The 69,269-nt window shown below is 55.6% G+C and overlaps 3 protein-coding genes across 4 annotated transcripts in view; all 3 read right to left on the reverse strand.

The window, feature by feature from the left end:
- The window catches only part of DGCR6 (DiGeorge syndrome critical region gene 6), a 10,846-nt gene extending 3,814 nt beyond the window's left edge, over positions 1 to 7,032 (reverse strand). Inside the window, exons 1-4 of the mRNA XM_059863782.1 lie at positions 6,797 to 7,032; positions 6,569 to 6,729; positions 5,861 to 5,961; positions 1,179 to 1,319 (exon numbers count right to left, since the gene is read on the reverse strand). Coding sequence (XP_059719765.1) covers positions 1,179 to 1,319; positions 5,861 to 5,961; positions 6,569 to 6,729; positions 6,797 to 7,017 — 624 coding nt within the window. The 5' untranslated portion in view covers positions 7,018 to 7,032. The remainder of the gene's footprint in view (positions 1 to 1,178; positions 1,320 to 5,860; positions 5,962 to 6,568; positions 6,730 to 6,796) is intronic.
- Positions 7,033 to 17,770: 10,738 nt separating this feature from the next.
- On the reverse strand, positions 17,771 to 37,776 carry SCARF2 (scavenger receptor class F member 2). Its single transcript, XM_059863848.1, is given in 13 exon segments — positions 17,771 to 19,761; positions 20,072 to 20,224; positions 24,377 to 24,498; positions 25,836 to 25,953; positions 26,054 to 26,157; positions 28,458 to 28,586; positions 28,968 to 29,186; positions 29,284 to 29,803; positions 30,115 to 30,216; positions 31,747 to 31,805; positions 37,030 to 37,190; positions 37,193 to 37,509; positions 37,557 to 37,776. Coding segments are annotated over 13 exon segments (3,429 nt in total). The 3' UTR covers positions 17,771 to 18,556.
- A 3,673-nt stretch (positions 37,777 to 41,449) lies between these two features.
- Positions 41,450 to 53,345, reverse strand: PRODH (proline dehydrogenase 1). 2 transcript variants are annotated; one of them, XM_059863364.1, is made up of 14 exons: positions 53,211 to 53,345; positions 52,469 to 52,656; positions 47,048 to 47,082; positions 46,593 to 46,742; positions 46,395 to 46,459; positions 45,937 to 46,053; positions 45,715 to 45,794; positions 45,367 to 45,448; positions 44,975 to 45,067; positions 44,736 to 44,882; positions 44,410 to 44,585; positions 44,231 to 44,329; positions 43,757 to 43,845; positions 41,450 to 42,371 (listed from the first exon to the last, which is right to left on the reverse strand). In XM_059863364.1, the coding sequence occupies exons 2-14, from the start codon at positions 52,633 to 52,635 to the stop codon at positions 42,190 to 42,192; spliced, it is 1,482 nt and encodes a 493-aa protein (XP_059719347.1). In that variant the 5' UTR covers positions 52,636 to 52,656; positions 53,211 to 53,345; the 3' UTR covers positions 41,450 to 42,189. The 2 variants fall into 2 exon arrangements, with proteins under 2 accessions (XP_059719347.1, XP_059719348.1); XM_059863365.1 differs by lacking the exon at positions 41,450 to 42,371 and adding an exon at positions 42,632 to 43,225.
- Positions 53,346 to 69,269: the final 15,924 nt, after the last annotated feature.

Consider the following 69,269-nt stretch of genomic DNA (forward strand, 5'->3'; position numbering starts at 1 on the left):
AAAGAGGAACCCTAATAAGGCTTATTGCTTACAAAAACAACATGAAGGGCAGGGAAGGAGGGAGAGAATGGGCTCTGCATTATACAACCGGGGAATAGCAACACTGAAAAAATGAGAGGCTTGTTCAAGGCTCCGCAACTGGGAATCATGTGAGTGGGTGTTAGAAAATGCCTGTTTAGCTTCATTTAAGCTGTCTTTTCTCAGCCATAGGTTTTTATCAAAGTGACATTTAATCAGCTGAAAAAACAGAGTTAAGAACAGCCTGCCTCTGTGTTCCCTGCAAACTTGTATGGCTTTACAACAAGACTTGGGAATTTTGAGGTTTTTTGTTCCCGTGGTGGCAGGAACAAAGGACATAAAGGAATAAATAAATAAATAAGGACAATGTGGACAAATTCAGGTGACTCATCAGATAGTTTGAGAGCAAATGCCCTGGGGAAACTGGGAACAATTCTTTAATCACAGCCTGAGATCATCAGCTCCAGCAAGTCACATGCCAGAATGAACAAAGTGCCTAATATACAGTTTTGAAGTCAGTTTTCATAGCTAAGCTGAATATAAATGCAGTAAATGAATTCTTTTAGTGCTTTTCAGACCCATTTGAGAGTCACAGGACTGCAGGCTGTTGCCACAGTGTTTTGTTCCTCCACAATGGAAAAAATTACTGCAGGAAGTTGGGAATGCTGCCAAATGGTACCTGGGTTTTTGATCTTTAGTTATGAAATGAGTACAAGTTCTGTCCAGTGCACATCACCCACCAGCAGGGAGGCAAAGGATGGATTGTTCTGGTTGACACACCATCCCCAATTTATCTACAGCGAGATTTTTTTAAAAAATTGAAGATACCAACCCAAGAGCCCTGTCAAACAATCATGAAACGGTTTGGGTTGTAAGGGATTTTTAAAGGCCATCCATTCCCACCCCCTACCATGGGCAGGCACACCTTCCACTATCCCAGGTTGCTCCAAACCCCATCCAGCCTGGCTTTGGACACTTCCAGGGATACAGGAGCAGCCACAGCTGCTCTGGGTAACCTGTGCCTTACCAGCCTTCCAGAGAGTAATTTCTCCCCAATATCCCACCTAAGCCTGCCCTCTGGCAGCGGGAAGCCACTCCCCCTTGTTCTGTCACTCCAAGCTCTTGTCAAAACAGCTTGCCTGCTGTGCTCAAACACCAACCTGGGGGTTGGTGGTGATGTAGAAGCCAGACACCCCAGCCTTCTCCAGGGTGCTCTGCTGGTCGATTACTTTTTGGTCCAATTCCAAGACTATCTTCTCATCCATCATTCGCTGTTCCTCTCGGATCTGTTGCTCCATAGCCTGAAAAACATTAAAGTCAATGGGAAAGTGGAGTATCTGCATTCCTCCCATCTTTTTCTCATCTCTAAAATTTTTACTTGGAACCCAAGAGCAACCAGGCCCTGAATCTTTCCTGATGAGTCCAAGGACAGCAGTGGGCAACCAGCACAGCCCCAGGTCTTAACACCTCGACCTGCAAAGCTACCACTCAAGAAAATGCAGGGAAGTCATGGGAACAGCCTGCTCTCTGAGTGTTTAGAGGTCAGGAAAGACCATGAGGAGAGACCACAGTGTCTGAATCACTTTCTCTGATGAGTCACCACCTGAGCTATGCCTGAGGTCAGCCCAAGAACTATGCACCCCTCAGGTGAGGCTGAAGGTTATTCCTTCGAGGAATAATCTAGGCCACTGAAGCTCATCAAGATGGCTCCCTGGACACTAATATGGAACTGGAGCTGTAAAACCCATACAGATCCTATTTATTTGTGAAAGGATCTGAATGCTGGGCTCTATTTTTGACCGACTGAGAACATTATGAAAAAAGGACTTTGCCAGAATAGCTCCAACCAGAAGGACACAGCCACTCCTGCCTCACCAACATTTGCCCAAACTTCAGCAGAGAGTTTCTGTGCTGCCTTCAGAGACGAATGGAGCCCAGCAAACAAAGGCATGCTGGAAATCAGGAGTGGAAGCAGAGAGCAGGACTGCAGGGGACAAGCAGAGAACAGATCAAGTAAAGAGCCCCATGTATGGAGAGGTGATACAACCTCACCAGGCTGCACTGAACAGAGGACTTCCTTTGCAAGCCACAGGGAACACCAGGAATCATCAAACCCCATCAAAAAACAATGACAGGCTCATTTTTGTAGGGTGGGAAGCAGCGTGAAGGCGCAGATTCTCCTACTCTGCTCAGGTGAGACCCCACCTACAGAGTTGCCTCCAGCTCTGGGGGCCTAGGACAGGAAGGACATGGAGCTGCTAGAGCAAATCCAGAGGAGGGCACGGAGATGCCCCAAGGGCTGAAGCCTCTTAGAGCCCCATCCAGTGCCTAAAGGGGCTCCAAGAGAGATGGAGAGGGACTTGGGACAAGTGATGGAGTGACACAACAATGGGGAATGGCTTCAAATGGAGAGGGCAGAATTAGATTAGATGTTAAGAGGCAATTCTTCCCTGTGAGGATGGTGACACACTGACAAAGGTTGTCCAGAGAAGCTGTGGCTGCCCCATCCCTAGAAGTGTCCAAGACTAGGTTGGATGGGGCTTGGAGCAACCTGGGATAGTGGCAGGTGTCCCCACCCATGGCAGGATGTGGGACTGGATGAACTTGAAGGTCCCTTCCAACCCAAACTATTCCATGATTCTGTGCTTTTCCTGCAAGAAGTAGGAAATAAATAAACCATTAGAGAGCATCAAAAGGAAGGCAACAAACATGGTGAAGGGCTTTGAGGGGAAACCATATAAGGAGCAGATGGTCTGTTCAGCTGGAGGAGACTGAGGGAAGACTCACTGAAATGAAAACTTCCTTGAAAGGGGAAGAGGAGGGGCAGACACAAATCTGTTCTCTGTGGTGATCAGTGATAGGACCTGTGGGAATGACTTGAGGTTGTGTCAGGGAGGGTTAGGCTGGATATCAGGGAAAGGTTCTCCCCCAGAGGATGCTGGCACTGCCCAGGCTCCCCAGGGAATGGGTACAGTCCTGAGGCTGCCAGAGCTCCAGGAGCCTTTGGCCAGCACTGCCAGGGATGCCCAGGGTGGGACTGTTGGGGGTCTGGGCAGGGACAGGAGCTGCACTGGATGGCCCTTGTAGGTTTCTTCTGACTCAGCTTATTCTGTGATTCTGTGAAAAGCCACAAGTTTCATCATTTCATTCACACAATGCTGCCCCTTTGTAACAGAGAACACAGGCACATGTTCAGCTGGAAACATCCATGTAGTTAAATTATCCCCACTGCACGGAAAGGCAGAAGTCACAAACCCCAGTGGCTGATGGTTAAAATGGCCTTGGAGGGGAGCTGAACACCTCCACCCTGCCAAAGTTCCTGGTGAAAATTTAGAATTTGTGTGACAGAACTCTTGGCCATAACCAGTCTGGGGAAGGGCTGAGGTGTGTCTGCAGCAAGGATGTCAGGACCCAGGACATCCCTCTGGCTGAGCAGCCAAGACCCCTGCCGGGGTCTCAGAGACCCTGGCACAAAGCCCAAGATGCCTGTGGTTTTGATTATGATCCATGGAGCAAGTTACCAACCTTAGATGAAGATCTGCAAGCCATGAAAGCTTAAGTAGAATGATAGTGAATTTATCACGGGGTGAAAAAGTAGATTTTGGGGCTTTTTAGAATGGAGGTTCAGGGGGCAAGACAGAGGGATCTGGGCGTGTCCTGCTTTTCTCCTCCTTCTGGGCCTCCATTTTCTGCTGTGATGCTGGCACTTTTAGATTTGTTTAGAGTAGAAACTCACTGTCTAATATAGGTGATAGCTATTGGAAAGTACTTGTAAACATTGTATACAGAGCTTTTAGTATAAAGACATAACACTGCCCCGGGGGCAGGCAGAGTGCCTTGGGCTGTCTTGCTGAACAGACCTCAGCAGGACAGGAGAAAATATTTTATAGATAAAGAACAATAAACAACCTTGAGACCGAGAATTGAAGAGCTCTGATTCCTTCTTCGAGCGCTGGGCTGGGAAAAGAAACTTTCAAACTTTTCTCAGGGTCACTCAGATCAGCTAGAGGCCCCGGGACACAAGGGTATCCATGGGTCTCTGGAAAAGGTGTGATCTACCAAGAGCAGCTATCACTCACATGGGGCAGGAGCTACCTCTTGGAACCTCTCCTGGATGTAGAGCTCACAATTAGCACATCACAGTGAGAAACCTTCACAGAACCACCTGCAATTAAGGAGGATGCAGAACTTGGATCCACTAGAAGGTGACTACACAAAAGCTGCTCCAGAGGAAACATTCAGGGCAAAATCTCATGGCAATAAATGGGAAGAAACTCAAGACAACTCCAGCCCCAACAGAAGGCAAGGCAGAGTGATGATTGCTAGTTCACCAAAGGATGCCGAGGAACGAACCTAAGCAAGCTCTGTCCTCATACTTTCTTCAGTCCAGGGGTTCAATCCCTTTGTGGGAGACACAAGAGATTAAAATGTCTCATTCCCCAGATTTTCCTTCCTCCCACCCACCTCAGTGTGCCACTGCCTCCTTCACTTACTATGCTGGAGGACTGACTTTCTTTGGGCTTGAACAAAACACCCAAATTTAAGTGCCACACATTGCTTAGTGTTGGCATCCAATTCTGGGTTAGAGAAAAGTGCCATATCTTGGAAGAATCTGAGGCACACAAGTTTTGCTTCAGCCCTGCTGGCCAAGGACCCTGCATGATGGGCTAAGCTTTTCTAAATGCCAGGGGTTCCACTGAGGAGCCAAACATCTAAAACACACACCTTGTATTACCTGTCCTGGGAGACCTATCCCAAGCTATCTCACGGGAGCTGGTCATGGAAACCTTTAACCACAGAGGGCACCTCCAATTACACACATATCAGATATAACAGAGATGATCAATCTGTTCCCAAAATGCTCTACAGCAGAATTGTCAGAGGATAAAGACAGGAAGAAGTGACTTTATTAACACCTGGGAGAGGAAAACAGAAGAAAGGTAGAGGGCAGGTAAGAGGAAGTTGCACAGCATGTAAGACAAGGAGAAGCGAGACATATCTGGGCAATTTAATAAAATAATAGAAGCATTTAAAACAGGCAGTAGAGATTACTGCTGGAAGTCTAAGTTACTCAGAGACAGAAGTAACAAGGACAGGTACCAGAGGTCCAGCCTGGCTTTAGTTACCTTGACAGGAAATGAGGAATGTGGAAACACCAAAGAATGCAACAACAGCAAGCACTGACATGGTGCTTGCCATGGGCCAAGGCAGGAAGCTGTTCTCATCCACCTAATGTGGACCAAAGTAGCTTATCCCTACATTTCAACTCCACTAATTAACATAACCAACTACATGCCATTTTTTTACATTACAAAATGGCCTCTATCTATAACCAAGAGGTAACAGAAAAGTCCTCTGGGACTGAATATTTTTGAAATGCCTTGGGATACTCTCAGAAACTCTTACTGAAATTATGAAACTCGAGGTATTTCCTCCTTATCAGCGATACTTCTATAGGATAGGTACACCTATCCTACACAGGCTTCAGCCCATCAGATAATGATGGATCATTAAAGTACTGTGGAGAGCATTGCCTTTGGAGCAGGCTCCTGAGCTTCCACAATTCTCAGATCACACCAGGGATGGCAAGAGCCGCCACCCCTACCTTGAGGGGACAAAAGATAGAGCAAGAGGAGGAGGCCTCTAGACTGAAGTGGGGAAACTAGGTCTGTGCTAGCAAAGCCAGCCAGGACAGCTGGTGTCTCCTGAGGCTGCAGGATAGGAATAGCCAAACCCTCTGGAGATGCTGCAGAGCTCCTGCAGCAACGTGGCTGTGAGAGTCCTGGGAAGGGACACAGCACTCCACCCCTGCCACCCCCACCTCCAGCCCAGTCCCTCTCACCTCCATCTCGCGCTGCTGGGCTGCACGGAGTAGTGGCAAGTTGTGGGGTCTGCAGCACTGCTGGGCCTCCTTGTGCCGATGGAACAGCTCCTGCTTCAGCCCTGCCAGGGGCACGGGGGGCTCAGGAGGACATGCTGCAGCCAGGTGCTCCCAGTGTCACCCCTCCTTCCCCCAGTGCCCTCCCCACAACGTGCAGTGTCATTCCCTGTAGCTCCCTTATGCCCTCACAACACACCCCCAGGGCGCCCCAAACCTGCCTTTCCAGTGCCACCCCCAAACCCCCGAACCCGTCCCTCCCAGCGTCATCCCCAGCCCTCAGTGTACCCATCACAGTTTCCCAGTGCCCTCTAGTGTTACCCGCAGTGTCCTCTACTGTCTCACAACCTGCCCCCTTAATGTCACTCCCTGCCCCCTCACTGTCATCCCCAAGTCCCTACTGCCTCCCCAACTTGTCTCCCTCGTGACCCCCACCGCCCCACCCCCCAGTACCCTCCGAACCTCCTCTCCACCCCAGAGACGCCCCAGGCCCGTCTCCCCCCGCAAGGTCCCCATCACTTCCCTGGAGTGCCGCCCCCATTTCTCCTGAGCTGTCCACCCCCGCTGTCCCCCCCAGTGCTCCAGGACGGCCGTCCTTCTGGCCCTCGCCCCAGCGCTCCCCTCTGCAGTCCCCCCAGTGGCCCGTAACTCCCCCCACAGTGGCCCCGGTACCGCGGTGCTCGCTGTGCAGCTGCCGCCGCTGGCTGTACAGGTTCTTCTCGGTGAGGTGCTGGATCTCCAGCAGCCCCTGCACGATCTCGAACACGGTCCCGTCCAGCAGCGCCAGCGCCAGCTCGGACAACGTCGTGTACGAGAGACGCTGCTGGCAGGCACTGCGGGCACAAACCGGGTCAGCGCCGGCACCGGCAGCAGCCCCTGGCCCCCTCGCGCTCCGCTCACCTGGGTAGCGCCTTGACAAGCGCCTGCAACTCAGCCAGCAGCCGGTAGTGCCGCTCCTGCTGCCGAGACAACACCTCCTGCTGCTGCTGCTCGGCCGCCTCGAATCCACCGGACCGCGCCACGGCCATGGCCCGCGCCCTCAGCCTCAGCCTCTCCGCCCTCTCGCGATCTGCGCCTGCGCAGAGCCGCGCATAGTCTCCCTCCTGCCGCAATTTGCGCATGCGCAGGGCCGCCCACGTCTCATCGCCTCGCCTCGCCCCGCCCCGAGACGCTCAAGCCTCGCCCCTCCGGCCTTTACAAGCCCCGGCCCCAGAGACAGCCAATCACGGTCCAGCTCCTCCCCATTACCACCCCCATTTCTCCGCCCCCGCCGCTCCGGGTCGCGATTCCCGCTCGTGGGGGCCTTGCGGCTCCTGGCAGCGTTGGGACGCCCTTGGGCCGCCCTCCGGCCCCGGCCGGAGATTTCCAGGCGGTTCCACCCCAGCCCATCCTATAGGACGCACGGGGCGGAATCTCGGAATATCCCCCTGCTCCAGCTTGGAAGCAGCTATAGACGTTTTAAATTACTTTATCAGGAGCGTTTTGGACGTATTTTGTCCGCTTTGGAGATGATGAGTCAAAAGTGGATGACAGGGTGGCTTCAACCACGGCCAAAAATGTGGTGCGTCCCCAGTACTGGTGGGATTGCACTCTGTGAAGTAATTCCAGCCTGTGAAGTGGGGAACATCCCCTATGGACACTGCGCCCGGGTTGTGCTGGGCAATGTTTGTGGATGCCTTGGGAAGGATGAGGCCACACGGCTGCCCAGATCCCTTCCAATCCCTGAAAACACATGGGGTGTTGCATGCTGGCATGGTGATGGGTCCTTCCCGTGCACGCTGGGGTGTTGGAGATGAGAGGTGGAGAAGGATGAGCTGTGCATTCATGGCAGCAGAGCACAGGAAAAGGTTCCTGTCTTGAATTAGTAAGAAGAAAGATTCATTGAAATGGGTTAAAAGTGCCTTTTAAATACTTTAAAATGTATTTAAATGCCTTTAAAAAGTCCTATTAAAATACTGGATTTAATAGGACTTCAAAGCCTACAGCAGCTGCACTGCTGCTCAAGGTGACTGGAAATAGCAGAGAGACCACAGAGCATCTCCAGCAAAATGGGGTATCCTGAAAACATCCCTGAATGGAAGTTACTTTCCCCCAGTTCAATGCCTTAAATTTCCATTCAAGGATCCCTAAATTCTAAGTGTTGGAGACGCTTTGTTTGGGCTGATTGCAGATCTCTCTATGCCTGGGCTACCTAGACCTTATGGAGTTAACCCTGCTGTGTCCACCTCTCCAGCCTGTACCCTGGCCATCTTTCCCCCAGCCTCGTAGCAACACATCCATGAAATGATTTCCTCAGGAACCACCACGAGGTTTTGCTGTGCTGGAGCAGCGAGAGGCTGAGTGCTGCAGCCTCTGCTGAGCTGCTGGGTAATGGGTCCTTTAAAACAGAGCTGTGAGCTGTGCTGTCCAGCTTTGACTGGGGCAATAGCCTGGAACAGGATGAAAGCATGCCAAACACTTTGCCATACTCCTCCATGAAGATTTGATGGCAGCTTTTGCTAAATATCCCCTTCTGTGTGTCACCTGCTGTCACAGAGTTTTGCTGTCCCGGGGAATACCCCCAGCAACAAAAACCAAAATCCCATTGAAGGCCAGTGATGCTCAGGTGACAAAGGCTTCCCCTGAAACATGACCAGACCAGCTGCCTCCCCTGGCACGGCTGTCTGCACTGGTGAGGATGTAAAAGCCACCTGCTTTGTCCCCTACAGTGCCACAGCCTCATGGGCATGGTACAGTAAAGGCAGCCTCTGCCTTTACTTTGCTGCTCTCATGGCTTCACTGGCTTCTGCTCCCTGCCCAAGGCTGTTTCAAGGGGCTTTCAAGCCTGGGGGAGTGTGGCTGTGGGGACCCTGAGCAGCAGCAGGCTGGAGGGAGGAGGCCGTGCAGGAGCTCTGGCAGTGCGTGGCCATGGCTGTGGACAGCGGGTGTCTGTGCATCCCTGCGGATGGAAAGGGGGCGAGCTGAGAGAGGCTCAGCCCGGGGAAGAGGAGGGCACATGCTCAGGGACACTCTCCAGCAGTGCCACCAAGGGAGTGAGCACCATCTGGTGCCTGTGCACCCCTGTGAAGGTGGAGGGAAGGGGCGGCCAGGGCCTCTGCTCTGCCACAGACATTCCTCTCCCTTCCTTTGTGCTGCAGGAAATCTGCACTTCCTCCCTTCCCAGCACTGCTCTGGGCTCAATCACTACCAGATGTGGCTCCCATGCATTTCTCATTAGCCCGGCAGCTCCGGGCGCTGCCTCTGCAGGCTGCAGGGCTGGCGACATAAACGCTGCGGTCCTGGGGCTCCCGTGGGGAGGCGGGATCGGAGCTGGTGTGTGCTCCATGAGGTACCTGGAGCTTTGCACTGGGAGCATTGCTGGGCCAGGATGCTGGTGGGGATGCAGGGTGAACTCTCTGTGGGGATGGAGCTGGGACAGGGTCCTCTGCCAGGACCTGCACAAGTGCCATGGCGACAGAGGGACATGGGGTTTGGGTTGGAGGAAGGAGCTCAGTGAGCTGGACTGCAGCTGGGTCAGCCATCAGGGACAATCTGCAGTCCTAGGCTGGCTCTGGGAATGAAGGAGAGGTGGGTGGGTGGCACACATGGGAACTGAGGCTGGAGAACACAGTGACCTGGGGTGTCCCACGCTCTGTATGTCTGGGCAGGGAGTACATCAAGATATGTTGGGATGGAGGCTCTTGGCGGTGGGTTCAGGCTGAGGTGGGGTAGTCCCTGACAAGCTAACAGCATTTACAATGGTGCCACAAGCAGCTCAGCTGGCATAGCATAGGTTGGAGGAAACATGGGTGCTTCCTGAGCTCCCTAGAACATGCTAGTGCCAAGGAGAAAACCACGGCTGCTGGACCCAGGGGCTTGAGAGCAAAAACAATCCTGCAGTTGGGTTGTGATGCCCAGGAAGAGCCTTAACTAAGCCTGGATTGAACTATGAAGAGACAGACAGACCTGAGAAAGCTCCTCTGTCCTTCCTCACCCTGTCAACCCCACCATGGAGTGAGAGAGTGGCTGGGGAAGAGCCCAGTGGGACTCTCCCTTCTGGGGAGGACGAGGCCACAATTCAGTGCTCGTGGCTATGGGACCTCTGCATTGGAAGAGTGAGATGTTCCTTGCCTTGGCGCAGAGGAATCTGTGGCTGATCTTGTCCTGCTGCTGCTTTTTGAGCCCCCAAACCAGCTGTGGGGCTTTCCTCGAGCTGTTGGTGCGGAGGAGGCTGGGTGGAAGCAGGGGGACGAGAAATACAACAGGAATGGAGGATCTGTGGAGCCTGGTGCATGGGGGTATATTGCCATGGGGAATAATGTCCGAGAACCCTGAGTACACACCTTCCTGCAGGAGATGTCTGTCCAAGCCTGGAGGCCCTGGGAGAGTTTCCACATCACCATGGCTCTGAGTCACCACTCTAGAGCTGGGAGTGGCCTACCCAACCTTTGGTGAGCGTGGTGTCACTGGACAGCCAGCTGTCACTGAAAGAGGCCAATGCACTGCCAATTCTGCCACAAACATAGCTTTACTGCCTTTCCTATGGAGTCAGGGACAGGTCAGCATCAGCTGGTCCTTGAGCTGAGAGTGGCTCTGCTGCCGTGGCGCCAGTATGGCCCGAGATGGCCTGGGTCAGTGGAAGGAGCACAGCGCAGCCCAAGGCACAGTGCCTGCAGTCAGTCCCTGGCTGGAGCCTGAGCCAGGGCTGGAGCCAGGGTTTTCCTGAAGCAGCAGCCCCCCGCAGGGCCAGGTCTGGGGGCCTGCTCTCCTCAAGGCTGGATCTGTCTCTTCTCATCCAGCTTGGCTTGGATGGTTTCCTCAAGTCTTCTCCAACTCCTCTTTGGACCCCCTAAATGCTGCACCAGCCCTCTGGGGTAGGGGCTCCAGCAGCAGCCCTCTGACTCCAACCTGTGCTGGCTGCGTGGTCATCCACCCCACTGGCTTTGCCACCTGTCCCCAGTCTTGCCCCCTCCTTTTTTCAGGCCACTTTAACCTTTTGTGGGCCCTCACCTCATCCCCCGGGCAAGGGGAGGGCCAGATCCTCAGCCTCAGGCTCACCGGGTTTATTCCAATTTAAACACTTCAGAGTAAAAGAGTTTCCCCTGCTCTGGCCCCTGGAGCTGAATATGAATGGGAATTTCACCCCTGAGCTGCAGCTAAAATAAGACCTGGATCGAGGTGGTCACTGGCTCTCTACACACTCTCCTGCTGCCTGGCTGCTGCTGTAGCTGGGAGATCCAGGGCTCCTGGGCTGGGGAGGGCAGTGTGCATCATTGGAAACCTGTCAGAAAACATGTCCAGGCTTTGGTTGTCTGGGCCAAGCTCCATGGGGACTCAGAGGAGATGCCACAGCCATGTGTGCACATCATTCCTGGGATGGGACATGGATGTTCAGCCAGGGCAAATTCACGTGGGTTGTGGCTCAGCAGCTCAGGAGCATCTCATGTCTTTGCCACCTGCAGAGAGAAGGGTCTCGGGTCTGTTTGAGGTGAGGTGCCATGTCTGTATCATCCCATGGGCAACACCCTGCCTGGGGAGCCTGGGCAAGGAGCAGGAGCTGCTTCCCCTGTGCTGGCCGGAAGGCTCCCACCTGGCTGCTGCAGGTGCTCCCAGGTCATTGCACAGGGCTTCATAAGCAAGAATGACCTTGGATGAGACTGAAGTGTGTGGGCTTGGCTGGGAGTTGTGTGTGGGGACCATGAGCTGCAAGGGGTGAGTGCAAAGCATGTACAGGATGCAAGTGACACAGCAGGATGCAGGGGACACACAGGATGCAGCAGGGTATAAATTCAGTGAGCTGAGAAGGAGGCAAGGGACGTAAGGGATGTAAAGGATGCTTAAAGGGCTGGAGCAGGCTATTAATAATACTAGGCATGCGAGGAAGCTGCAAGGCATTCAGAGAGTGCAACGGGATATAAGAGTTGCAATGGGATGTAAAGGATCCAAGGGATGCAAGAGATGTAAAGGATATGACTGTATGCAGGGGTTGCAGCAGCCTGGAGCCAACCCCTTCTATCCCTTGGCCCCTGTGTCCCTCTGAGTCTGCAGCCTGACTTTGGGCAGGGGCAGGGACCCCAGCTTGTGGGTCCTGGGGTCCCCCTTGCTGTGCCCCTGCAGTCACCAACTGAGCAGGGGACAGCTGCAGGCTGCACTCCCTTCCCCTCAGGATATTTTCGGGGTCTCCAAGCCCCTCAGGGTGACAAAACACCCATCCCAAAGAGGTGGCTACGGCTTCTCTGCTGCAGACAAGGGGCCCATTCAGCCCCACGCCCCGACCCCCGCCCTGCATTCTGTGCAGCTCCTTGGGGGGAGCACGGCCAGCCCCCAGCAGCAGCCAGGGCCGATCATGTGGCTCCTAATGAAATCCAGATCCGGGCAGAGCGATGACACTAAGCCATGATTTGTGTTTCCACCCAGACTAAACACGGGCAGGCGCGATGCGGCCGGGAGCACAGGCTGGGGATGAATCAGGTACCTGGAGTCTCTGCCTGACTTCTGCCTGATTATTCCTCCTCTCCTGCTCTAAACACTTGGATAGAGTGTCCTCGTGCTTTCCCTGCAAAAATATGGGGTTTTCCCAAATGATGCTTGCAGAGGCTGAAACAAAGGCTCAGGCTCTTGGATTTGCCCAGCGATGGCTCTGTATGTTAGAAGTCCCTTTGCTCTGTGCAGCTCATTGCAGCCAGGGATTAATTGGGGTTCTGGATCACGTGGAAACACTTCCACTGCTCCATGGGTGAGGGAGAGTCTAAAATGGAGCCGAGGGGGGTTTGCAGAGCGCGGCCGGGAGGTGCGGCATGGCCCCCCGATGCCTGCAGTGGGGTCCAGCCGCAGCCCCTCCCTGAGCACACCTGAGTGCACTCCCTGTGCCCGCTGAGCGCACCTTGAGGGGAACCCCATCCTCAGAATGGACGGGCGGGGCTGCACAGGCGCCCCTGGAGGTCTCCATGAGCTGAAGGTGTATCCCCACTTTGAAGCCCATGCAATGCATGGCAGTGCAGGACAGGGCAGAGGAGGTGACCAGCCCTGAGTGCCCATCTGTGGGGACAAAATGGCTTTAGAGAGGGCCTGCTTGAAGAGCCTGGAGCTATTGCTTGGATGGTTCTGGGAGGTGAAGTCCCTGCCAGACATCCTGCTGCCCTGGCTACCCTGCAAGTCCGTACTGGAGCCCTCTGAAGCCCAGATCCTTAGGGAAGGACCCAGAACAGCTCGTGTTGGATTCAGCATTACAAAACCTGGTCTGAGGGCACGGTGTTGAGAGAAGCCTGGGTGGCACTGCCATGATGCTAGCAGGGATGGGGCTGGCACCTGGGTGCTGTGGGCAGGCTTAGTCTCACCTCAAGGTCCTCACCTTCAGCTCCTGGAGGTTAGAAAAACAGGTAAGTACATAAGTTTTTGTGTATAGATACATACTGTGTTTGTGTGTGTGTGTGTGTATATATTATTGTCTACATAAAACTACAGAAGTATATAAATCTATGTTAAAAATGTGGAAAGGTATGTACCATGTACTGTGGGAGTATCTAGGAGAGTGTAGGTGTCTATATACAAAAATAAATGTAGAAATAGAAAAACATTTACTCCTGGAGTATATAGGAGTGCATACAAATACATTTTTATATTATGTTATATTTATATATATTAAAAATTATGTATAACATACACTCCTATACATTTCAGGAATAAAAAAATAGAATGTATATTGACTTATAAAAATTATGTTTATAGTACATACATGTATTTTTGTGTGAGTGCATATACTCCTGGAGTATGTATTTCTATCAATGTCCTGTGTTTTGTGGCATCTTGGGCACAGGGTGCAGAGACAAGCCACACCCCACCCCCCTTCCCCCTTTCCTCATGAGGGAAAAGGCTGCAAATGCCCACCCAGAGGCTCCACCATCCAAAGGCAAAGCTGCGGGATCTGGATCAAGGTATCTGTGCCATGCCAGGGCTGGTGCTGCAGGGTCCCAGAGCCACCAGCCATGCTCACAGGGACCCCTGGGGCACAGGTTTCTCCTTCCTCCTGGATGCTGATGCTGGAGCTGCCATCCCGCAGGAGCACAGGGCCCACCCTTGGCTCTGCGGGTTCGGCGCTACTTGCATCAGGAGCTGCTGGGCACCAGGACAGCACAACAGAAGCAGCTGATGGCCTGCAAAAGGCTTCTATTTCTTGCCACTGAAACACCACCAGAGCCCTCCCCAAACACCAGCTATCCCCAAGAGACACTGATGAGGTTGCTGATGGCTGTGGTGAGGAATGGGAAATTATTCTGGCAGTGTTGCAGTGACTACACCTCTTTGGGGTTCCTGCTGAGGTGATCCAGGCAGCCTGGCAGCGGAGAACCCAGTGCCAGCTGGGTGGTGGCTGCATGAGGACATCACCCATATGGCCTGGGGACATTGCAGTGTCCCCAGCGTGGCCATCCCTGGAGCCAAGCATCCTGGGGAAGGAAGTCAGGACCCTGCATTCAAAGAAGGATTTCCCCACCTATAACATAGCCACAGGAAGTGTCACCTGCATATATATTTATATTCCTGTAATTCTGATGGAGCTGCCAAAACCCCTTCACATCCCCCCATCCAGTATGAAATTCCCTCTAACACCGCCATCCCTCTTCCTAGTGAACACCGAGAGAGAAATTTCCTATATAGTTTTGAGAGGTCTGGTTTGTCTCCTGTGTGTTTCGTTCTCACTGGAGTTTCCCTTCTGGGTTTATTTTTGGTAGGGCCTGAAACAGGAAATGAATTGTTGGCAGCAGGCTGGCTTTTATTGCTGCTCACTGGCCAAGTCAAAAACACATCCTGTTGTCCAACCCTACAGCTCCTTCTCTGCTTTGGGAAATCAGGAGGAAATGGGAGGAAGATCAGTGTTGCAGTGTTGGTGGAGGAGAGGATAAGCCAAAAGTGTCACTGTGCTCCTCTGATCCCATGGATGATATGCTGGTGGAATGGAGGGCTGGTGGCTCCATCACAGCCACTCCCACAACTTCTCCTCAGCCATGGCCACCATGTCACCAAAAGCCCTACCCATCTACCAGGGGAGGTGGATCCTGCTCTGTCTCTGGGGAAGCAGAACATCTGATTTCTCCACATTATGACTGGGTTCAGCTGGTTTTTCCTTGGGGTCAAAGTTTTCTGCCTGCCCAAAACAGCCCTGAAAAGCAGCTCAGAACAGCAAGTATGTATCATTTCCTGGTGGAACTCACAGCTGCAAGAAAATTGTTTGATGGTTTTCAGTCTCTGCTGATTTGTAAACCCCTGAACAAGACCTCCTCACTGGTGTCTATCATGGGGAGCTGTCAGTCAGAGGTATCCAACATGCAGTGGTGGGAAGAAAGCCTGCAGGATGCCTGGAAAAGAGATTCATTAGCCCTTCCTGATACTGAGGTGTGGCAATGCCTCATCCATGTCCTTCACACAGATGGCATCACAGGACATTATAGGAAGATTCTGAGCTGTCTGAGCTGGAAGGACCCTGTTGAAAAGACCCTGGAAGCAACAGAGAACCTCAGAGTGGACATCAGCTCGTTGTTTTTCCTCAGAGTAAGGTGAAGCCCACAGTGGGAGCTGCTGGGAAGAGCTCAGGCAGATGTCTGAAGGAAGTGTCCAGATGTGGTCTCCTTGTTCAAGAGGGATGTGAAGAAACTGGAGAGGCCTGGACAAGGGATATCAACATGCTCATGGAGCTGGCACACATTGCACCAGGAGGAGGGGCAGGGCTGGGCTGGGGGAAAGATTCTGAGAACGGTCACTGACTAAGGTCACAGAATCACAGAATATCCTGAGCTGAAGGGACCCACAAGGACCATCCAGTGCAGCTCCTGGCCCTGCACAGACACCCCAACAATCCCACCCTGTGCATCCCTGGCAGAACTGTCCAAATGCTCCTGTACCTCTGGAAGCCTTGGGGCAAGGACCATTTCCTGGGGAGCCTGGGCAGTGCCCAGCACCCTCTTGGGGTGTTAATCCCTGTTAATCAGCTTAAATTTCCCCTAACATAACTTCATGATAAAGTTGAATCTTTCTTGGTGGTGCCAAATGATGCAGTGGGGCAAACAGTCAGCAGCTGAAGCTTGGAAGATTCAGGTTCAATCTTGGAATAAAATTCCTCTCAGGAGAGTGAACCTGGAACAGTCAAAGGGAGCTGGGGCATCTCCACCCTTGGAGAATCCCAAGATTTAGCCTGATATTGTCACGGCCACCCTGACATGATGGTTGGGCTGGAGCCTCTGGTGACCTGCCTGCCTGGCTGTGACACGGAATTTTTGCACTTACCCATAGGCTGCTCACTTGCAGCTCTCCTCTGGCTGGCTCGGACTGTGATTGGAGCCCACGGATAGGCTTATGCCTGGGTGATCCTCAGCTGTGCCAGGATAACTGGAGGACAGGGAGAGTTACAGTGCCCACCTTTCCTGAGGCACCAGTCCCAACTTTGCTGCCTGCATGAGTGAGAAAGTGCCCCGAGAGGAGGCTGGGGCAATTCCCAAATTCACCTTCCTGGGCCATCATCATGAGCGTCATGGGGGCTCCCCTGAGTGCTCTTCAGCACTGACATGAAGAGATGTGTTTAAGGATGTGGTGTCTGTGACAAACCTTGCCTCTTAAACTGTATTTAATTTTGCACTTTTATTGCCTGGATTCAACTCCTTTACTTCTCTTTTACTAATCTATGAGTGGTTATCAATCTGAGTGTCTTGGAAGCCTCTTCAGTTTGTCCAATGACAGCCTCCATGGTGGAAGGAGGGGCTTGGATGCCATCCCAGGTCTCATGGATTCAGGGTTTCAATTTTTCTATTGATTTTCTCTGTTTTGTACCTGGCGACATTGAGCTCATTCATCCACTCCTTTTTCTGCACCCCAGGACTAGTTTTAGCCACTGTCCTTCATCTTCCCAAATAAAACCTGAAGGAAAGGGGAGAGAGAGTGAAGGAACTCTGAAAGGTGACTAGGAGCCTGTGAAACAACGCTGTGATGTCATTCTTCAGCTTTGTGTTATGTGATGATGATACGGAACCAGACAATGTCAGGTACTGTGCTGGCTCCAGCTACACAATGCTGAGACATGCTCAGGTGTGGGCCAGAGCCCCATCCCCTCCTGGGTGCTGTACTGGGCTGGTTGCAGTCCTGGTTCCATGTGGTCTCATCCCATTCTGGTGTTCACCAGCTGCCTCCATCATCTCTGAGATTGCTGTGGTTGACCTTTTGGTCTGGTGGTCTTCTGGGACATGAACTCCCACTTGTGGGAACAGTTCAGGATGGCTCAGTGGTGGGCACCAATGCTCCCAGCTGCCCTGGAAGCAGACAACTCCAATTCTGATGTCAGGGAGAGTCCTGCTTATGAATCTTGGGTAGAAACTGTGTGGGAGAAGCCTCAGCTTCTGGGCTGCCCCTGGGCTTGTCCCAGCCTTGTCCTCTGGCAGCATCCTGCCTGGGGCGGTGTGAAGACCCCAAATGCTGACAGAACTAGCAGCCCCTGGGCAGGGGATTATTCCCATGCCCCCCCACATTTGCGTCCCAGCACCGTGAGCACCCAGGGGTGGGCTCTCTGCTCAGTAACTAGAGCTCTCTTGAATCTCAGTCTGACCCAGGCTATACTGAGCAGTGTCTGACCATGGGACCAGTAAGCCACCGGGACAATGCTGGTTACAGGGGGAAGAGAAGCTCCTCATCTTGTCCTCAGGGCTCATCTCTGATGCCAGGTGAGCATGTGTAGCAGCAGCCCCAGTGGGGACCTGCCTCCCATCTGTCTGCTGCTTGTTACCACCTGCCTGTACTGCTGCAAGGTCATCCATCTCCCCACTGCATCCCACTCAGGACCAGGTAGCACCCAAGCAAGGCTAGGCATGTTGCCTGCCCACGGGAAGGCTGGGGTAGGGATAGATAGCACCCAGCTATGGAAGAAATACATTTTTATTAGGAAAGCGCTCTGCAGAGGTGCCAGGCTCTCTCATACCAAACTAATCCCTCCAACTCCATTGGACGGGATGCAGGAACCCGAAGGGCATCCACCTCCATCCATATATATGCTTCCTCCTGGCCAGGAGCAGCGCCGCGGCAGAGAGGAGGGAGGGTGGCATCGTCCGAAACCAGCTCGACCCCACTCCGGCATGCACCGGCAGTGGAGAGCTGTGCCTGGAGGGCGCCGGGGCAGGGGAGCTGCTGCCAGCGATGGACGTGGGGCACATCTCTGGCACTGCCCGGGGCACTGAGCAGCAGCTCTCTCCCTCTCCCGTGCTCCGCGACCCCGACAGACCGGAGTGGAGCGCGGGAAGCGAGCGGCTCGGTTACTGCAGAATATACCGTGGGCACGTCTAGTACAACAAGCGCTGCTTATGCGGTCGATAATACTGCTACACAAAAATGGCGGGAGGGAGGGGATACGCCACACACGGAGTCCCCCGGGGCTGGCGGCCGGGCCGGCTCCTTGCGGTCCCGCCCTGCGCGGGGAGGGCGGGCGAGCTGAGACCCGGGCAGGAGCAGGGCACACATTAAGGGACGAGGTCCTAGGGCAGGGGGTACTAAGGCAAAAAGGGGGATGAGTGAGGTGGAGTGGGATAAAGGGAGGATCAAGGCTCTTTCAGTGCCCCCAACCCAGTCCAGGCTCCCACGTTCGCTGGCTGTGCTGGCAAATGTCCTTCCCGGCATGCGGCCGGTGCGGGGCTGGTGCCCGGTTCCCGGTCACTGCACTGCCTGAGCAGGCACAGCAGCTGCTCTGGGGGGCTCCAGGCTCGCTTCCCGGCTCTTCTTCCTGGGAGGCTTCTTAATGGGTGTCTTCTTGGCTGTCTGCTCAGTGGGGAGAGTCTGATCCTGGCCGCTGCCGGCAGTTGGCTTCTCCATCCACTTGGGCTCCCCGGCTGCCGTCTCGGCTGCCGCAGGGATCAGTTTTTGCAGATGGGGAGAGGTGGGCAGCAAGGGTTTGCTGGTCTTCTGGCCGCCGGCGGCCGCCAAGCGCTTGGCTTTCTGTGGAGGGGTGGGCTTCTCCCGCTGGGCACCAACCCCGTTTGCCCGGATGCCTCCATCCCCCTTGTTGAGGCTCTGAGTCTTTTCCTTCAGTTGGGCGGCCAGCTCAGAGGCCAGCTGGGGATGCAGCGGCTCAGAGCGGGGTTTGCTGGTGCTGGGGCTACAAGGAGCATCCCTGGTGTCCCCGGCCCGCCGCTCTGGCTGGAACGCGCCCATCTTTCGGAAGGCATTCTGCACCGCCCCGTTGATGGTCTCCATCGGCTCAGAGCCGGCTTTGCTCCTCTGCTTGGGTTTGGAGGGTGACTGCGGCTCCCCGCAGAGGCTGGGTTTGCTCTCGGGGACGCCGGGCTCCTTTGACTGCTTCTGCGATTTCTCCTTGCTCCGGGTGCTGCCCTTCTCCTCCGCTCTGCCCTGAACATGGGCCGATGTCTCGCTCGGACTCCTCTTCCTCTTGGCCAAACCCTGGCCTTGCTCGGGGCTGCCGGACCGGGCGGCCACTTGCTCTGGGGACTGGCTGGGTGCCGGCAGCGAGTTGGACTGGCCAGAGTTGTACCTGCCATGGATCCAGGAGACTTTGGGCTTCGTGGCTGGGTCTGGAGGACGGGGCTTGGTCCGTTCTGGGGATGGCGGCTTCCCGGGGCTGCGGGCCTCCACAATGGCATCCTCCTCCTCCCTGGACTGCTTGGAGAGGCGGGCGACCCTGGCATAGAGTGCGGCACCGGCTGACCCTGAGCCGCAGGAGGAGCGTTCGCTGTCCGAGGACTTGAGCAGGGGGGTCTCACTGCTGTCGGTCGGGAAGGCTCTGACAGAGCCCGTCTCCTTCAGGAATGTGTATTCTCCTGCTTCCTCCCCGCTGACTGGGGCCACCAGCTTGTCCCCGGGGCTGGCAGGTGTCCCTCTGTCCCTGCTGTCACCCATGCTCTCTGCAGGAAGAGAGCACAGCAGTGTCAGGTGGGATGTGCCTGAGGAGAGGAAGGACTGAGATGCTCCCGCAGGACAGTGTCCTTCCAGTTAGGCTCCCAGTCAGAGATCTCCTGGCTCTTAACTCTGGAGCAGCAAATGCTGGAGGAGGGAGCTCTGAAACCATATGGGAGGCATGACTGGAATCTGCACTCCTTCCTGGGGCAGCAGGAACCAGGGTGACAGGGTCCCCACCATGCAAGAATGACAGCTCTCCATAGAGCACGTCCCTGGTATTGTCCCCGAAGTCTCCTGGGGATGCACCCTGCTCACCTTCATGGGGGACACAGTACACAGGCCCCTCATCCGTGGTGTCAAAGGAGGAGAAGGAGCCGCGGGAAGACCAGGATGGGGAAGGCTGCTCCACCACAGAGGGTGGCTCGATGAAGCTGCAATTCAGGGTGTTTTCCAGGTCATGGTGGGCCACTGTGAGGGCAAGGAACTGTTGTCAGTGGCAGTTCTGCCAAACCCCCTAGTCCCCGCTGCCAGCCAGGAGGGTGGGAAGCTGCACAGCTCCCCACTGCCCAGCTTCCTGCTGGGTGTCAGGGACAGGGACAGCATCCAATGCATGTGGACACTTCTTGCTGCACAGTCCCACCAGGTCCCTCAGCCAAGTGTCCACAAAAGCCATCAACCAGCAGTGGTGGTGACCACTATCCCCCATGCTTGGGCTGTGGGCAGCCAAGTCTGTTCAAGCCTCACACTTCCACCTATCTCCATCTCCAGCTGCCCAAATTGAGGATTCACATGGTGGATGGACAAGCCACCCAAATCCTGCGTCCCATGAGGACTTGGTGAGTGTCTTGGTGGTCACCCATGAGCTGTGCAACCCAGCACAGCCACCCTCCAAAGAGGGTTCTGGCACTGTGACTGTCCCCTTCCCAGGGAGAAAATCAGCTGCTGGCTTTAATTCCACTAATTCCCACTTCAGCATCACTGACTGCATTTTCCTTTTCCATGTGCCTTTGCACATGGATTCAGGATGATCAAAGGAAGCCTGCAGCAGGTGGATGTACATTTTCCCTATTCTGCCACTTTTCAATCCCTTTGCCAGCTTCTTCCCTCCTGAAGCTGAGTAGGAGTTTCCCTTCCTTCACGCCCTGGCACTGCCCCTCTGCCAGGGGGCCACCCACAGAGAATGCAAGTGGAAGAGAGGAACCACCAGAGGAAAAATTGTGTTAATAAAAGAAAATAGAGAAGATGAGCAGTTAGGAGTTGTCTGGGCTGGAGTGCCTTTTTTTCTGCTTGATATTTTTTAAGGCTTTTTTCTGCATAAGCTCATGTCCCAACACAGCCTGAGGTGCTTCCCCAGGTGCCCACAGCTTTAGCAGCCTCCTCGGGTACCCACAGAACTGAGGTAGCACCCAGCTGGGAGGAGGGACCGATCCTCCCAGAGAGCCATGCAGCAGTAGATGCACTTGTCCCCATTGCCTTCCACTGGCTTTTGTCCCCTGGGACAGTGACAAGCCACCCCCAAAGCAGAACAGAGCCTTGCTTTGGATCAAGGGCTGCAAAAGGGTGGTCCCAGAGGGTGCTGGGCACTGCCCAGGCTCCCCAGGGAATGGGCACGGCCCCAAGGCTGCCAGAGCTCCAGGAGCCTTTGGACAACGCTCTCAGGCACAGGGTGGGATTGTTGGGGTGTCTGTGCAGGGCCAGGAGCTGCACTGATGATCCCCGTGAGTCCCTCTCAGCTCAGGATATTCTGTGATTCCATGAAAACCCCATGCACAGAGAGGGTCCCAGCTGTACATGGGTATTGCCAGGTATTTTTAACCTTTGACTGAACATCCCAACTGCATCCCAGTCATGCTGCAACTGCCTGCCTGCACTGTTTGAACCTTGCAGCACATCCCTGATTTAAAATAAAATAACTTTTAGTGTAATTGGGATGCCCATTGGAATGTTTATCCTTTACTAGGGAATCTGGCTTCAGACATGTAGGGCTGTTAAAATAACAGCAGTGCTACACACTCACCCTGCATAGTTTGGCTTCTTAGAGCAAAGAGAAAAAAAAAAAAAAAACCAAGCAGAGATATTTAAAGAGCAAATGGCCCAGAGAGGGGGAAGTAGCAGCTCCAACATGGCTTTACTTGTAATAAAAAACAAAAAGGGAAAATGAAAAGCAGGTGTCTGGAAGTGGATGAAGGGAGATTCCTCCTGAGAGGAGGAGTGCTGAGGGCTGGTACTCATGGCAATGAGATGACTCCGGGACTCCAGGGAGACCCAGGACATAGCCAGATTATAAAATAAGGATATGTAGTACACCTGGAAGCTTTGGGAGGCCTGGGGGCTCCAGCATAGTTGCCAGGGATTTTTCTTCCCTGGCTGTTGGGGCTGAGAGAAATGGTGATGCTTCCCACATATCTCTACCTGTCACTGCTCCCCAAAATCTCCCTGAGTCATAACATCAGGATAACAACCCCAGCCCTGCCTGCACAGTGGCCAGTTGGTCTCAAGACTGGGATAAGGGAGAGAAGAGCAGCAGAAGAACCATGAGAGAGGGATCCCAGAGTCCTCCTGGCCACCCCCTCCCACTCATCCCAAGCGCCTCATGATTGGCATCACCCTTGGGACTGGTTGAGCTTTTCTGCTTGGGGAGGACGCGTGGTGGGGTGCTGGGCTCAGGTTAGCCTTGGCATCTTCAGGGTGACATGAGCAAATCCCAGACACGGAGTACCCAAATGCTGGCCCTATGGCTGCTGGTGCGAGCCCAGGATGGTCCTGCAGGCTGCCAGCTCAGTTGCAACCCCTAGAGAGAGGCTGTGGATGCAAAACTGGTGCCAAAGCTGGGGAGCAGCTTTTGAGGGAGGACCCTGAGGCTCCAGGCACCCGATGAGCTTTAGTGGGGCTTCAAGACCTGCAGTACCACCTGGGAATGTTCTACCATGAGTAGGCTTGTGCTCACTGGTGTTTGAGCCCAGAAGAGAAAACCACCTGGTGTCAGCAAACGCATGGCCAGGACTGTGGGCAGATCCACAGTGACCACTGCCCAGGCCAGCCAGCACCAGTTTCACTGTGACATTCCCACAAGGTCCTGAGCACCTCAAGCACTGACTTGACACTCGGGATGGGGCACTTCAGCAACCGTGGGACTCCCCTGCTGGGGCAGGACCAGCGTGGGGAAAAAATGGCCTCTGCAGGTGGACACTGGCTGTTGTGGCTTCCACAGCACCAGGTGCGGTCATGACATGGCACCCTGGTCACTGGGCATCAGGGTGGCAGCTACTATATAGGCAACCCAACAGGGCACTGTCACCCTGGGGCCCCTAGACCCTGGGGTGGGGGCTGGAGGCCAGACCATGTGTCAGTGGGACTAGGAGCTGCTGAAGCCCCCATGGACTCCACTGTGCCAGATAACACAAGGCAAGTTCTGACCAAAGCCTTTCCCTCCAGGGAGATGCCAACTCTAATCTCCATGACAGACTCCAGGAACAGCCCCAGCCCTGCTGGGACCCGAGACCATCCAGAGTACCCTCAGCCTTTCCCGGGGCCGCTGCTGCCCTGTGTACACAGAGCAGCTGGACTGCTGCCAGCTGCCTGCAGGCAGCCCCCCTCGCCCTCACTGTACACAGGCACCCTCTGTCCTCCCCAAGCCCTTCCCTGGCCCCTTGCACAAACACACCCTCTATGATCCTCTGTTATCCTTGCAGCAGGAATGTTCCTTGGGCCCTGGCACACCTTGCTCCAGGAAGGGCTTTGCTGTGCCCCACATGGTGAGGGGTTATCCCCCCAGCTTGGATGCTGAAGGTAGTGCATGGTGTGCAGGGATGGGGGTCACCTCTGGGTCCTGCCTGGGATGAGGGATTTAGCCTCAGGCTGAACCACTGAGTGCCAGGATGTGGCTGCTCTGCGGGTTCCACCAGCATGGCCTGCCCAGGGAGGTGCTGGGCTCAGGAAGGGGGCTGGGGTTGAAACGCATCCCAGCACAGTGCAGGAATTGCTGCCTTCACACAAAGTTTAGTTAATGGGGTTGCAGCAGATCCCTAGCTGCCCATGCTGGGAAGAGTTGCAAGGAGAGTTCAGAGAGTGAACAGCATTCCCCAGCTGCTGGGATGCAGGGGGTCCCCAACAGCCCTGACAGTGCCAGGTCAGGGGCCTTGCCAGGTATGAGCAGCTCCCTACAAGCTAGTTCTGTGCTTGGGCAGAGTGTGAAGCTCAACCCAAATCTCTGCCCCTCCATCCTCAACTCTGCTGCACATGGCAGGAGGGAAGGCATCTGCCCAGATGTTCTGGCTCCTGGGGTTACTTCAGGATCAAAAGCACTACCAAGGCATCTTGCTGCGTGACAGGGACAACTCCTCTCCAGGGGAACCTCAGGAGAATAAACCCAAAATTACTCAGCAGAGCTCTAGAACCAGGTACAGCCTTTCCATCCTCACTAAGCAAAATGTGCTTGGAAATCCAGAAGCTGCAGACAGAAAGGGCTGGGCCCCTGGGAGCCAGGCAGCTCACTGAAGTGCGCCCAGTGATCCGTGTGTCCCTGCCACTGCCCTGCCATGCTCACTGCCCTGCTTTGGGGCTGCCTTGACAGGAGTAAAACCTGGCTCTCTGCACCTTCTCCAAACCCCAGTGCCTTACCCATGACCTTGGGCAGCTTCTGGCGGCGCAGGGGAATGCGTGGGAGCTTCATCCCAATCCGGCTGAACCGCCCACACAAACGTCTTGGTGGCTTCTTGGCTGCTGCTGGGTCCTGGCTGGAGCTGCAGAAAAGGTAATGGCAGTATCAGGGGCACTGTTCCCCTCCTGGGGTGGGGACAGCCTTCCTGGGCAACAGAGAGGGGCAGCAGCTCAGGGATGCTGCAAGTGCAAAGGGGTTTTGGAGTGATAATGGGGTGGATGAAAAGCAGGGGCATGCCCAGGCTGAAGGAGTTGAGGACCCACAGAGGCTGCTGCCAGCCCCAGGAACCAGCTTGCACCACACCAGGATGTAGAGCAGTGCCAAGGAATAGTGGGAAGGTTGGATCCAACCACGGCCATTGGCAGTGCAGCCCCAAAATACTCGCAATGCCTGGTCAAGACCCCAAATCTTTTTTAAAATAAAATCATCCTGACCCAAACACAAACATGTGGCTTCTCTTTATTTGCTCTATGGTTTTGAAGCCTTCTGGGGCCACATTTTCAAGCAATTTTCTGCAGCCACAGAAGTGACTGGCTTTGTGAGTTGACTCAAGGCAATCTGCAAGGGACCGCTTTGGGACAGCTCCAGGGGTCATGCAGCAGTCTGGGGACACTGTGATCTGGGCACCCTGGGAGAGAGGAAACTGTCTGGAGCCATTTCCCCTCTTCCTGAGCCATTCCTCACCTGATGGGTTTGTGCTTTATCTTCAGGATCATTACCTGCATCCCGCAGGCTCTCCAAACCAGCTGTGCCTGGCTGGGATTGAGCTCACAGGGCTGCAAGGGGAAGCTTCTGGAAAATTCCTGAGTAGTAGCTGGTGGCATGAGGGGGTTTTCTCTACATCTGGAGGAGTTCCAATGGCCCTCTCATCTCTTGCTGAGGAACACAAACTTTTCCACCTGCCTTGAGTCTGTCCCCACTCCTGTTATCATGATAGGATATTAAACTGATGCTTCTAAAACGCTATCAGCATCCTGATCTTGCTGCAGGAACCTACCCTCCATCCCCATGTGGGACAGTCAGCATCCCCCCTGTCCCTTAGGTTGCCCAGGGATTTGTTCTGAGGGTTTTGGCTGTGTTGTGTAGCCCTTGCTGTATTTCAGGGCCCCCTTTGCAGATCAGCTCCAGACCCTAGTGACTGGAGGGGACTTGGCAGGTCTCCGTGAAATGATGGCCCACAAGAGAGAAAAAAAGCCAGAGCAGGAAGGTGTTCCCCTGGAAGGGCTCACCCTGAGTGATGCAGCAGGACTGCTCATACCCTTGTACCCACATGGTGCCATGTGAGCAGCACAGTTCTGCCTCAGTTTCCCTGAACAACCACTGTCCCAGCATGGTCTCTGCATCCCCCTGTCAATTCCAGAACCCAGTTATGTTCCGTATTCCCAACCTGCTGAGATCCCTCCTGGCCCCAGCACTCACCCGCTGGCTTCATCCTTCTTGCGGCACACACAGCAGCAGCAGAGCAGGGAGAGCAGGAGGATGAGCAGCAGTGCCAGAAGGGCCCCTGCCCCGATCACCCCCATCCTCTGGTTGGCCTCTGCAAGGCAGACCTGTGGCTTAGCCTGGGGCCAGCCCCGTGGCAGAGCCCAGCCCGTGGCAGAGCCCAGCCCGTGGCAGAGCCCCGGTGTCGCACTCACCCATGTGGCAGGCGCCCGTTAGGGGGTCGCAGGCACCATCGTGGCAGCCACAGACTTCGGCACAGTTGGCTCCATAGTGTCCAGGAGGGCAAGTCAGGTTACAGCTGGAGGGGAGGGCTGGATGAGAGTAGTGCATCCCCCACCCCAGGCACAACAGTGGGAGCCACTTGGCTGCCACCTTCTCCCAAACCCTCCATGTTCCAGGGAGCACTCCTCCAGCTTGCTCCGACACAGCTCCTCCACACCCTGAGGAACCCTTAATCCACAGGGATCAGGAGCCCATCACCCGTGCAGTGGCTTTGCCCATTTGGCCCAGCTGGATCTCAGACACTCTTACTGCTCTCTGCATGTCACTTCAGTATTAGATACAGTAATTAGGAAAGGTCATCAACCCAGAAGTCACATCTAAAGATACCCTGATGTCACTCACAGGGATTCCAGCTCAGCGCAATGGTGATGTGGCCACGGCACCCCAAGCCCCACCCCCCACCAAGCCAGGCAAACCCACAGTGGCCACAGGCTGGGAAAGTGCCCAGATTGACTTGTTTTTTTGCCTCCAAGAAGGAAAAACAACCGAGCAGCCCTAAGACCCTTCCAGTTTGGTTATGCCTGGTGCCAAATCTCCACTGCTGGTAAAATAACTTCCTGATGGTGTCATGGAGATTATGGAGACAAGCATAAATGGGCACCAATCCACAAGTCTCAAGGGCTTGAGCATGGAAAACATGGTGTCAGCAGATCCATCCCAACCGGCCTCCCCAGCTATGGGCCAGGCACCGCAGAGCAGGACCCAGCTGGAGCTGGGAGATGTTGGCAGTGTTGCTGGGCAACAAATCCTCTGCCAGCTGCATCCCAGCTGGAGTGGCTGCAACTGGAAGGAGCCAGTGGGCCCCAGCCCAAACCCAGTCCCCTGGGGACACAGCTACCCTCAGCCCTGGGCACCATGCCCCGAGGTTGCTCAGCCCATTTTACACTCCAACAACTTGCAAAGTGCCACCTTGGCCAAGCCTCATGCCTGTTGTGTGCCTGTCATGTGCCAGTTGTGTGCCCATCATGTGCCTGCCAGGATGAGTGCTGAGCTTCTGCATTTGCTGGCTGCAGCGGGCAGCTAAAGCAGCAGAGCAGGAGCAGGGATAGTCCCCCAGCAAGGCCAAACCTCTCACCCCACCACTCGGCCCCACAGTTCTGCCCCAGGCTGAGATTTTGGGAGAGTAGAGGGGGGTGATTTTTTTCCAGGAGAGTCCTGATACTTCTGGGAAAGACAGAAGATAAAGCACTTTGTGCACACATAAATATTAGCAGCTGCTCCTGACACAGAGCTGAGAGGACATGCTGTATGGCAAGGACATTGCTTGTGCCTTCATTGAAGAAATCCTCTTTTTAGCAAATTGTACCCTGCTGACAAAAACAGTGGTTTGGATCTAGTTGCAGGGATTTGCCTGAGCACCCAGAACGTTCCCGAGCCTGCCTGACTGCACCACTTGGCACAGCTCAGCTCAAGGTTCCAGCACCCAGGCTGCATCCTAAGCATCCCCCATCCCCACCTTCCCAGTGCTGTGCCAGGGTCTCAGAACAGGTTAATCAACACTCTGCCCTCTGGCACTGTGCTGAAAGCATCACCACACCCCCTTGAGACCCTCTTACCTCTGCCTTTGCTACCAAAGGTGGCCATGATGCCCAGGCTGGGCATCTTAAACTGGTGCCAGTGTCCAGCAACTGTTCTAGCACCACAAGTAGTTGGCAAAGCCCCACAACACCACCCCCCAAAATGCAAATGCTCCCTGTTTTTATGCCTTGAGTGAAATGCCAGCATGGACAAGATGCCAGCTCCTAATCCCCATCCTTGCTGTCACCCTCTGTTAATTGCTGGGAATACCTGAGCACCACGCAGCAGGACCTGGGGGAGCTGTCTGCATGTCCCAGCTGGGTGAATAATGCTTTCCTCATCTTTTCAAACAACATTTCAGTCTCATGCTGGGAAAAACTACCTGGGGATGTGAGTAGACCCTTGATGGCCCTTGTGCCCCTGGAGTGGGAGAAGGAGAAGACCTGGGGAAGACCCCAGCCAGAGGCAGAGCTTTAAGTGGGAGCCCCCCAGGAATGCCATGCCTGTGAGGCTGTTTGTTATTCTGTGATGTGGTTTTCTCTCTATTTTTGGATAGAAATTCCACCCTGATTTTTTTTTGCCAAACAGGCCTTTTCTAAAGCACAACACCCCTTGCTGCTCTGTGAGCTTGTCCTTCCCCCTCTGCTCACCAAATCATCTCAGCTATGGCCCAAGAGCCCTTCCGCTGCAGGAAACCTCCCAGCTGGCAACAGCATAGGGCACAAAGGTGCAGGAGGTGCCTGAGCATCACCTGTGCCATGAGGTGCCCCCAGGTGTGCTCACCAGTGCCTCACTTACTATGGGCCATGGGAGCCAGGGTGGCAGAGGCACTGCCCAGTCTCGAAGTGGCACTGGCCATTGACGCAGTCGCTGCAGACGAAGGCGCAGTTCTCCCCATATGTCCCGTTCCGGCACTTGGTTTCACACCTGGGAGGGATGAGGGCAAGAGGCTGGAACACCCATGGCACTTGGGGACCTCCAGCATCCCTCCACATGCACAGAGACAGGGTTGTATATCACCGTGGTGACTTGTGGTTTCTGAAGCCAGTAGAGGGCTACAGGGATGGACTGAGCCCACTGACACGGCCATGGAACTGGAAGGGGTCTGTGAGACCCCTGTCTATGCCCCTCAGACCTTGGATGGGTCAGTGGGGCACACCTCTCAAGCTGGAATGCTCTTCTGCAAACTATTGTGCCCAGGATCGGTTCCAGGGCTGCAAAACCCTTCAGTGACCCTGTTCCCTGGGAGAATCAGGGAAGCCAGGCACTGCTCTCCCACAACCCAATGCTGCACCCAGCTGCACTCACCGGTCTCCGATCCAGCCCGGATTGCAGTGGGAGCATTTGCCATTGATGTGATTGCAGGTGTGGCCATCCTTGCAGGGGGGACAGAGCTTCTCGCAGCCCTCTCCGTAGAAGCCAGGCGAGCAGGGCTGGTCGCACTTGGTGCCATTCCAGCCCGCCTCACACGTCAGGCAGCGCCCATCGGCCACAGTGCATGGCTGCAGGCTCTTGCACTGCCCACACCTGCAACGAGGAGAACCCATCACCCAGAACAGCCCAAATCCTCCTGCTGCCATCTCCCATTGGTGCCGGATCAGAACCAGCAGGGATGGCCACTCACCGCCTCCTGCAGCCCTGGCCGTAGAAGCCGGCTGGACACGGCTCGCGGCAGTACTTGCCCCGGTAGCCCGGCTCGCAGGTGCAGGTCCCGTCCACCTGGTTGCACTTGCCCTTGTAGCACTGGCAGTAGCGGTCGCAGCGAGGCCCAAAGGTCCTCTCCCGGCACTGGCAGCGCCCCGTGAACTGCTCGCAGGGCGAGTTGTTGCAGGAGCACTGGTTGTTGCAGCCACGGCCCCACCAGCCAGGCTGGCACAGGCAGTTGCCTGTTTGCTGGTCACACTGGGAGTTGTGGCTGCAGTAGCAGGAGCTGGAGCACTGCGGGCCCCACCAGTTGGGCTCGCAGGTGCATTTGCCCGTCTTCTGGTCGCACTTGCCGTGCTTGCAGAGGCAGATGTTCTCGCACTTGGGGCCCCAGCGGTTGAGGTTGCAGGTGCACTGGCCCGTCACATCCTCGCACTGCCCATTGGGATGGCAGGTGCACATTTCCTTGCAGTCAGGACCCCAGAACTGCCGGGGACACTCTGTGGGGAGAGCCATCAGCCTCAGCACTGCCCACTGGGACAACCCCACACCAGGCACCAATGGAGACCCCCAGTCCAACAGCACTTCTTGACCACAGTCCTCCCTCTCCTCCCCACAGCACACTGGATCTAAGAGTAGATCCCGGCAAGGGGACAATGCCCTAGGAAACAGAGCGAGGGGACAGGCAAGGGCAGAACTAGAGCATTCACAGTTCCATCCCTGATGATCTGGTCTGGAAAGTCACCCCAGGATGAGCCGGGTCCATCCCAGTGAACCCCCTGAGGACACAAAGGCACCCGGCAGTACTCACTGGTGTCGCAGTTGGCACCAAAGTAGCCGTGGCGGCAGCGGCACTCGCTGGGCCTGACGCATACCTCGTTCTCCTTGCAGGTGAAGTTCCCCTCGCACACAGCTGTACAGAACAGACAGCAGGCATGAGCACCAGTGCTTGCTCCCTAAAGCCCCTCAGGCCCCCCCCAGAGCAGAAAAAGGGCTGTGCTGTGACCCTCTGAGTGCTGCTGAGCTGTGGCACTGTGACCATCCTGGCAAGCAGCTGCCTGGGCTGGATGGGCCCCTTTGCAGAAAAATTCCACCAGCCTCCTGTCACCCAGCTCAGCTTCATCTCTGCCACCCAGAGAGGATGCCATCCATCCTAGCCACCAGCCTCCTGCCACCCAGCCAAGCCCTGTCCCTGCCAGATGCTGCACCAATGGTGTTGTCCCTGGTTAGCTCCACATTGCTAGAGGAGAGAAGGGGACACAGAGTACAGGGGTTGTGGGCACTGCCGTCCCAGCACTGCCTCTCCCATTGGGGCCACCTACCCCCAAAGGCCACCAGCCCCTCTCCTGCTGAGGGGACCTCATGCTGAGACCGATGCCTGGAGCCAGGCAAGCACAGGATGTGATGCAGGCAGCACTCGCAGATCCCACACTGCTTTGGCCAAGCTTCCTTAGGCACTGGGACAGGGAGAGACAACCACCCATCCCAGCCACCTTACCTGGGAGTTGTTAGACCTACGGTGGTGGATATTATAGAAACCCCTAAAACAGACAGATTACACAGGTTAGGAGCAGTGAGTCTAAAGGTTAGAGCAGGTTTGGGGGCAGGAGATGAGAACAGCTCACTGTGGGACCATCCTCCCCCCATTGTCCTGTCAGATCCTGTCCGCCCTTCCAAAGAGGCCACATCCCATTCCCAACGCATGCAGCGAGTGGTTACAGGGCTCATGCACAGTGGGTTAGTTGGTTATGTTGGCTTTGGTCCCCGCTGCAAAGTGCCACCTCCAGTTCTCCTGGGGTGTGCTGAACTCTGTGGCCAGCTGAGATTGTGGGGGAGTCCCAAAGCAGCTGTCTCCATTGTGGTGGCAATGCAGGGAATGATGCTCCCAGGATTTCATGCTGAGCATCCATGCTGGGCTCACTGTGGCCCCCAATGTAAAGAGCTATGACACCCTTTAGGGCCCCAGCACAAGCTCAGTGGTCTTTGGCAGCCCCAGCAGCCTCTTCCCAGTGGGGCCATGAGAAGAGGCCTCACAACCATGTGCCTGGTGTGGGCAGCTTCGGCTCTGGCTCAGGTCCCCACACTGCTGCAGCATCTGTGGGGAATCTTAGTCCCATCCCTGCAGCTGCACCTTCACCCTGGGGGACACTTCACTGTCCCTTAGGACCCCGAGCAGCACCCCCAGGTCCTCAGACCCAGAGCTGGCTGGTAAGGAAAGAAACCCCCACAGCTCTGTGACCCCTGACACTGGGGCTGAGCACCCATTCCATCTACACGGTGCTGGCCTGGGGCACTGCAAGGAGATAGGACTCTGGCTGCAGGCCCCCAGGAAGGGACTCCCAGCCACAGGACACATCAAGGTGGCCCCTGACAGTGGTGGTGAGGCCAGGAGGGCTCAGTGAAGGATGGGCAGAGCCCAATGAAGCAAAATACTGGTGTTTACCTATTAAACACTCGCTCCCTTGTTGCCTCCATCCCTGGCAGCACACGAGAGCTGAGGAGCTGCAGGGATAAAAAAAAGCATCACAAATAGTTACAACCCTCAGAAAGTCCTGGTCCTTCCCAAAAGCCCACCAGGAGCACTGAAGCCATGATGGTTAGACATCCTGCTGGGAGTTTCTGCACCTCCAAAGGGGAAGGAGTGCTCTTGGCTCCTCCTCCAGAACACAGAGAGTTAATGGATCTGCTGGGGGATCCCATGGATGCCCCACCAGCCATTAAGGTGATGCTAGGAGTAAGAATAGGGCCAGTTTTTCCCATTAATAAGGAGTGATGAAAAAGCAGAAGTAATGTTTGCAACCTCCACAATAAAAAAAATTCAAAGCCCCTCCCTGCCCCCCCCCCCCCAAAAAAAAAAACAACAAAAAAAACCAAACCAAAATGAAGGTTCTAAATGTCCCAGGGGAAAACATGACTTGAATTGCAGGTTAGTGCTTTGTGGCCTGAGGATGGGACCCCAAAGGCAGGTAGGAACCACCTGGCTGGAATAGCTGGAACACAGCCAGCTCCCAGGGAATGCCCCTATGTAGAAGCAGGGGGAGGCCAACTGCAGGCAGCTGGAACGTGTCCCTGAGCTCTTGAGAGTCCTGGAGTGCCACCAGCTCCAGGGACTACCAGGCGCAGAGGCACAGGATCATCAGGCAGGACATTTTTGGCACGTGCTTGACCAGGATGGGGGCTCAGACCCACTCAGAGGTTTAGCCAGGGATGCTCAGCTCTCTGCTGGGAAGGGACACATGGGGACATCTAACACACATTTTGTCAAAGAACCACCCCCAGGCAAATGTTTGGGGGCTCATGGTGCTGCAGTTGGGGATGGGGAGGTACACTCCCCATGACCCCACAGAAATCACTGTTCATCCCTGGAGCCACTCACTCATCCTTGGAGACACCCACACTGCCTGGTCCCACAGGGAGGGAGTGATGCTGGAGGGTTGCAAACAGCCCTGGCCGATGCTGCAGTCAAGGAAAACTTCAAAACTTCACCCGGGCTGGTCTGGCACTGCAGCCTGGAATGCATCTGGCTTTTTCTTTCTCTTTTTTTTTTTTTTCCCCTTTTCCTCTTTATATGTAACAAATGCAGAAGAGGAGGAGACAGCGAGGAAGTATTTGCTCGAACCCAGCACAGTCACAGGACCACGTCTGGCTGCCAGACCGCCTCATCCTGGGGCCGGGCGGGAGCTGCCAGCGGCGCCTCGGCTCGACCAGCTCCGGGGCCGCAGCCCCGCCCGGCCCCGCCGGGAGCACCGTGTCCCCCTTGTCGTGGCGGACAGTGAAAAGTTGGAAAGGAGGCAGAAAAGAACCACAAAAATGATTCAAGGCCTGGAAAAAATGCCTTGCAGCTGGAGCTCAAAATAGCTCCATCTCTGCAGCCTGTGGAAGCAGCCACAAGATGCTGCAATGGAAGCGGCACAAACACCCCCCGCAGGGACCCTAGGGCTCAAGGGGGGGCTCTGCTCACGCCGAGCATGCAAGGGGTTAATGCATGGGATTAATGGCAAAGCGGCACCAACCACCAAATCACCTCCCTGAAGACTGGGCAGGTTGGAGTCAAAGTCCTCCACAAAAAGCTTCAGGCAGTGCCCCCCAAAAAGCTTTGCCAGCTGTGCTGGGATACTCAAGCAAAGGTGGAGAAGGGCCCATGGTGCTCTTGCCCTCCCATGGCATGGCCTCACTGTTGCACCTGGGGTTGCTTTCACCAGTCCACCCTTTAGAAATTCAGTTTGGTGGCTTTTAGAATGAAACCATCACAGGTTTGCAAGAGGAAACCCTTCTACCTGGGAAACCTGCCTCCAACAGCTCAGCCTGGCCACCAAAATGGGCATCACCTGAAATGTGCCAAAAAATATCCTTTGTGATGAGCTGATGGTGGGGAGCTGGGAGTTATTGGGACACGGTGGCAGGAGAGAAAAACTTCTGCCATGAATTGGAGGAGGTGAGCGGCACCACAAGCGCCCCCAGCTGGGAGCCAGCCCACCGCCTCCCTGGATTTGGGTTATCTGTTCCCTGATGGCTAATCTCTCCTTCCCTGTGCCTGCTGATGGCCTCCCACCCCCTGCTCAGCACCCATCTCATTTATCAGCAGCTTTGACAACAAATAAACTTGGTCCTGTGGCAAGGAGAGGTAGCCAGGATATGACACTGGAATCACAATGGAAAACCATTGCTCCCAGTGGGGTACACAGACTGGTCCCAGCACAGCCAGCCCACAGAGGGTCACTCCAGGTCACCAATGCTCATCAGGGTGTGGGACTAAAAGGTGTTTCATGGCCTCAGCTCCTTCACAAAGGGCTTGCTCCCTGTGCCCCCTGACCACTGGAAAAGGATAACTGAGAGATGTGTTTAAAAGCTTGCTCCCGACCCACATGGAAATGGCACTGCAAACATCCACTTTGCAAATACTTTCTTTCCTTCAAAGCACTACAAATGCTGGGAAAAAAAACAATGAAAAACTGCCTCTGAGCTGTGGCCAGGGCTTGAGACCTCAGCTGATGTGGAGGAAAAGGAGTGGGCTGCGTGCAGAGCTGGAGCTGTCACCTGCAGGGACAAGTCCTCCATGCCAGGCTTGCCCCTGGCCCACAGCCACATCCTGCTCATGCTGAGCATCACTGGGATCTCAGCTAATGATTCCAGTCTTTTCACAAAGGTAGAATATTTTTCTTGTGGATCAGTATCTTACACTGCTCCTGGAAGTCACTTTGCCAATGGCTACAGAGAGGTCTCTGAGGCAGGAGGGGTGGCTCCTCAATCAGACCAGCACAGCCTGCCCTGAACAATGAGGAACAGGCTCACATCCCTGGAAGCAGGAACAAGACTCTGGGGCTCACCTGGGAGCTGCTGCATATGGTTCCATGTAAGATCACCCAGCTCAACCCAGTGGATGGAGCTGCAAAGGAGCCCTACGGACACCCAGCATACTCCTGGTGCTCAGAGAGCCACTGGCACCCTCCCCATGCCCAGTGCTCCTCCATCCCTGCCCTGCTGCTCCTTCCAAGCATCACCCCAGTGCTCATCCTCCTCTATGCCACCCAGCTGGCACACAGTGTTCCTGGGATAACTGGGTCCCAGACACTGGCACTCCCCAGCTGACACTAGCTGCAGCTCCCTGACACCAGCCTCAGGGTGCAGACAGAGAGACAGACAGACAGACAGACAGACAGACATCCCCAGAGCAGGCAGGAATAGGATCATGGGCATAAATAGAAACTCTTCAGGCAGAGAAATAAAATCAAAGACCAAAGGAAAAGAGAGTGTTAGCAAGTGAGCAGGGCAGGGTCAAAGCAGTGTCCAGGCTGTCACCACTGGCACCTTTGGTCATACCAATGGGAAACCAGTTATAAAAGAACTTCAAATTTAAGGACAAGTTGAATTTAGAACACAAAACCCCAAAGAGCCCCAAATATGCCCTTTTCTTCTGCCCTAAATTATTCCTTGAATTTCTACTTGGGAGCCAGGTCGCAAGAAGTCACACAATCCTGAGCCCTCTGAAACCTGTGGTGGCATCCCCACAGGATGTCTGGAGGGGCTATGCAGAGGTAAGGGTCTAACAAGCTCCAACAGCCTTGGGTGGAGGACATTGCCAAAGCCACCTCCAGTCCCACTGCCCCTGGCCCCTGGATCTGCAGCACCAGGGCCTTGGGGCACCTGGGGTGGGTTTGGATGGTAACACATGGAGGGTCCTCCATGTCCATTGTACACAGCAATGATGGGGGTGGGTGCCGAGTCAGTGAGTCGAGAGGGAAGAAGGGTTTGCAGAAGGGTGAGGGATAGAAAGTGATGCAAACCTCATCTGAGCTTCCTAGGGACTGTCTCTGCCCCACCATCCCCAGCCCCTAGGCTGCCTGCAGGCCCCAGTGCTGCCAGAGGATGGACACAACCAACACTGTCTCACTCAACAGCCAGTGCCTCTTTCATAGGCCATGGCACCCATGGGTGGCACAGTGAGTGAGTCTGAGCCCTGTAGTGCTGGTGCAGCACCTCCCCCACCTTCATCCTGTGGGGATGAGGGGGTCCTTCTGCATGGGGGAGAAGCCAGACACCTCCCCCCCAGCACGTGGGGCAGCATACAAGGAACAAGGTGGGGACACTGCTCAAGTTCCCTCTGCCACCCCAAGACGCAGTGGCAGTTTTGCTGTGCAGATCACGTCCCCGAGAAGGGACGGCTCTCTGCTGCCAAGGAGCAGCACCGGTGGGAGCTGTGGCCGCTCTGGCCCGTGAAATGCCTCTTTAGGAAACTCCGGCTGTAATTTGAGGAGGGGGCACTAGCGCCCTGTGGCCCTGCTGAATGGAGCCATTATGCGGCCACTCTCGCATGAAGCACATGTTTTCCTTGTGGACTCGTCTGACCTCACAGGCGAGATGTAAAGGTGCTTTTATGGCCTGGGCCCCCCATCAAGCACAGGGGATCCAGCTCTCCCAGGTGGGAGGCAGTGGCTGTGGGCTCTCTCCCCTCTTGCTGGGGCCAGCCTGGCCCGGGCGCCTGGGCAGACCGAGCATGAGCACTGCAGAGAGCTCGGCTGAGGTGATACTCTGCAAAGGGACCTGTGGGACACGGAGACCACTGGGAGCCGGGACAAGTCAGGGCCATCTCTTGAGACCCTGCCCCCAGCCAGGCAGGCAGAATATGACCCCCAGGACAGCTAGACAGTGCCAGCACCCACTTTCTGAAGCTAAACACGAGAGTCTTGAGGCTGCCAATTCCACAATCTCCAGCAGCCTGGAACAGCTTCACCATTATACCCAGACCATCGTGTATCCCACCAGCCCAGGGTCAGCAGTGCAACCCGATCCCCGGAGACACCTGGGACCGGCTCCCCAGCGCAGATCGTGCCCCAGGGATGCAGGATTGCCCTCCGTCCCTCTTACGACTCCATCCCCAGAGACACCCAAACCCAGCTCCCTACAACAGAACCGGCACCGGGCATCCAGGACTGGCTCCGGAGGCATCCAGGACCAGGTCCCCGCAGGTCCCGGGGAATTAGAACCAGCCCCCAAGTCCCTGGCCCCGCTCGGGCTCAGCTCCTCACGCTCTACCCGCCGCCGGCTCCCCCCGCCTCAGCCGCGCACAGGACGGACTTTGTCTTGGAAGGCGCCCAGCGCGGCGGCTGCCCGGGATGGGGGATGGACCGGCGAGCCCGTCCCGTCCCGTCCCGTGGCCCCGGCCCCGGCCCCGGCAGGCGCTGGGGGTCCCGTCCCGCCCCGCACACCTGCCCGCCCCCGCTCCTACCCGGCGGCCCTGCAGACGTTCCTGCCGCGGGGGCTCAGCTCCTGGGCGGCTCCGCGGCTCAGCACCGACAGCAGCAGCAGCGGCAGCAGCGCGGCCCCGGCCCGGGCGCGGCGGGGCGGCCGCAGCCCACGGAACGCCATCAGCAGCGGAGCTACGGGGCCCAGCCGGACCCGGCACGGCCCAGCCAGGGCCGGGCGCTGACCCCCCGCCCGGCTCCGCCGCTCCCGCTCCCCGCCCGCCCCGGTCCCCGCCGGTCCCCGCTGCCGCTCGGCGGGCGGAAGCCGCGCTGCGATCCCTTCGCCACCGCCTCCCCCGCGCCCCTCTCTGCGGCGGCGGGAGGGGCTCCGCCGCCAGCCAGGAAATTCCGCATTGGTTCCCCTGACGGCGGGCCAGGCTCCGGGGGCCGCCGCCGCCGCCGCCCCGGCCTCGGGCAGCGCCGCCCCGACGGCCCCGAGAGGCTCCAGCGGGTGGGCAGCGCCGCTGAAATGGGGAGGGTCTCCGAGGGGGAATGGGAGGATGCGGAGTGCTGGCTTCCAGCGCAGCTCGGGGGTCCTGCAGCTCCCGAGAGTCCTGGGAGTCCTGGGAGTCCAGTGGCTCGGGGTGTGGATGGCCCGCGATCCGGTAGCCCCGGCGACTGGCTGTCACGGCGGTTTGGAAGCCCCAGAGCCCCGGGAGTCCCCAGCAGTCTGAGGGTCCCCGGGGTCTGGGTCTTCCGGGAGCCAGCAGCTCCAGGGGTTCGACAGCCATGGGTGTCCCAGAGCTCGGATTTTGACTGTCCCGGGGGTCTGGCAGTCCCAGGCTCTGGCTGTATCCGGCAGCCCGAGATGCACAACAGCTCTGAGATCTGTCTGACCTGTGGTTCCAGTAGCTCTAGAGGTCCAACAGTCCTGGGTGCCCAAAGACCCCAGGGTCAGTCTGTCCTGGCAGTCTGGCAGCCTTCAGGAGCCCGAAAGCCCCAGTATCCTCCTGATCCAGGGATCCAGCAGCTCCAGATGCTGGACACAGCGCCTGGATCAGGCTTTCCCAAAGGTCTGGTAGCCCCAGGTGTGTGACAGCCCCAGTGTCCAGCTGTCCTGCACATCCAGGAGGTGCCAGATGCCAGTGATCTGGCATCTCCGTGTGTCTGGCAGCCCGGACCAGTCTGTTGGGAGCCATGCAGGACCTGTGGGAGTTAAATGGTGCCTGCAGCAGTGGAGCCAAGGACCCTGTACAGTGACAAAAAGGCTTCAGAGCAGACAATGGTTAACCCACTGTAAGGACACAGCTAGGAATCGGGTGGACACCCTGTGCACCTGCATGTATCCCACACTTCTAGCAGGGTGGGGCAGTCAATAAGCCTCCTCAGCCTGACAGTGCAGCAGCACTGAATGGGCCAGGGCTTCCTTGGCCACCATCCTGTGCCAGCTGGATTTTCAGCTTAATGGTCACTTGTGAGAGATGCCTCAAGGTTCTTTGAGCTCCCAGGACACCTGATAACAGTATGGGGGAAATGTGGATGGGGACATTCTGGACATCTCCCTTAAGGTAGTGCAAATGCAGCTGGACAGCTGCATATGTCTCCTGAATGCTGATGGCTTGCAGAGCTGGGGAGGGTGTACAGACAGTGCATCTCCCACCAAGCTGCCACTGAGCACCACACACCTCTGGGGATCTCCTGTGGATGGGGAGCCTCCATCCCTGTGGGCATGAGCTGGGCAGCATCCTTCTGGAGAGGATCAGGGAGTTCTGAGCACCTTGGGATCTTTGCACCAAGCAGAAGGCAAAGGCATTTGGTGGGTTTTCTCCATCTTCAGTATTGGCAATACTGATGCATGTGAAGGCTTCTCTCCTGCTCAGATAGGTGACCCCCAATAAAAAGTCTCTGGTGGTCTTACCATTGGGAATGTGACCATAGAGTAGCAGCCCTTCTCCCCCCTCCTATTTTCCTGGCACATTCCACGTGTTTGGCAGTAGCACCAGGGAGTAGCATCCCATGCCCATTTCCCCCTGCTTCCACATCCCTGTCCCCCCTGCCCCATCCTGCTCAGAGGTGCAGGAATGAGATGACCATAGAGGCACAAATTGCTTCCTTGGGATGACTCAGCCTCAGGCTGAGCTCGGCATCCCTTTCTGCTGAGGAAAGAGGGATGGGGAGGGTCAGCTTCAAAGTTAGGCAGAAATCTGGGTTTGGTGGTGGCGCCTCCCCTGGCAGTTGTGCCCACCTTTAGCTGTAGCCTCACTCAGGCTGTTTCCCCAGCTTCATCCCCCTGCACTGTGCTGAGCAGCCCTTGTGCTCTGCTGTCCCAGTCGCAATGAGTCAGGGCAAGATCACACTGCCTTACCTTCACTGTGCTGTTGCTTTGTGTGAGGATATATCAGCTTTTGTAAGTTTTTTTGGCTTCTATAAACTTAACTTCTCTTTCTCTTGGCCAGTGGGCAATGCAGCTCGACTGCTCTGTTTCTACCCATATAACCCAGGGCAGGGCAGGGACTGGGCTGCAGGCAGGGAGATAAGCTGTTCCTTCAGAAGATGCTGCCAACTGGCATAGGAGGCTGGAGAAACTGAGGATGCTGTGGGGAAGAGGCGAGGGGAGGTTTCACAGTGCTCTGGGCTGGCTGGTGCTGCCAGGGCCTGGGCACTGCACATCCCACAGGCAGCAACCACCCCTCCCTCCTCTCCCACTGGTCCTGGCCAGGCTGTTGTCTATGCAGAGCTTGGCCCATGCTTTCCATCACACCATTATTTGCAGTTCCCATTTCAGACCCTGACAGGTGCCCGTCTCCTGTCTTTCTGTGTTTTGGAAAACACCCCAGAAGAAAAAACCCCAGCACTATAATATTTCTGAACACAAACCTAAGTAAAAAGATGCTGTTTTGTCAATGGTTCAAAAATCCCCATGGCTGCTTGGGTGGGCAGGACTGCACAGTGGGGCATGGTGGGCCCTACAATATGAGGTACTTGTCACCATCCTCACTGTGCCCAGGCTGTCAGGATGCTTTATGTAAAAGGATATGGCTCTTTCCCCTTCCAACTCCTCACTGCTGCAGCAGCACAGGGTCCTACACACACACTGCCTTTCCATGCCTCCTCTTCCTCCAGGATGAGCAGAAAACAGCAGCAGCAAAAGCTAAAACTGAGCAGGGTGGAGAATGCCTGGGATATGGGAGTGTTAGTTGGGTCAGTGCACCCAGAAATAAAAGCTGCAGTTGCTATTTTCTGACTGAGCATGGATACAGCTGTGACAGGGGACAGTTAGGTGGGATATCAGGGAAGGGTTCTTCCCCCAGAGGGTGCTGGGCACTGCCCAGCCTCCCCAGGGAATGGGCACGGCCAGGAGCCTTTGGACAGCTCTGCCAGGGATGCCCAGGGTGGGATTGTTGGGGGTCTGGGCAGAGACAGGAGTTGAGCTTGCTGGATCCCTGGGTCTGGCAGGGCCAGGAGCTGGATCCTAGTGGGTCCCTTCCAGCTGAGGACATTCTGCGAAAAGTTGTGGGGAACCAGGGATTTGGGGGTTTCAAGGGCATTCTGTGCCTTGGGTGTTCAGGAGACAGCACCTGCAGCCTTACACAGCCCCTGCAAACAGGCACACACAACACCACTGCCCCAGGCTGCGGAGCTGTCCTGTCCTAGGAAGAGGGCTGGGGAGGGGATTATCTGCAAAAAAGAGGGCCAAGAGGGGCTTCTCCTGGCCTCCTACACAGATGTCTGTGGGTCTTTGCAGAAGCTCACAGTGCTCCTGCATCAGCCAGCCCTGGGTGCAACTGCAGCATCAGAGCTCAGCCCCTGACAGCCCAAGGCACTCTGTGCCTCTGTCACAGCATCCTGCCTGCATGGGCTGGAAGGCAGCCCAGGGCCTGGAACATCTCCCATCTTCCTTTAAATTCCAGGAGCCCAGCTGCTACCTGCACCAGTGCTGTTCTGGTCCCATGCTCCAGGCAAAGCTCCCTGCTCCCCTCCATGTTTACTTTTTTAAGGCAGAAGAGTGTCAGCTAGAGAAAAGGCAGGAGATGAACAGCTCTGGAAAGCTGAAACATCACCCCTTCGGTGTGGGTGGCTCACCAAGTAAAGGGGCTGACCCCGGAAAAAAGGAGACACTGCCACAGCTCCAGGCAGGGAATCCCAGAGATGCCTGTGGTCCTGCAGAGCCCAGGAAAAAGTGTCCCTAATTTGAGGCATGAAAGCCTACAGGGTGCATGTACCCCAAAAGCAGGTCTCTCCCATGCTGCCACCCCCTCTTCTGCAGGTATGTGTAAGGCCCAGGGCTCCCAGCTCCCCCCAAACCCATCACAGGAAGTTCCACAGCTCCTCCAGTCCCTGTCCCAGGAAGTTTGGCCTCACTCCTTTCCCCAGGCTCTGGCTCAGGCAAAAGCATGCAGCATTATGAGACCACAGCAGTGCCTGGGCACATGTGGCTGCCCAAGAACAGAGAGAGAGACGGGAGCAGGAACAGTTGTGATTTAATAATTTCCATTCTCTACAAATCCAGTGTACAGCAGAGACGAGCTGTGGTCCAGCTCCTGGTGCTCCCACTGCCATGGTCCATCGTTAGAACCAGGGACTGCAGGCAGGAATGGTACAGGGATGGGGCCAGCCCACTCCCCTCACCCCTCCTGCTCCATTGGACATGTGCCTGAGGATGGACAACCCCAGGCAGCTTATCCCAGTGGGCTGGGGGAGAGACTAGACCTGCCCAGCTCTGGTCAGTGCAAAGCCAGTGAGCAGGCAGGTAGCTGTCTGGGACAGGCAACAGGGGCTGATCCTGCCCCTTCAAAGGTCTGGTGGAGGCTAAGCTCCAACCCTGGCAGAGGCTGGAGGAGCTTCTGGCTGAGGCCAGCTTGTCCCCAAGTCACCTGGCCCACCTGGACCTCTGCCCCTGGGCACAAGGCAAGTGAATAAATGACCCTGTGCAATCCTGCCAGGGAAAGAACACCGGGACAGTGTTCGTCAAGGCACAGGGCAGGCTGGCAGGAGAGCCCCAGCATCTCCCCAGGGATGGCAGAGGGACATCCCTGGAGCAGTGCCAGAGGGGGCGATCTCAGAGGACACTGAAGGTGTGAGTGGTTCAACAGCAACAAGGACGCTTCTCTCCTGGGCAAAGGGGGCTGGGGGAGTTGCAGCAGAACTAGGATGGGGAATGGTGACAGTGGTTCAGGACGAAGGTACAGAAGCTCCAGGGAGGGTCAGGGGCTGAAGAGGTTTCCTGTGAGGAGACGCCTCTTGACCTCTTTCCAGAGCAGGTCCCGCTCACGTTTGGCCCGCTGCATGAAGCCCCGGTTCTCCTGGGCCCGGCGGGACAGGTAGGGCAGCACCTCCTTCAACGGCCCGTAGGGCACGTACTTGTACACCGGGAAACCAGCCTGGCCTGAGGGAGAGAGGCTGCGGCTCAGGTAATTGCCAAGAGAGAAAAAAAATGTGCAAAAAAGAATAAAAAAAGGTAAAAAAGGGAGGAAAAAAGTGAAAAAACGAGAAAAGGGAAAAGAGAAGGAAGACACTTGACATGGGGAAAAAGGGAGCAAGGGGGAAAAGAGGGGGGGAAGAGGAGGAAGGGGCAGGAAGGGGGAGAAAAAAGGGGGAGAAGAAGGGGAAAAAAGGTTGAAGAAAAAGGGGTAAAATAAAAACGGGGGGGAAGAAACAACAGGGGGGAAATAAAAAAAGGGGAGGGGGAGGAAAAAAAGCCACCTGCCCTTCCCTGCCTGCCCTCCCATGCCCTGATGGCTGTGCAGAAGGCTGTGGCTGGGCACTGGGACAGGATCCCAGCAGCGGCAGAGCCTGGTGGGGGGGCAGAGGTGCATCTTCCCCGGCTCAGCACAGGGAGCTTGGGAAAATGCCAGAGGGAGAGGGCCGAGGTCACCAAGAGCCCTGGGAATGTCGGCAGCCGGGGCTGGGCCAGCTCAAGGAGTGTTCAACCAGAAACATCAAGTTAACACATTTTTCCAGCATGACCGGATGAGGCTGCAGACAGGCGGCCAAGCCCTGCTTCCAAGAGAACTCCAGGACAGAGCAGCATCTGTGCTGGACAACTGCCCAGTTTGCCTCCTGCTGTTCTGCTGGCCTTGGGACTCTGTTCTGGACACTGGTGTGGGCAGAGGGATCAGTCCCTGACCAGGGCTGGGTACCCGGACCCTTGTGTATTCTTCTGTCCGAGCCCCTGGCAGTGCTGCTCTGCTGCCTGGGCTGGTGGCTGAGGACAAGGTCACACAAGAGGCTGTTGCCATCCTGTTAGCAGAGAGCCCAGGAGTCGGTATGCACCTCCCATGGAGCCAAGGGACACCCCCAGGCTGAGGAAGTACAGGAGAGGGTTTCTGTCTCCCAGGACCAGTCTCTGCCCCACCATGAGACCCCAATCTTTGCTCAGACTCCAAAGTGGGAATGTCCCAGCCCAGCCACTAGAGGCTCATGAAGCCTCAGGAGAGAGATGTGACTCTTCACTTATATCCTCATCTACATCCTCCCCAAACCCCCACCCAGGGGTCACAGCACTTCCCATGGCAAGACATTGTGCTCAGCCAGTGCTATATGACAGTCCTTCCTTCCTTCCTTCCTTCCTTCCTTCCGCCACTTCCTTCCTTCCGCCACTTCCTTCCTTCCTCCCTTCCGCCACTTCCTTCCTTCCGCCACTTCCTTCCTTCCTTCTGCCCCTTCCTTCCTTCCGCCCCTTCCTTCCTTCCCCTAGACCCCACAGCAGCTGTTTAGGGGTCTCAGTGGGGCTGGAGCACCTCTGCCAAGCACCCCACTCCCATCACTCACCCAGGGGGAAGGTGATCTGGTCACACATGCCCAGCAGCTGCCCAAAGCACACCTTCTTGTCCGAGGGATGGATCCCCAGCTCCATCATCCTGCAAAATGAGCCTCAGCTTAGGGGCAGAGCAGACTCAGCAGAGCTCACCAGGGCACTGTGTCCCACCAGAAGCCTGGGGATCATCTCCACATAGGACAGTGTGGCACTGACCATGTCCCAGATGGATGCTGGGATGTAGAGCGTGAGGGATTTGTTTTTACAACAGCCTCTGGGTTGGTGATGGGACCAATTCTGCGGGCACTGGGGCCACAGTGCTGTACCTCAGCTCCAAGCCCCATCTAAAGCCCTGAGTACCACTTGGGAGCCAGGTTTCCCCCACGTGAGCTCATGGGGGTCCTGACAAACCACAGCACATCTCCCTGCCCCCCACATTCCTCAAGCCTCTTGTCCCCGCCTCACCACGCTGCCTGCCCAGCACCCACCTGCGCAGGGTGAACTTCACGGTGTCCTCATTGTGGGATGCTACCATCACGCTGGCTTTCTGGCTTTGCTTGATCTCCTCCAGGATATAGTCCAGGCACCTGTGAGGCAAGACGAGCCTCTGGTGAGGCCTCTTTCCACCGGGGCAACAGGCAGCAGTGTGGCTGGGGCTGTCCCCTACCTGTGGTACATCTCGTTGGTCTTCTCATAGGTTGGGTTGATGGGATACTCGTAGCCCATCTGAGCCGCCCTCTCTCTCTCCTGCTCCATGTAGGCGCCACGCACCAGCTTGGTGCTGAAGTGCCAGCCCTCCCGGCGCGACAGCTCCACGTCCCCTGTCACATTGTTGTAAGCCTCCTGTGACCAAGAGGAAGAGATGACACAAGGTCATTACTCCAGTGCCACCCCTGACTGCCTCTGCAGCTGTGCCACTGCACTGCCACGGCTTCAGGAAATGAGATCTCCATCCATGTGCTGGAGCAGCGCCCCGGGACACGCCGGCCTCACCCTCAGGTAGCACTGGTAGGTGTTGTAGATGAGGGGCTGGCTCCTGTTGAAGTGGCGCTGCATCTCCACCGTCAGGCGGCTGATGGCTGGCTGGAAGTAGCTCTGCTCTGCGTCTACCATCAGCCTCACGCCCTTCTCCATGGCTCTCTGAGGGGTGAAGGACACGCAGGCTGGGTTCATAGGGCCGCCTGCTCCATGTGTCCCCCTTTGTGACTCCTCCAGCCTCAAGGCCCCCTCACCCTTGCAAGGACATCCATGCGTTGCAGCACCCTCTTCATCTGCAGCTCTTCCTCCTCACCGAAGCGTAACAGCAGAGGCTCCAGCTGCCCAGTCTGAAATGAGAACAGATATGTGGCACCCTGCCTGCACCCAGCTCTGCCCATGGGGGACAAAAACACCCCTGGAGGGAACCCATCCCCAGGACTGCTGCCCCACCCCAGTCCCCCAGCCCCCACCAGCCAGCAGGGCGTGACAGGATGCCCACCCTGCCAGCCTGGTGGTTGCACGCTGTGGTCACAGCATGGCTGAGCTTTGCAGCCACCACCACCTACAGAAAGAGTATGAGACCCTTGCCCTGCTCCCACAAAGCCTCTGTGGGACCACTCTGGGGGTAGCAAAGGTGGGTACTTACCTTCCTATTGGGGACGAGCAGAGGCCTGGAGAGCTTGGTGCGGCTGTCAAACAGGCTGTTCCAGTCCAGCAGGTCCACAGTGCTGGGAGCAGAGAGCCAGGTCCTTGCTGGTGTCTTGCAAAGGCAGGGGGCTCTCTATCAGCTCCCAACCCCCACCAGCAGGAAGGACACATGACATGTGCCACCCTGTCCTGTCTTGTCACCTCCACCCAAACTTCCCCTATGTTCCATTGCTATGCTGAGCCACAGTAGGCCTTTGGAGATCTCCCCTTGCTGCTGCCCCAGGGACAGGGACAAAGTCCCGCAGTGTCCCTGCACTGCAGCACCCCCAGCTCCCAGGCAGCTTACCCGCTTGTGCCCAGGTTCTCGCCTGTGAACCACTGCTGGCTCTCTGTCTTGCTTGCAATGCCAAGTTTGGCCAGTGCTTCCTGCCACCAAAAGAAGTATCAGGGGTCTGTCTGCTTGAGGTGTCACAGCTCAGGGCTGCTCTGGCACCTCTGTATCCAGGGCCACCTCCAGCAGTGCATCCCTGCAGCACAGCCTCCTCCTGCAGGGCCTCACCCGCCTCACCTGCAGCTTCTCCACCTCCAGCTTTGTGTCCAGCACTGCCCGCCCAGCCTGGCCCTCCTCTGCAGCCATTTGGTGGAAGAACCTCCGCCACTTCACCAGCACCTCTGAAAAACGCACCTGTGGGACAGGGCTCCAGGTGAGACACCCAGGCTGGAGCCTCCTGTCCTGCCAGGGCTTTGCAAGATCACACCCAGTCCGACGCAGATGCTGACCCCAGAGCAGGACAGAATAGACCCCCCACATCCACCTTTATGTCACCTTTAAAGTCCTAAGCTCTTTGTGTCTTGCCAAAAGTTGAGGCAGGGTTTCCAGGGGTCTTGGGCTCTCAGGGGACAGGCTGTTGGTGCCCACTCCTCACTGCCATTACTAGAGATGTCACCTGGCATCTGCCCCAGCAGAAGCATCATCTGTGACCCTGGCTCTGCCCCACCACACTCTGTCACAGCTCTGGCACTCACCAGGAACTGTGGTCTGGCCAGCGCTGTCAGCTTGATGGCAGAGAAGCCGTTCTCTGAGCTGCCACCTGGATGGAACCACAAGGACAGCGTCAACCTGACCATCAGCCCTCGGGCAGGAGAGTTATGGTGGTGGTGGGACTGAGAGATCCTTGCAGTCCTCAGCACAGTGAGGCTGTCCAGGACATGTGGAACACTCACTTGAGGCATCAATACAGTGGAGGAAAGTCTCCATGTGCTGGTCACACTTGGCCTCATCGGCGTAGAAATAGGCGTGGGCCCTGGTGACTCCACCATGGTGATCCCCAAATCCCTGATGGGCTCGGTATTGCTTCTCCCTTTTTTCTGCTCCTGGGATGGAAGAGGATGGAGATGGGCCATGCCCCACCAAGTCCCTACAGCCTCCCCAGGAGCTCCCAGTATGGGTGAAGGGAGAGAGGCTCTGGCTTGGACCTCAGAAGAGCCCCCAGCATTGACATGGGCCCTGCTTGCTCTGTGCCTGAACAGAGGCCGAGTCTTTGCTGAGGGACAAGACTGGGCCAGGAACCACGTTGTTCTTCAACCAGCTCATTTTTTGAGGCCATGGTACCTGGGTCCTTCCCCCACAACACCAGGCCTGCCGTGCCCAGACCTCCAGGCTATCTCCTGTTACTCACCTCCCATCTCCTTCTCGGCTGCAGAGGTGCGGGAGCTAAGAAGAGAAACAGGAAAGATAAGGGCCAGTTCAGCAACCCCCTACAGCCCTACGCTGATGGACAGGACAGCTCTGAGGCTCCTATGCTGCCATCCTGGTGCTGGACCCTGCTGTTCCCTTGCCATCCCATCACCAATGGGATCCAGCTGGCAGTTCAGGTGCCCAAAACCCACCTGTGGAAGGGAACAGGGCTTCACCATCCATCCAGGGAAGATTTGGGAGCCCTGAGGCAGCACAGTGAGGATGCCCTGTCCAAGGGTTCAGAGCTGCCTTCCAAAAGCCCACACCATGGCAAAGACAACGTCAGTCCGGTGGGGCTGGCATGTTCCATCTCCAACCTGCTCATGGTCCTTGCTGTGGTGACACCAAACCTCAACCCACTGCCTCCTCCCCTTGATGGCACCAGCAGCCAGACCACAAAGCACAGAGCTCCTCCAGACCCTGAGCACACTCAGCTGAGAGTGTCTGCTGCCCCACACTCCTCTGTGCCATTGCTTCAGGCAACAACTCACAAACATCTTGTTTTCAATTCCAGCTGACCTCGGATGTCATTTTAAGCCCAAACTCTCTGCCATGGAGATAACAAGGCTCTGACAGCCTGGGGGGTGATGGCCAAGTCATGACATCCTTCCTGAGCTTGAGTAGCTAAGCCTTCTTGCTGACACCCTAAACCCAGCTGCAGACCCAGGATCTGACCTGGAACAGGGCCAGCTCCTGGAGAGCAGCCCTGGATGGCAGCAGAGCCATCCCCTGCAGGAGGCCTCTGCCTTGGCATCCCTGTCCCCAGACTGGTTGTGCCCGACAGCAAAGAAGCACAGCTCGAGGGAAGGAGCAAAGCCACCCATCCGGAGCCAGCAGGCTGGCCAAGAGAGCAGAGAGGCACATGGCAGGGTCCCAGGACACGTTCTCCCATATGAAAACCCTGTGACAGGGATTAGGGGCCGCTGGAAACATAATAACTAGAAACAAGCCCTTCTCTCTGGCCCCCTTGAGCCAGGACCAGCCCCACATTGCTCAAGGAGGCCACAAAGCCTGGCACGAGCCAGGGCAGGAGCAGCTGGAGCTCATGGGAAGCAGAAGGCACCATATCCAGCAGGCTCTGCTCCCTGATTTTACTCACCTGAGGACAGGGAAAGCAGGTTTCTCTCCCTGAGTACAGAGGGTGGAGGAAAGGAAAGAGGAGAGATCATACACTCAGCAATGGGATTTGTCAGCAAAGCCCTTGCTAGGTGGAAGCTCCCTTTGGAGCTGGTGGCATGGCATAGGGGACAGCTTCAGCTGAGTACTGCTGTGACATAAGGGCATACATGGGTCCTGCAGACAGGGGACAGCTCTGAGCACACCCTGGGCACCACATCCAAGGTACTGGGGACAAGTGGCTGGAGTGAAGGCACACAGCTCAAATAGCAAACAGCGCCCTTGGAGTTAGAGTGTTTTATGTTCCTGAAGATAAACACACCCTTCCCAGCAGCATTTTTGCTGCATGACTGCACCAGCTGTTCCTTCATCCTCTAGGGGGGCATTCAAAGCAGTGCCACGGTGCTCGCTTTGTTCTTTTGCATCAAGCAAAATAAAGGAAGATGCTTCCAGCTGAAGAAATAACTTTGTCCTGGATATCAGCTGCTCACTTTGCAATATTAATCTTGGCCAGCAAAGCCATTCCCTCACCCACCAAGTGCCACTGAACCCAGCTTCTACCTGACCATCCCTTCTACAAACCCACAACAAGTCTCCCAGAGCAGGTCCCATCTCTGGGCACTGTCCAGATGCTCCTGGCAGACTGTATTCAGACAGGAACAGCCTCAAGTATGAGATCAGGGCCTGGGAACTCATACTTGCCTAAAGCAGGTTGTGAGGACTTGCTGGATGGCTGGGAAAGCTAATCCAGCTGACACAGCAGATGGGGCTTTCAGGAAGTTTTGGATCAGGCTAAGTAAACCAGCTCAGGAGCAGCACAAAGGTCCCACTGTTGGAAATAATCCCTTTGGCCCTGCAGGTTACCCAGAGGGTGCCAGCAGCACAGCATGTTTGCTTTGCTCATAAACAAATGGGTCTGGCAAAGGGGATGAGGGATCAGGGAGAAGCTGTCCTAGAATTATTACATCCAAGGAAAAGACTCATGGTTACATGAAGTCCATCTTGGAGCTATGGGTGGTGCTTAAAATCCCATGGGTAGGAATAAAGCAAAGCCCTTGGCAGAAAAGACCTTTAACCTGCTCCATGCAGGAGTTGTCAGCACACACCAGCCCAGGACTACCACAGGCCTTGGAGAGCTCGAAGATAACAGAATCTGCCCCATGATCCCAGGGAACATGCTGACAAAGCACAGGATAGGGGTGGAAGCTGGGAATGACACTGGGAACAGGAGGAGAAGGGGAGGCAGCAGCTCTGGTAGCAGCATTGCCCAGATTGGGGACAGTGATCCCACATAGGGCAGGTGTCAGATAACCACACAAGGAATTTCTAGAGGAAGTCAAGTCCACACTCTGCATGGCAGAGCCTGAAGAGCATCTGACAATGCTAGGGGCAGGATTGCCCCTCTCCTGTGTCAGCACAACCCCAACCCACGTGCATGTTGGGATGCCCGTGTGCCAACAATGGCCCCAGGGCTGCCAGGAGACTACAACCACCTTCACTCTGGGGGGGCCTCGTTGCTTCACCCCACAGTTACCAGCCCAGCGCTGCCTCTCCACCCCCCCACCCAGGGCTGCAGCCACGCTGAAGCCCCCAGACCTCTGCTGCCTGGAGAACACTTATTTTCCAGCTGTGTCACCATGACCTGGCAGCAGCCTTCAGCACGTGGCTGAAGCTTCCTGGGACAAGCTGGCAGAGTCCTGGCTGCCAGCCTGAGCAGGGCATGCAGGGGCCTGCGGCAGGCAGGATAAGCCGGTTCTTGCCCACGTTGCATTGTTGCTCCCAGCTGTGGAAGAGGTGCCACAGCCCATTCCTGGGGCAGAGAGGGCATTTCCCTGCCATTATGTCGGGCTTGCTCCAGAAGAACAACAGGAGATGGCACCAAGAGGCCAAAACACCCACTGACTGCTGTGGTTGGTAACTCTGCTTCCTGACTGGCAGCAGCACAATCCCAAAGCATTCACCAAGGGGAAGGACACAGCTCCGGGGTCCAGCAGCCATGAACACAGGACTGCCCACCCCTCTCAACCATGTGCAGTCCAACTCAACACCAGCCCTGGCAGAAGCACTAGAATTTGGGATTTTACCCCAAACAGAGCCAGGAAGGACCCAGAGTGATGGTTGGCAAGGGACACCATTTAACATAACTCATCCAATCCCATCCTGGACTTGGTCCCTGTTAAGAGAATTATGGAACATCCTGAGGTGGAAGGAATGAATGAGGACATCAAGTTCCACTCCTAGTTCTGCAGAGGACAATAATCCCACCCCGTGCCTGATTGGCCAAACACTCCTCAAGTGGCAGCCTTGGGACCACGACCACTCCCTGGAGATCCTATTCAGTGTCTGACCATCCTCTGGGTGATGACCCTTTTCCTGATATCCAGGCAAATCCTACTGGGGCTTGGGCAGGGATGCCTCGGGAAGTCTCTTGAACGTGAATGGCCCATACAGCACAGACAGAAATCACCTAGCCAGGAGTACCACATGTGCAAACCCCAAATCTGCAGTGGTGGGGAGCAACACAGCCCAGCCAGCTCACAGACCATCGGCACCCATCAGCAGGAGGGATACAGTTGCAGGCAGAGCCTGTCTGAAAGTCTTCTATGGTCCCCCACAGGAAAGCCCTTGGCCGAGGTACAGCCAGGCCCAGCGACAGCCTGGCAGTACCAATGCTGCTGGCCCAGCCCCCGGGAATGCTGAACACTGCCCGGACCATGGCTGTGTGTGTCCAGACCACACCTAACCTTCAAAAGCAGCCACACACCTTCAAAACAGCCGCCCTCCTGCCTGGCAGCAGCAGGGTGTTTTGAAGCTTTTCTAGAAAAACCCCAAAGTTTCCAGCCCACTCGGGGTTGGTGCAGCCCTGCCTCCTCCCGCACAGCTCTCGTGCCTGTGCTACCCTCACCAGTGTCTGCTCCCATCAGGGACCCACAGACCCTTCACTCCTGGGGATGAATGGCAGCGGCAGCATCAGAAGCAGCGAGGGGCAGTGGCATCCGCCACGGCACGTGGGGATCCTCGATAAGCAGTTCCCGGGTGTGGACCAGAGATATGGGGCCCAGCGGCAGTACCTGCCTGACTCACATCCTGCTCGCAAACCATCCTAAAAAGCTGTTCCCGCTGTGTTGTTGACACCATGTGACAAGCATATGACAGCCGGACGGTGTCCCCAGCTGCCAGCAGCGACTGCCGCTGTGCAGCCTTGCCCGGGGGACGGCGCATCCTCAGCCAGTGTCCTCCGGAAGGGCCACCCTTGTTGTGGGTGGGGGGACACCGCCCATCCCCGTGACCGTGGGGCGCCGGCCAGCGGCCCATCGATCCGGAGAGCGCAGCTGACCGGAACTGGAGCCCGAATAATGGAAAGTTACCGGCAGCTTTGGGCTGGCGCCAGCTCTTGGCAGAGGGCGGGAGGCAGTGAAGGCTTCCTGGGAGTGGGGGGCAGTGCGGGAAGGAGGGCATCACCCCAGCTTGAGAGAGATGGAAATGGTGGAGGGTGGAAATCATGGAACTGTTAAGATTGCAAAAGAGCTCCAAGATCATTGAGTCCACCAAAATGCGTGAGGCAGCATTTGTATGGTAATGGCGGGGGCAGGAAGGGGGGGCAGCATCCCGATGGGGGGGGCGAAGGGGGACCTCAGGTGTGATACCAACGCTGTGTGTTGTCTGTCTATGTGCAGAGGGATGTGGGGGGGGACACAGCGCCCCAGGGGGTTAGGGAAAATAGGACGTGGCTGGCAGAGGGAAGATGGAATGGGGAGGGTTAGCATTCCATAGGAGATGGAAAATAGAGGTGGGGAACCCCCTCAGGGTGTGCAGGAGTGTTCGGGGCGTACAGCACTACCGGGGACGGGTGCACTCTGGTGTGTGCAAGGGAATAGATGGGGACAGAGGGGGTGCAGCAGACAGGGGGGCAGCACCTGGTATGTGCAGAGGGGCGGGGGAAGCGATAGAGCCCAGTGGGGGTTCAGCACCCCAGTGTGCAGGACACAGCCCCCGCCGTGTGCGGGGCAGTGCCACCCCCATGTTTTGGGCAGTGCCACCCCCGTGTGCAAAACACAACCCTCGCTGTGTGCGGAGCACTGCCATCCCTGTGCGCAGGGCACCGCCACCCCCGGGCTGAATGGACGGTGCAACGGGGGGCGAGGCCGTGACGCACGGCCCTGCAGCCAATGGGAGCGAGGGGCTGGGCAGGCGCAGCCAATGGCAGCGCGGCCAGGGTCCGCCCCCGCCCCAGCCCCGCACTCACCGCCCGTCGCCCAGGTCGTCCTCCACGCTGTAATCCAGCACGGCGCCCACGCCGAAGGCCTGATTCCGCCGGAGCAGCGGCTTGATGGCCTCCTGGTCCTCCCCGGCCACGAATTGCCCGTAGAACGTCATCTTCATTAGCCGCTCGAACAGCGTCTGCCCCAGCATTCGTTGGCACAACTGCAGCAGCTGCAGGTCATCGGCGGCTCAGCACCCGTCCCGCACAGGCACTCCCGTAGGAAAAGTCCCCACGACCCAGGACTGGCATTCCCCAAAACGGGCACCCGCCGGCCCGGGTCCGAGAGTTCTCCAACACCCCCACCCTCAGACCTAGGCTCCCCCCGGAAGGGGAATGACACGTCCCGAAATGGGCACTCTTAGGGTGAGAGCCCCCAGCCCAGGACCGGGACATCCCGGAGTGAGAGTATCTCTGGCACGGACTAACATCCTGCAAAACAGGCACTCTCCCGGAACGAAAGATCCTCCCCATTTGGAGCCACTCCTGGAGCAACAGAACCCCCATCCCTCACCGACACGTCCGGAAGGGGCACTGCCAATGCTGGGACTCGCAGTCCCAAAATGGAGCTTCCGGGCGCAAGAACCCCCTCCAGAAGGAGGCTGGCACCTCCCGGAGCGGGCGTCCCTGAGCGAGAGCCCCGCCGGTGCAGAGTCGGTGACCCCCGAAAGGGGACAAGCCCCGCCCGGGAGAAGCCCCCCCAAGCCAGACTCCTTCCTCCACCCACCTCCCGGTTGTGCTGCACCAGTGGCTCCACGGCGCACAGCCCCAGCACCAGCAGCCCCCGCAGCAGCTCCGCGTTGCTCTTGCTGCGGAACGCCTCGCGCGGGTCCCCGAAATCCACGGCGGGCTGCGGCGGGCCCCGCTCCGCGCCCCGCGGGGGAGGGGGCGGCCCCGACCGGGCTCCCGCGCCCGCCGCCGCCGGGGAGAACCCGCGGGGGGCGGTGGCAGGCGCGGAGCGAGGGCGGCTCGGGGGATCGCACCGGCGAACGGCAGTGCGGAGCGCCCGGGCGACGCTCGGGAGAGCCATGGGCACAGGGGGGCCGCCGCCCGCCGCCGCCTTAAGTACGGCCCGCGCGGGACCGCCCCCGGGCCCCCAGCACCGCGGCCCCGCTCTGCCCCGCCTTTGGCCGCGCTCTGCTGCCACCGGAACCGGCCCCGCTCCCCGGCACCGCCCCGGCACCGCCCCGGCACCGACACCGGCACCGGGACGGCGACCGGGACTGAGACTGATTCTGGGATCGGCACCGGGCCCGGCGCCGGGACTGGGACTGATCCCGGGACTGTCACCGACACGAGGACAGGGACCGGCAGCGGAACTGGGAACGGGACCGGTACCGGAACCGAAACCGGAAGCGGCACCAGGACTGGGACCTGGACAGGAACCGGGGCCAGCACCGGCACCGAGATTGGCACTGGGACTGTAACTGCGAGCAAGACTAGTGCTGGGATAGGTACCGGGTCGGGGATAGGAACCGGGACTGGCAAGATCACCTGGGCCAGCACCAGGACTGGAGCCACCCTGCTCAGCGCACCCCGCTCCCGCAGCCCCCTGCCCGGTGCCTTCCCCATTGCCATCCCCTTGAAGCAGCCGGTGCCAGGGGCACCTCCCTCCCCGGAAGCCCCAGGAAGGGCCTGGAAGGGCAGGTGCGGCTCGAGGGGAGCCCTGGGTGGGGCCTGAAGGGAACACTCTTCTTGGAGCTGTGCTGGGAGCGGGGCAGAGGACCTCGTGCCCTTGGAGGAGCCGTTGGGAAAATCATGAAGGTCCCGAGGGAGCCCTGAAGGGGACCTGTGGGAAGTACCGGGTCCAGTCCTGCGGGGCCAAGGGGCTACTGAATGCTCAGGCAGCCCCAGGGAGGGCCAAAGGATGCATCAAAGGGTGCTTGCTCCCTCGTAGCCGTCCCTGGGGCAGGCTGTGGTATGTCCAGCCTGTGGAGCTGGAAACACTTGGAGAAGGGATCTCAGACCTGTGGGACCTGTTATGGAAGAGAAGTTTCAAGCCCCTGTACTTGCTCCTCCTGATGTGTATGTGAACATTTTAGGGGTTTCAGCTGAATCCTCACTCATTTGGTGGGGTCCGTTGGTGCTTGGGTTGCTTGAGGCAGCAGACTTGGCCCCCTCGTCATGAACTGGGGCTGTTGGGCTTCGCCTGCTCCGCAGAGCACCAGAGAGGGCTGGCAGGACCTCGGGATCTTCCCAGGCAGGGCGAGTGTCTGTCCTGCTCGTGGCAGGCGTTTGCCTGAGCTGTTCCTCCTCGCCACACCCAATGCTGAGCTCCGGAGATTACCGAGCACGTCTCTGACACCTCGCGTGCAGGAACGCTCCCGAGACTTGGCCTAGGAGATCAGGTACCTCCCTTCCTTTTCGCAGGATTGTTTCACAGCTGTATCACAGCTGCATACTTTCTCTGTGCCCATGACCCTTCTCTGTTCCCTCATCCCTTCTCTGTGCCCGTGTCCTCTCCTGTGACCATGTTCCTTCTCCATGTCCCCCTCTCCAGCCCCTTTTCCAGTGGCTCTCAGAGGATGACTCTGGACTGATGAAGAGTTGTCCAAATCCAGCTCCTCAGTGACATCTTGTGCTGGGAATGCTCAGCGCAGGACGGATATGGGAAAATTAGTTCCTGCAATTGTTTTTTCCTGCCCTCCCCAACACCGACGTTGCTGTAACTGGCAGTGAAACCATGGGAATTCCCTGAGCTCATTTGTAAGTTTTTCTTTGGGAACATCTTGTCCTTCCACGGAGACAGCCAGGCAGTGGCATTGCCTCTGACAGAGCTGGGTACAAAGCTCTGGAAAAGCATCCACTTCCTTTAAAACATTCCCTGTGCTAACTCTTTTGTGCCATTTAGAGATAATAATAATTCACCCAAAGTTCCTCGCCGTGATGAGACTGCACATATGAACTCTTGTTTCTCAGCCAATTGCCACAGAGAAAATTCCCTTAAAAGGCTCTAATGGCACCAGTCACCCCTGGGAAACACTCGCCTGGTCTTAGTAGGGAAAGCTTCCAAGTGCTGCCTGCTGTGCCAGCAGAGCTGCAGCCCTGCGGCATCCAGCTGGGTGCAAAACCAGGTCTGAGTTTCTGAAGAAACTTTCGTTTCAGACCCAAACTCAGAGATGAAATGTTAAAAAGCCACTTTTGATGGAAGTGAAATCTGATGAGCTTTCTCTCAGGATGGTGGTGCCTGAAGCAGAGAAGATCCCTGAGCTGGCAGCCCTGCCAGTGGCAGGGAGACCAACAAGGGATGCTCCATGCTGCTGTGGGGACCATACCAAGCCCTCGTGGGTCACTGTGGCCTTGCAGAGCACTGACCCCCCAGCTCTTAATCTCCCTTGGCTGTGACATTATGCCCTCGAGGCCACTGTCCCTGTCCCCAGCATGCCCAGGCAGGTGCTGCTGGCACAGAGGAGCTGGTCCCTGCGCACAGTGGCTGCTGCTGGCATGGGAAGCTCAGTTCCAGCCATGTGCGGAACTGTTCCCATGGCTGGGACACACATCACAGCCATGCTGCAGTCCCACACAGGGAGCATGGCTGGATAACACAGAGCCAAGTCCTTCCTCGGGCACTCTTGCCTGTACCAGCAATGGGAATAAACCCAGGAGCTGTTATGGATGGCTTGAGAAGCTGTACAATGTGAAGAAACATTTGAATGTGAGACAAATAGGTGAGGAGGGAACTTGGCACAGGAGGAGATGCGATTTAGAAGGAGAGGCCATGTCATGCATATTTCATGGGCCAGCCCTCAGCAGAGACTCCTCTGACACCATAAACATCACAGATGGCAAGGAGTAACAGCAGCCGCTCCCAGCATCTGGGAAGGAGAACAGTGGGATTATTGCTTCTTCTGCCTCATGGTAGAAGGGGGCCAGGACACAGATCCTGGAAGCTGCTGGCTCTGCTCCCCGGTGTGGGACCAGGCTTCCTCACCCTCCTCTTCCTCCAGCCCAGTGCCAGGCTAGGGGCAAGCCTGCCCCATCCTTGGGGCTGGGGCTCTGTCCTCACTGTCCCACAGCTCTGTGAGCCCTCCAGCCCTGCTGCCCTAGCACTCTGTGCTTCCAGCATTGCTCCTCTGAAGTTTCCTTGGAGAGTGCTGACTCAGGTCCTCCTCTGTTGGGTATTTCTCACTGACCATATGCCTGGCTTGTGCCCAGCACTTGTGCTACCAAATCACTCCCAGCGCAGGCCAGCATGCAGGAGGGACAGTGCAGCCTGTGGGAGCAGGGTGGATTGGATCCTCACCTGGCATCTGGCTCTGCCACAGGTGCCCCTTGGAGCAGCAGGTGCTGGGGTGGCAGGATCTGGGTGGGTCAGAGTCTGATGTGGATTCACTGGCAAAGTCCAGGAGAAGGTGGACTTCAGGGTAGTGCTTCCTAAATTGCAGCCATGTGTGGGTTCTCATCTTGTAGGGGGTTGTTTTTCTTCACAGGAGGCTTCATCTCCCCCTGTGCAACTCTTCAGGGAGAACTCCAGATCTACTACTGCCCACTCTGAGGGGATAAAGCCCTGTGGGGTGCACAGGAGCTCCCAGCTCCTGTGGGTGTGTTTGGATCATGAGTTGGTGCTCTGTGACTCTGCCCAAGCACCCTGTCAGCCTCAGTGTCACCCTCCTGGGGGTGAAGCTAACTTGTGCCACAGTATGGACCACACTGGCAGCAGGATGGATAAACCAGCCTTCCTTCTCACAGCTGGGGAACCAGGGAACTGCATCCTTCCCCTTGCACTTGGTGCTGCAGTGGCCACAGGAGGTTCAGCTGCTCCAGCAGGATTAGGGGAGATAGCTATCCAGGTGTGGCACAGGTAGGTGAGGCTGCAGCACTTGGTGTCCTGCCTCCATGAGAGCAGAGTAGGAGTGTGGGAACTTGCTGGTCACCTGGGGAGTCACAGGATGGGAGCTCCAGTTCCTGGGGCATTCCTTTGGGTTGGGGGCCCTGGAGAGAGCAGCTGAGAGCTGCCACAGACCCTGCAGAGGAAAGAGATGCTGGGTAGCTCCTCTTGCAGATCTCCTGGCCAGCCCAGACCTTGCTCTCCCAGCATGGTTGGTATTTTGAAAGCTGGGCTGTGTTCTGATCCCTGGCATTTTCCACTTGTATCCCAATGATTTTTGGTGAATCACTTGCAGCCTAAGAAATAAATGTCTTCTTGATTCTTCCTGTGAGCTCTTGGGTGCAGCTCAGCAGCCATGAGAAAATACCCAGGTGAATTCCTGGTGAATACCAGGTAAAGTCTCCATAAAGGTCAATGCTATTAAAAACAATTGCCTCTGAAAGGGACCCTAGGAAAATCCAAGGCAGGGAAAGGCACATCAGACTTACCACATCAGTTAATTGTTTCTTTGCACAGAGTCCTTCTCTTTTTCCATCCACTGGCAGAAGGGAGTCATGTGAGATGTCCACAAGTGTGCTTGTGGGGGGAAAAGGAAAGCCAGTGAGGACCTGAAACAAGTTTGCTGCTCTTACAGCTGAGAAAGGATCATGCTGGAAGGTTTCTGTGGAAGTGGGGCCTGGGGAATGGACATGAAAAGCTTTTTTCCCAGCTGACTCCCTTGGCGGGTGAGTTGTTTACAGAGCCTGGATGCCAGAGTGCCTGGAAGGGAGCCATTTCTATTTTAGCCCTTTGTAAATGATTTAAACACCTCGTGCTGGGGAAACATTCCCAGGAAAGGGGATGCTTGGCCCTTCTTCCTGGGCACACCAAGGATGTGCAGGAGATGGTGGAAGGCAGAAGGAGCCAGCCCTGGCAGGGACAGCAGGAGTGTGTGGTGAGGATGGCTGAGCCCCTCCAGTCCCCCAAGAGCTGCTGCTGAGACCTGAACCAGCTGCTTCTAGTCCAGATGGCCAGAGGTATCCTCCCAAACCCCTCCCAGGTGATGTTCCTAAGGAGCCCCTCTATTTTTTGCAGTCTTTGCCTGCCAGGAGCATCCCCTGGGAAGGCCAATGGAGCCAAAGGTCCAAGGTGCCCTGTGGGATCCCAGCGAGGTAGGGACAAGGGGCAGAGCTCCCTGCAGCACCTGAGGGCAATCACACATCATGGGACTGGGAACAAGCTCCTGAGGCTGAAGCAGGACAACTTCAACCCCCTTTACCCTTGAGGAGCTGGCTGCTCCTTATGGATTAATGTGGTGGCTCATTTCTCTAAAAATAGGCTCTTAATTACTGAGCCTCTGGAAACAGAGTTGTCTCACAGCAAAACCTGCTTGATTCCAGGGCAGCTGTGGCTCCTGTGAGGGCCTGGTGGCCACAGAGCCTGGATGGCGCCTGCCAGAGACAGCTCCTAGCCAGAGAAGGTTTCAGGCTGGTTCAGATCAGTTCCCAGCTCACAGCTGATGGATATTTGTTTTTTCCAAGTGTCACTTGGTTTTGCTTCTTAACTTTCTTTGTATGTAATTGCAAGCATCTGGCACTGAGAGACACTTGGACTTCTCTTCCAGTGGAACAAAATGGGAGGAAAAATGTTCATTTTTCCCTAGTACTCCTGAACTGTGTGTAGAGAAGGGAAAAAGCTTTTCTGCTTTCTTTATTTCTTAATCTCTTTTTTTTTTTGTTGTTGTTGTTGTTTCTCACCTTCTTCCTTTACATGGACAAATACTTTGTGGGAACTTTCATGCTTTTCCCTTATTCTCCTGTCCCACAGAAGGTGAGCAAAATCCCAGGAAGGTTGAAAAGAGAAAAAAAAAAGAAAGTAGAGTTGAAAATAGATTTATTTTCTGGGGTTGTTTCATCTCTCTGAGTTTGGGTTCTTGTGTCAGGAGTGTCTTGCTATGTCCTGGAGATGGAGGGGGGGGTATTTGAGAGCCCTGTGGTCCCCCACCCTCCACAAGCACCACAACCTCTGTGCAGCTGAGGTGAGGGGAATACAGGGGCCCTCTGAGATAAATTAAGGAGGAAAAGGGAAAAGTGGCTGCAGCACTGGCCCTGCCTCCCTCCCTGTCCAGCATGAAGGCCATCTGTCACGTGACAGATCAGCTGGACTCTGTTCTCCATCTCCATCTGCTCCCATCCAGGCTCCATGTCTGCTGAGTCTCTGTCCTGTTCCATGTCCCCTGTGGGCTCTGTCTGTGATCCCAGCCAATCCCTCCCCCAGGCTGGGATGGGCACCAGGGGATGCTCAGAGAGCTCTGAGCATCCAAACCCACAGATCCTTGCTTGCTGCATGGGCTGCAGAACCTTGCTGACCTACTCATAGTTTTCTTTCCCCCTTTATATTTTATTTTTTTCAAGGCTGAATCTTTCCCTCTGGTGGTTGTGTGGCTTTATTTTGCTCTTTCATACTTTCTTCCAGTTGAAGTTTTATGGGTAATTTTTTAATTCTTTGCCCAAGGAAGTATCAAAGGGAGCATCCCTCCTCAGAGGGATTCAAGCCATGGCATCCACAGGGAAGGCTCACCATGCTGAGCCCCACTCCTGCTGTCCCACAGCTGTGACAGCCACCCCAGAACAAGGGAGAACACAGGACAGAGCTCCTCCAGACTCTGGAGGATGTTCCACCAGGGACAGCCAGGGTACACTGGGCCTGGGACAGCAGTGCTGGCAGCTGTCACCAGAACTCACACCTTGACTCTGTGAGAACTCAAATAATTTTTCAACATCACCAGCCAAATTTCAGCAGATTCTGGGAACAGGAGAAGGCAACACTCCCAAATCCCTGTTCCTAAAGCTGGCAACATGGCAGCTTTCCACTAGAATGACAGAATTTCTTTTTTCTTAATGGAGGCCAAAGTAATTTTCTCTCATTAGAGCTGCTGATACAGCTGGAAGAAGTTAGCTCTCTCCAAAACTTCATCTGCCAGTGAGGGGCAGCATCCCCCCAGAAAATCTTGGGGTCTTTGGCTGCCCCAGCTTCTCATCCCTCTGGCTGTGGCTCTTTGCACTAAAACTTGGAAAGAAAAATATTCTGGGATGGAAAATTGCAAACCTAAAGGGTAAAGTTGGACAAAATCCAGGTGAGACTTGGCAGAGAGACCCAGCAAAGGTTGTTCCTTGTGCTGACATTTTTGCTTTGTGCTTTGGAGAGGCTCCCTGCAGCTCTGTTCTGTCCAGGTCAGGCCCTGCTTGTGTAAGAGGTGATGTTAACACGCCACATGTGACTTTCTCTGGGTTTTCCCTATTTATTTATTTATTTATTGTCTCTGGAGCTTTAATTATTTCAGAAGCAGGCACTGCAGTGGTCTTTACATCCTGTGGGGATGCTGTCCCATCAGCCCACCCCACTCCCAGAGGTGGCCCAGAGGCTTTGATCTGGCTGCCTGTCCACAGCAGACACTGCCTATCTGTGGTGGCACCAGGACACCCTGACACAGCCCAGCTAAATCACCTGACGGAAATGAGCAGCTGGGATCTTGTTGAAGCTCTGGTTACTGGAAACTAAAAGCAAAGAGTGACTCTGTATCTGTGCTGGCTCTGGGGTGCACATGAGGGTGCTTTGGACAAGGGACATGCTGGAGACTGCTCTGACTCCTTCCTCCTGTGAATTCTTCCACTCAGGTCATGCCAGAGCATGCCAACCCATCCCTGCAAGGTTGGAGGAGCTCTGCAGATGGACCTTCATGGGCTGTGCTGAGTCCTGGGCTCCCCTGCACCAGGAAGGACCCCACAGCACTCCTTGGGGACGTCATGAATCACTGAGAAAGTCCCCAGGTGCTGAGGCCAAAGGCCTCAAAATTCACCTGTGGAGAAACAGGAAAATTAGATCTATCTCATTCCAAGGGTTCAAACCATCTTTGTATTACTAAAAAGATGTCTTTATGCTGTAGTTTTTGTTTTTTTTTTAAGAGAAAGACAGCAAATTCAAGGTAAAAAAAGCAATTTGAAGATGAGAGATGAATCTTCTTTGCTGTAAATTTCAAGAAGTCATCACTAAATTTGATGTGGGGTTTCTGTCCTCTCCTTCCCTCTAGGGAGCAGTGTGGCATCTCCTTTCCCCTGGATTTTCCCCATTCCAGAGAGAACAGATTTGTGTTTCTTGCCCAGAAACAGAAATAAAGCTTCAACAACTGCCTGTGCAAGTCTTTTGTTCCCTGCTTTTCTGAGTATTCCTTCCTCAAGTGGTTGATGAGAGGCCAGGGACACACTAGGGCCTGTGCATGGTCAGGAAGGGGCTGCTCATCCCTAGGGAGGTGCATGTGCTTTTGTCCCAGGGCAGAGGTACTTAAAGCACCGCGATGCAGAAGTGATCCTCAGTAGATGCTCCTGCCCCTCCTTGGGTCGCATCACCCACCTGAGTCAGCAGCACAGCTTGGACATGATTTTGGATGGAGCTTGGTGGTGGTGGCAGCAGTTCCTGGCTGCTCTGAGGAGATAGCCGGGAGAGTGAGCTGGGGCTGCCTCTGGGTGGGATGTGCTGGTGGAGCTGCTGGAGAGAGTCTAGAGGAGACCATGGAGATGCTCCAAGGGCTGGAGCCCCTCTGCTCTGGAGCCAGGCTGGGAGAGCTGGGGGGGCTCACCTGGAGAGGAGAAGGCTCCAGGGAGAGCTCAGAGCCCCTTGCAGGGCCTGAAGGGGCTCCAGGAGAGCTGGAGAGGGACTGGGGACAAGGGATGGAGGGACAGGACACAGGGAATGGGATCCACTGCCAGAGGGCAGGGATGGATGGGAGATTGGGAATTAGGAATTGTTCCATGGCAGGGTGGGCAGGCCCTGGCACAGGGTGCCTAGAGCAGCTGTGGCTGCCCCTGGATCCCTGGCAGTGCCCAAGGCCAGGTTGGACACTGGGGCTGGAGCAACCTGGGACAGTGGGAGGTGTCCCTGCCACGGCAGGGGTGGCCCTGGGTGTCTTTGCAGGCCCCGAGGCCTTTCCGGGTGCCGCGGCAGGAGCGGCGCGCGTGGAGGGCCCGGGGCGGCGGCGCCTCTCGGCCGCTGGGTGGCGCTGCGGGCCCGTCCTGGGGACACCGCGGGGAGACCGCGAGCTGCGGCTGCCCCCGGGCCCCGCGGCCTCGGCCTGCTGCCCTGCCCTTTCCCCTTGGGGGGTCTTCATCCCCAACCCAGGGTTTGGCCCGCTCTGGAAGCGGCTGCTCTAGGGAAGTTTTCCTGCCTCAGCCCCGCAGGCTCCTCCAGCCTCTGCCCCGCTCTCCCCCTAACCCATCCCTCAGCACAGTTGGGGGCCCTCCAGTACTCATGAAAACTCCAGTTATCCAACTGCTCTCTAGCCTAGGTGCCCTGGCACCTATCCTCCAGCCTGAGCCTTGGCTCTTCAGGCAGCAGGGTGAGCAGTGGGCAGGGGTGTTCAGCTGTCTCATAGTGTGGGTGGAATTTGTGAGGTGTCAGGGACTGAATAAGGTCACCAAGGAGCCCCAAGGTGGGGGTCCCAGGTGGGCGGTGCTGAGGCTGCCTTTGGGTGCCTGCAGCAATTCCCTCGCTGCCTGCCTGCACCAGGGCTCCTGCGGAGTGCTGGGAAGGCCAGGTGGGCTGGGGACATCTGGGTTTCCCCTGTTCATATGCAGTGGGACATGGCAGCTCTCTGAATGAGCCCTCCTCCTCTCCTCCAGCAGAGCCAGTGCCCATGGGGGATGGTGGGTGTGCTGGGGAGCAGGGTGAGCACATGCAGGGCTGTGCAGTGTGTGTGCATCCCTGGAGGTGCATGCCAGGGGGATTCGGGCAGAGAAGGGTGTTTATTGGGGTACACACATGTCCAGTAGGTGGGAGGAGGAAGGGGTACGTGTGTGGAGCAGTGCCCAGCAAAACCAAGGTGGGTCCATCAGCCCTGTCCCTGCTCTGCCCCAGGAGTGCCTAGCTGGTGCTGGGCTCTCCAGAAAGGCTTCTTTCCAGGCTGTCCCCCAGACACCTCATCCTGGCCCAGCTGGCAATGGAGTTTTATTGCAGCTCCTGAGAGCTGCTGTGGAGAGATCCTGGGAGGAGTTCCCAGCCCATCCATCACACACTGACTTGGCATTTATGGAGAACCTGAAGCAACAAATTCTCCCTGGGACATGTGTTGTTGTCAGTGTTAAGGATGGGCTCAGCAAAATTCCCACAACCCCTGCAATGTGCCTGCTTCCTTCTGGCACCCACACTCCTTGGGCTGGCCCAAGGGCTGTCCTTTCCTGGGAAGGGGACCCCAGAGTCCCTTGGCCACACTGCAATATGCCCATCTGCCAGCCTGGCCCACGTCACAGCTGGACAGGGGTGGGTGCAATCATGTTTGAGAGTCTTGCCGGGACAGGCGCAGCTCCCACAGCCTGGCTCTCTGGTGCCAGGGATTAGTGGGGCAGCAGATTGCTTTTACAGACAGGCCTGGTGGAATCTGGAGTGCTGTACCCTGCTGAGCTCCCCAGTACCAGACAGATGCTGGTTACTGGGCTGAGCCCAGGGAAGAGCTGTGAGGATGGTTAAGCCACTCACGAGAGAAGCTGTGCTCTCCACCCTTGTAGGTATCCCAAAGCATGTGGGCTATAGCCCAGAGAATCCAGCTTTAGGTGGATCCCTGCCTGAGCAGGGATAGCACTGGACCAACTCCAGAGGTTCCCCCACCTCAGAGAGCTCCAAGTCAGTCGTGGGGGTGTCGAGCCCTGGAACAATAGGGCAAATGTTCATGGCCAGAGAACAAAGAGAAATAAGAATCCAACTTTGTTTTCTTTTGGAAGCATCTCAAGTTGTAGAGGATGGATAGCAATGAAGGGAAAACCTGGGTGGTGGTGGAAGACTGAAGAGAACTAAAGTCCCAGACCTCCTTTAGCTGTCCAGCATCACCAGAGGACACCAAAGGGAAATGTGGCCAGTTCCCAAATAAAGCATCAATTCAGGTCCAGTCTCATATTTCTCCACTCATAAGCAGATGCTGGCAACAAAAAAGTATGATAAACAATATACAGTTTGTCCAAAATTTGGCAATTTTTTCCATGAAGGGTATTGGGATTCTGATGAAACCTGGTTTTATCATGACATTTTGCTCTGTGAGAAAGCTCTTTTTGGCTGTGCCCAACACTGTGTGTTGCTCAGGAGAGCACAGACGGCCTGACAACAATTTGGCTGCTAAAACTTCTAAAAATAAAAGCCATCCTTTTTTCCTCTCTGAAGAAATGTTGCAACATCACACCTTCTTCCCAGTACAAACTGTCAAACCTCTTCAGGCTGTGGGGCTGTACATGACACTGAACTCCAAGATTGTGTCATTCTGGTTTTCTGCAGTATTTTGTTCTCAAAATGGGGTCTTTTCTCTGGTCTTGGCAGAAAAAAAGGAGGAAATAAAAGGCCATGGGGTAGGTTCAAACACTTTTTGTTGTTTGGGGCTGCCCAGAGAGGAGCATTTGGGGGGCTTTTCTGGAATTGTCTGCTCTGATGAGGAGGTGGAGCTGGAGCTCACCCCTCTGCTCTCTGGGGTAGGGGTGGTTCCTGGTGGTCTGTGCTGAACTGGTTTGAACTGGGAGCTCTATCCTGCGGCATGCCCCCTCACTGCAGCAGGGCAGCTGCCCAAGGCTCCCCTTGTGCTGCCCCAGGGCTGAGTGAGAGCTGACACTGCTGCTGGTCATTGCTCAACAGCCAGGAGACTTCAGAGTGGGGCTGCAGTGCATGAACCAGAGTTACATAGCAATAATAGATCATTTCCATCTGAAGACGTATGTATGTATGTATCTGTATCTATCTATACCTACATCTACATCTACATCTACATCTACATCTACATCTACATCTACATCTACATCTACATCTACATCTATATGTATGTATCTATATCTATATCTATATCATCTATATCTATATTTATATCTATATCTATCTATATCTATCTATATATTGATATCTAATCTATCTATACCTACATCTCTATCTCTATCTCTATCTCTATCTATATCTTTATCTATACCATCTCTATCTATATTTAACAAGGCTTTACTCAAAGCCATGCACCTCCCATCACCTGAAATGTCCAGTTAAGAGGAATTGCTTTCACTTGTAGATGTTTTGAAGAAGTCTCTACCCTCCTTCCCAAGGGAAATGTGGCACTACTGAGTGTCAGACTGGGGTTGGAGGTCCCTGGTGTCTTGGGCATGTCACCCCTGTGCTTGGACATGGACATGCCCACCAGTCATGCTGTAGGAAAACAAAAGGCATCCAGACCACGAGAAAAGCCCTGCCCCCCCCCCCCCCCCCGCCCCATTGCTCTCAGTTTTACCCATCTCCCACATTTTCACTCTGACTGTACTTCCCTGCCTGTTCCTGGGAATGCACCAGAGGCTTTGCATAATGAATCATATCCATCGTTTCTTCCTCCGTTAGACCAAATACCCTGGCAAGGAGGGAAATTAGATCACCCTGACATAATTTTTTTCTTGGTAGAGTTATGTTGGCTGGTTTTTTGTCCTTTATTTAATCACATATTGGTACTTACAAATGGATTGTTCAATAATTTGTTCCTAAATTTTTCAAGGAACTGAAGCCAGCTTGGCTGATCTGTAACTCTCCAAACTCTTAATTTCCTTTATTTATGTATTTTTATTTTTCACAGGAAAAGTGCTTTTCCTGCACTTTCCCAGGATTCCCTAAGCCTTCAAAATTTGTCACAATCTGCTGCTAATTGTTCAGAGGTTGCATACATTTTCCAGGAGGATTTCTCTTGTCTCCTGACCAGTCAGTACACTGAGCTTCTCTTATTACTGATGATGGCTCTGGGCGCTGGATACAAGCTTGCGCTGTGCAGCCATGGTGAGGAAGTCACTGTTTGTGTCTCTGTGTCATCCCTTTGGTTCTTTCTATCACAAGACATGAATGCTGACTAATTTTTCTTTTCATTGCACTTCCAGTGTATTTCTGGAATTATTTCCCTGCCTTTTATGCCCCTCACTGGCTGTAACTCCCTCTGCTCCTTAACCTTTCTCAATCTGCCCCCATGCGCTTGAGTTTTCCCTTTATACTCATCCTTATACCCTCATTCACATTTTTATAGGATTCCTTTTTGATTTTCAGGACACTAAAGGGCACTTGATGCAGCAATATTGGCCTTTTACTGTTGTCCTGTGGTTCCTCTGCAGCAGGAAGTTTAGCTGCTGTTCACCTCATATACTCTCTTTTAGTAACTTCCCCCAGTACAGTATTTCAGAATTTTTCCTTGAGATGTCCTCCTGAAGGATGCTGCTGGTGGAAAAGCATCCCCTTTGGTTTGTTCTGTTCATGTTTGTGCAGCCACCCGTCTTTTTTTGGATTCTCCTTTAATTTCAAAACCAATAAACTGCTGTTGGTGGTGGCTCTACCTCACAGGACCCAACTAGTCCTTCCATACTGGTCAGAGGCTGGAAGAACTACTCCCATCCTACCACCCCAGAACAACACTTTGGAATCAAAAAAGTATCCAGAGAACTTTCCAAGTGATCTTTAGGTGGGCTGTGTCCTCCTGCATTTGTTTGTGTGATGAAATGTCAAAGAGGGTGGTGTAGACATAATTATTGCTGTTTACTCAGCCAAATGCTTGCTGAATGGAGCCTTAACTTGAGAATAATTGCAGATAAAATGAAGCTATATTTTTGATTAATAAATTGTTCTTCTTTCAAATGTGCTCAATTTGAGGTTTAGTGCTATGATAAATCTTCACTAACTTCTCTTCCTGAGAGAAGGAGCAGCAGGGAGGGAATGTGCCCAGCCCAATGCTGGACAGATGTTCCAAGTGTGATCCCACAGGGAAGTGAAGCCCCCTCTCTCTGCAGGGAGCAATGTGGACCTGCCACGTCTGAGCCTAAACATGCAATGGGTGAGTGTGAGGGCAGGAGGGCTGGGTTAAAGAGTGGTTATCACCACAGGAAATGTACCCAAAATGCCACACTTGTTCTCTAGCTAGAGTCAGTCTGTCCACTCATCCCTTCATCCATTTTTCCATCCATCCATCCATCCATCCATCCATCCATCCATCCATCCATCCATCCATCCATCCATCCATCCATCCATCCATCATCCCTCCCTCCCTCCATGAACTGGGTTTTCATGGCCAGGTTTTGGTAGCAGGGAGGCTCCAGGGGTGGCTGCTGTGAGAGGTTGCTGGAAGCCTCCTCCATGTCCAGCAGAGCCAATTCCAGCTGGTTCCAGGATGGACCCACCACTGGTCAAGGCTGAGCCCAGTGGTTACAGTGGTAGCAGGACTTGTGAACCTGTGGGTGACCCACAGGGAGCAGCCTGATCCTGAAGGACTGACCCTTTGGAGGAACCCACCCTGGAGCAGGGGAGGAGTGGGGAATCCTCCCCCTGGGGAGGGAGCAGTGGCAGAGGCAATGGGGGACCAAGTGTGATGGGGACCACAACCCTGTCACCTGCACTGCTGGGAGGAAACAGGTGTAGAAATCGGGAGTGAAGTTGAGCCCAGGAAGAAAGGTGGGGTGGGTAGAAGGTTTAAGATTTGGGTTTATTTCTTATTGCCCTACTCTGATTTGATTGGCAATAAATCAAATTTTCCCCAACCAAGTCTGTTTTTCCTGTGATAGTAATGGGTGGGTGATCTCTCCTTGCTCTTATCTTAATTGAGAAACCTTTGGTTGTACTTGGTTGTATCTTCTGTCCAGCTGAGAAGGGCAATGATGGAGAGGTTTTGGTGGGCACCTGGTGCCCAGATGGAGCCAACCCACCACAATCTGCTGCCTGTAACAGTGGGAAGTGGGAAAAGGGACTGTGCATCCTGCAAAACCCTTGGAGCCAAGGAGGCACAGTCCATCTACAGGGGTTGTGGGAGCCTGGAGAGGCTGCAGCTGCAGGCCCGTGCAGCAGTCAGGGGAAAGTCAGCAGGAGGCTGGCATTGAGACAAGGACTCAGCCATGGGCTATGGAAGGGAGCCAGAAACTGTGGGCAGAAGACAATTTCCCATCCCAAAACGTGAAACCATGTTCTGTGTTATTTTGTGCAAATTTTTCTGCAAGTTTGTGGCCTCTGCAATCAATACTTAATGAATGGCTCAGGAAACATAATTGCAGTAGCCCACTGGCTACAAAGTCATCACCAGGCCTGCCATGTCCTCGGGTCAGTGGGGACTGTTCTGATGGGAATGTTCTTCAGCCTTTCTCACTCCACATCCTTGTCGGCTCTACCCGTCCTCTGTGACCACTGGATCAGGGCTGGGAAGCAATGGCCAGGCCCCATGGGGACTGTGCCAGCCCAGAGAGGGGCTGGAGGGGACTCTGCCCTGCAGGGGTGGCAATGCACACCATTGGGAGCTGTCATGTCCTGCCCCTCACAGCTCTGCCAGTCTCTTCTCTCTGACCTGAGAGAAGAGCGGGCTCTACCCTTTGTCTGGCACAGAGTGGACAGTGTGGGACCCAGGACCACCAGTATGGATGTGTTTGGGGACATCTGCTTGTGTCACCAGGGAGGGCAGGCCTGGCCCTTGAGCCAGTGGGCTGCGAGGGCTACCCAGTCCTGCCCTGGGAACAGCAGTGGCTCAGAGAGCCACACGTCACATATGTGACCTCAACAGGGAAACGCTAAGCTCTGCTTTGGGAGAAGCTTAGCACTTAAAGCTGATTTCAACAGCTTTTGCCTAAAGTTTTAAGACCTGTCACTAATCAGCAGCTGGTTTATGGCTGTTGTAAAAGATCAGAAAAAAATAAAGTTGGGGAAGCGCTGAAGTTGGGGGAGCGCTTCCCAGCTCCTGCATCCATCACGGCCGTGCCGACATTTACGAGCACAGGGAGCCATAAATCCACAAAGGGCGACATCGGCTGGGACTCGGTGCGGAAGGGGAAGTGTTGTGTCTGAATCTGTGTCCTGCCCTGGGAGAAACTTCATTAATGCTTTGCACAGCCAAGCCCTGGGACATTCATCCCCAGATTTTGCAGGCTCTCCTGCCTGCTCCTGCCACAGCCTGGCACTCCTATTGAG

The sequence above is a fragment of the Haemorhous mexicanus genome, chromosome 19 (assembly GCF_027477595.1).
Source record: "Haemorhous mexicanus isolate bHaeMex1 chromosome 19, bHaeMex1.pri, whole genome shotgun sequence".
In the NCBI taxonomy this organism is placed as follows: Eukaryota; Metazoa; Chordata; class Aves; order Passeriformes; family Fringillidae; genus Haemorhous; species Haemorhous mexicanus.

Excerpts from the sequence above, each read along its gene's own strand:
- PRODH (XM_059863364.1), bottom strand. The coding sequence starts at position 52,635 with ATGCTGGGGCAGACGCTGTTCGAGCGGCTAATGAAGATGACGTTCTAC. Across the intron at positions 46,054-46,394 it reads TGGCCAGACCACAGTTCCTG|GTGCGTTTTTCAGAGGTGCT; the intron begins GTGAGTGCCAGA and ends CCTGTCCCACAG. Across the intron at positions 44,883-44,974 it reads GCATGGATGTCCTTGCAAGG|AGAGCCATGGAGAAGGGCGT; the intron begins GTGAGGGGGCCT and ends TTCACCCCTCAG.